The sequence below is a fragment of the Tasmannia lanceolata genome, unplaced genomic scaffold (assembly GCF_043159265.1).
Source record: "Tasmannia lanceolata isolate RefF3 unplaced genomic scaffold, GAP_Taslan_0.1 ptg000008l, whole genome shotgun sequence".
NCBI lineage: Eukaryota > Viridiplantae > Streptophyta > Magnoliopsida > Canellales > Winteraceae > Tasmannia > Tasmannia lanceolata.
In genome coordinates, this window is record NW_027518685.1 from 6971869 (window position 1) to 7023677 (window position 51809).

The 51809-nt window shown below is 38.8% G+C and overlaps 3 protein-coding genes and 1 long non-coding RNA gene across 7 annotated transcripts; 1 reads left to right on the top strand and 3 right to left on the bottom strand.

The window, feature by feature from the left end:
• Positions 1-12453: 12453 nt before the first annotated feature.
• LOC143882627 (uncharacterized) lies at positions 12454-13565 on the bottom strand. The gene has a single exon (XM_077386090.1). It carries the CDS (start codon positions 13395-13397, stop codon positions 12666-12668), a length of 732 nt encoding a protein of 243 aa, XP_077242205.1. The 5' UTR covers positions 13398-13565; the 3' UTR covers positions 12454-12665.
• Positions 13566-19889: 6324 nt separating this feature from the next.
• Positions 19890-20919, top strand: LOC143882628 (uncharacterized). The gene is made up of 2 exons (XR_013252285.1): positions 19890-20281; positions 20545-20919. It is a non-coding gene; the product is annotated as an uncharacterized LOC143882628 (long non-coding RNA).
• A 1173-nt stretch (positions 20920-22092) lies between these two features.
• On the bottom strand, positions 22093-31229 carry LOC143884151 (L-ascorbate oxidase homolog). Of its 2 annotated transcripts, none has more exons than XM_077387572.1 (9): positions 31148-31229; positions 30375-30710; positions 30164-30273; positions 25759-26029; positions 24605-24707; positions 24174-24519; positions 23275-23640; positions 23095-23173; positions 22093-22571 (listed from the first exon to the last, which is right to left on the bottom strand). In XM_077387572.1, the coding sequence occupies exons 2-9, from the start codon at positions 30513-30515 to the stop codon at positions 22359-22361; spliced, it is 1629 nt and encodes a 542-aa protein (XP_077243687.1). In that variant the 5' UTR covers positions 30516-30710; positions 31148-31229; the 3' UTR covers positions 22093-22358. The 2 variants fall into 2 exon arrangements, with proteins under 2 accessions (XP_077243687.1, XP_077243686.1); XM_077387571.1 differs by having other exon boundaries at positions 30375-30741; positions 31148-31188.
• Positions 31230-40930: 9701 nt separating this feature from the next.
• LOC143884153 (orotidine 5'-phosphate decarboxylase) lies at positions 40931-51127 on the bottom strand. Of its 3 annotated transcripts, none has more exons than XM_077387573.1 (7): positions 50928-51127; positions 49032-49374; positions 48795-48914; positions 48519-48677; positions 44793-44965; positions 42760-42865; positions 40931-41109 (listed from the first exon to the last, which is right to left on the bottom strand). In XM_077387573.1, the coding sequence occupies exons 2-7, from the start codon at positions 49284-49286 to the stop codon at positions 41080-41082; spliced, it is 843 nt and encodes a 280-aa protein (XP_077243688.1). In that variant the 5' UTR covers positions 49287-49374; positions 50928-51127; the 3' UTR covers positions 40931-41079. The 3 variants fall into 3 exon arrangements, with proteins under 3 accessions (XP_077243688.1, XP_077243689.1, XP_077243690.1); XM_077387574.1 differs by lacking the exon at positions 50928-51127 and adding an exon at positions 50508-50919; XM_077387575.1 differs by lacking the exon at positions 50928-51127 and adding an exon at positions 49555-50456.
• Positions 51128-51809: the final 682 nt, after the last annotated feature.

The window sequence follows — 51809 nt, forward strand, 5'->3', positions numbered from 1 at the left end:
AATTAATACATTGTTGTTCCTTTGAAAGCATGTTTTAGCATGTTTTAATTGTATAAAAATCAGGGATCAAGTACGATTTTCTTGTTGCATACGAATTGCATATAATTGTAAGTTATTCATGCTTTTGTAACATGTTGGATATGTTCCATGGAATTGTTGTGGGTTCGACGGGACCAGAGGTGGTGCTATGTGCTCAAGGAACCCTAGGATGATGCTATGTGCTCAAGGAACCTTAGTATAACTATGTTACCGTATCCTAACCTCTGCCGGTAGGTGGATGAAACTGGTATGTAATCATGAGAGATCGCTCCTGGCCTCATACAGTAGGGGCTGTGAAACTGGATTTTATTACCTCCTATAGTAGGGAGTTGTGAAACTAGACTCTTGACCTTTGCCAGTAGGGCTGTGAAACTTGACCGTGACTACGTTAGGCTGATCGACAACCTGATACCATCAAGGGATGTGAAACTGGTGTTTGTTAGTCCATCACTATGGAAGGTGATAGTAGCCATAGCTATGACTAGTGGATTGTTGGTTGTTTTGTATCATGGAAGACTTGTTGTTGCCATGTCAAATTCAATATTGTTTCTCATGTTTATGCCATGATACAATGCATGCTTACAAAATAATTGTTGCTTGCATTTTAATTAAACGCTCTCGTTCACGAATTGGTTATAGTGTACTTGGTCCATCTGTTACAGAAACCGTGATTATGTATTGAGCATTAGCTCATTCCATTATATCTCACATTTTTTCAGATTTCTAAGAGTAGATTGTAGATTGTTAGTAGGACTTGGGTGAAACAGGATTATCTTTGTTATATTATTCCTTAGAGACTTTAATTCATTTATTAGATTTCCGTTAATTTATTTATACAGTTAGAGAACATTTATTTCATTGGTTATTTGTTTTGTTAGAGTGATGGATGCTCATGGATTACGGTGATTTAATAGTTCTTGGAATTAGATATGGTTAATTAATATTTTCCGTTAGCTGCTCTGCATATCTGTTATGCATGTGGTAATGTTGTTTTTGGCCATGCATGCCCATATGGTTAGTTTGTGAAGTGGGGACCCCGGTTGTGGGGCGTGACAAAAATGGTGGGCCCCACCCCATCAAAGGGGCGAATATATCATTTACCTTATGTAATAACTAGCATTTGTAGCACATGCACAAGTGTAAAATGGCAGACCCCAACCCCTTCAAAGCATGAGGTGAAAAATGGGAACCCGACCATGTATATGTACTCACTCATCAAAACATGCTTCACCTCCTTTTCTTCCCCGGACCACCTCCTCATAATGTAAAAGGTGTAGTCATATATACTAGATGGGGCAGGGAAGAAAGGGGCGGGTATATCACTTCCCAACATGAGGTATAAGATAGTGGCCCACCACCTAAAACTAAGTTGTAAAGTGTTTGGCCTTACTCTATGCTGGTTTGGGTGGAGATGTTGCGGCCCCACGCCAGACTTGGTGAAGGTTGGGGTCGTGTCGGTAAAATGTCTGTTGTGTCAGCAAAATGGTTTGCTGGGTTCGAGAAAAGTAGGTCCGTGTCGTGTAAATGTTGGGTATTGTCAACCGCACTTTCTTCATGTCCGCGTGAGAAATGAAGAGGTAAAACCGCCTCGAAGGGTATTTTTTGTCCTTTTATCCTACGGCACCAGTCTAAATTGAAATCAAATTATGCCGCCATTTTGCTGTATTTTTAGAAATAAAACGCAAATTTTGGATCCTTTCCCCAACCATTAAATCAATTTTTTTTTTTCAAAACAAGAAATTAAATGAAGTAAAATAGCAATCAATAATAAATTTGAATCGAAACTTTAATATCCATAAAAATTCTAACAAAAGAGATAAACGCATGATGTGCAAGAAATCTTTACGGGTCAACACGAGGCCAAAGCGAATCATAGTAGGCGCTGCATGACACGTCGAGTAATCGGTTGATGTGGCCGAGTAGTCGGTTGACAAGGGACAAAATGCAAACTCGGACGAGTACCCAGTCAAGGTAAAAAGGGAGTTCACTCAGGAGAGTCCATAATGTCAGTGAGGAGTTTTGAAGCTATGGATTTATCTGCACTCCCCTACTTTTCAAAGACTTCTCTTATTTTACATTACTGGTGATAGAGCTAACTTATCGGAAATTATAACATCTCGCTGGAGAAGTACTATAAATAAATAGCAGAGAGACACTATTGGAAAAGGGGGTGTCGGATATCAATCCTCAACAAAAAATCATATAAGACAAACTCACATGGTCAGAAATGCACACATTTACAGGTTACCAGCGAAGTCCACCATCCTTTGGATATTAATTCAAGCTTGAAGTTGCAAGAATATGATAAGCATGGTGAAACCATTCGCACATCAACCCTAACTGTGAACCACGTCTTGCATGTAGCGCGCATGAAAGAGGAAATTGTTGGTGGATGAAATTAACGGGCACTTATATCATCATCATCCATCCATAAGATAATAAGACAAACGTAATTTAGCTTTTTTAATCAACTATATTTCTTCATTATGAGAAGCTTGAGATAGACAAACAATGATACAAAAAAGACAACAAATCACAAACGTAACACTTTGGTACATAATCCCCTAGTAGTAATGCTTGTGCGTAAGTTCTCAAGGTATTCCACCTCCAACCCCTCCACCAGCTCCTCCTCCAAATCCACCACCAGCTCCTCCACCAACTCCCCCGCCGCCTCCACCACCGAAACCTCCGCCACCTCCAGCTCCTCCACCTAGACCAGCGCCGCCCCCAGCACCAGCTCCACCTCCAAAACCTCCACCAGTGCCTCCGCCAAGTCCCCCGCCACCGCCACCACCGAACCCTCCACCACCTCCAGCTCCTCCACCTAGACCAGCTCCACCTCCAGCTCCTCCACCTAGACCAGCTCCACCTCCAGCACCTGCCCCACCTCCGAAACCTCCACCGGCACCTCCACCGAGTCCGCCACCGCCTCCACCACCCCCACCTCCAAGTCCACCCCCACCACCAACCCCTGCACCTCCACCATACCCAGCTCCACCACCTACTCCACCACCACCACCTACTCCACCACCACCACCGAGTCCTCCACCGCCACCAAGCCCACCTCCTCCTCCGGACCTGCCGCCGCCTCCGAGTCCACCGCCACGTCTAGGGTGATGGTACCATTTCTCCTCCTCTAAGGGCCCCTTGGTCACAAGTTTCCTAGCACTAGCATTGCAAACAAGAGCACCAAGAAGCACAAAGAGAAGAAGCTTAGTAGGCATGCTTACAAAGTTGTGGTTAGTAGAAGCTTGTGATGAGATGTGGAGGGTAGTGAGTGGGGAGGTTTATATAGATGATGTAGAGGCATTGCATAGAGAGGGCACGGTTGGGGACTTTAATGGGAAGCATCTTAACACCTAAAATCCGTGTTGACAGAGTTAAGACAGCCAACTGTCTACTTTGAAACAACTACAACATGAGAACCCCACCTCTCAAAGTTGATCCATTTGCCACGAATCTTTTATTAGTAACGAAGACTTTTTTTTGGAGTGAACGGCGGAGGTTTTGTTTCAATCTCTTTTTCCATCGCTGTCAAGTGAGATCCTCTATTTTATTTCCGAGCAGCTTCATGGGTTCATCTTATCCACTCACGCAACTACACTATAAGGGTTCATTAACTACATACATAGCACAATCATTTCCATTTTGTAGAGGAAAACAACTCTTTTAAATAAGTGGAAATGAGCCAGTTTGGCTCTCCAATGTAATATAATGAGTTGTGAGACTTTCATGCATTATATGAGAGATTTTATATGATGTGTGTTCATATAAACCGGTTTTTTTTCAAAAGTACAGTACTACCCCCATAGGATGATCCAAACCGTCCATTTGTTGGGCCACAACGTAAATAGGTTGTGCCCCCAAAATCATTTCCATAGGATGATCCTAACCCTCCGATATGAAGAGGGACTACAAGCTCCTCCGATCTTAGAAGTTCCCATAGTTTGTAGTCCCTCTTCAGATCGGAGGGTTAGGATCATACTATGGAAATTGTTGAGAAAATCTGTCGGGCAATCCGATCCGATCGTGCCCAAATTAGACGGAAAAATAAAATAAACAAACAAGCCACAAGATGAACACCGAGCTTTTACATGGTTCGGCCAAGCCTACTCCACAGGCGAGAAATACGATCTTCCACTATGAGAAAAACAAAATACACGGGTTACAATGGATTAATCTCAAACCACAAACCCGCAACTCTTTCCTTGCTCTCTCAAACCCAAGGTCGTACACAAGAGAAACCCGAGAAAACCCAAGAGGAACCCGAGAAGAAACCTAAGAATAAACCCTTTTCTTCCTTCTTCTTCTTCTCTCTTTTTCCCTTTCTCCCTTTGGCTGCCGACACACCAAAGACCTCTTGTTTTGCCGTGAGAACAACACTTTTCTTTTTATAGTTTAGTTTTCCCCAAAAGCTAAAAATAGAAATCTCAATCTTTGCCTTTGCCTTCCCACCCAAGCAACCACCGTGGGTGGGAAAAAAAGGCAACTTTCCCAACAGAAATGATTTTTAGGGCACATCCAAACAAATGGACGGTTTGGATCATCCTACGGAGTTTGCTGTATCGTATTTTTTTGAAAAGTATGGTTTATAAGGCCAGACATCTATAAAATCTCTATAAATGATACTCACCTACGCAACTTTCATGAATCCATTCTAAACCTATATATATGTCAATATTACTTAAACTAACTGAAGCTAAATACTGTTTTATTTTAATTTTTTGGTTACATATTGGTTAAGGCAGACCGAAAAATGCAGCCACGGGATTAATCATTAAACTACATTTATCTTAATTTCGGGAAAAAGTTGAGCCTTGTGGAAAACATTTTCACTAAGAAAGACGAGGATGCACCCGTTTTAGGATTTTCACTTTATATCCCATAATTTCGCATCTGTATGAAAGCATTATTTTATAACAGAAATTTGGATATATTTGTTATAAAAATAGCTATTAATGGTGGTGAGGAAGTCTAAACTGAAGGGAGCCCTTGCAAAAAAGAGGTGAAAGGGCTCTCCTATTGTCTGCACATCACCATCATGCATTAATAACGGTTGAAAAGTCAAACATGATGGTGATGTGCAGCCATTGGGGGAGCCCTTTCACCTCTTTTTTGCAAGGGCTCCCTTCAGTTTAGACTTCCTCACCACCATTAATGGCTATTTTTATAACAAATATATCCAAATTTCATGATGGTGATGTGCAGCCAATGGGGGAGCCCTTTCACCTCTTTTTTGCAAGGGCTCCCTTCTGTCTAGAATTCCTCTAATGTGGTTTGTATCAATAACTATCTTTTTCTAAAATAAGACTTTGATACTCTATTTTTTAGTTTTGAAAAAAGTTCTAAAATGGGACAAGAATTATTGGGAAAAAACAATAGTGATTTAGACTTTCCCGAAGGGTATTTTTGCCAAAAAAAATAAAAAAATAGTATCGATGTATGTTACAATAAGTAGCATTTAACTATTTACTGGAAATATACACCCTAATATCGATGGATCAGTGTAACACACATTTAAGTTTCCTTTTCCTAACCATTTTTTTAATTTAGTCTATTCATGATCAATAGAAACGAACCACAGAGTCGGTGCAATCATCTAATTATACATCTTTTTTTTTCCGATGATTATTGAAAGAGTTTGATGAAGGTAATATAAATGAGATTAATACTAATGCCTGGTTGATTATGATACGCCCTCATGAGTGCTTATATGGAGTACCTAAGGGATAAACATAGAAGGAGATAATGATAAACACAAAAGGGCTAAATATAGAAGTATCCTAATCTAGTCTAGTTATCTCATTTAGTCTAATTACCTCACCTAACACCTTGACAATCGAACGATGAACAAATAATCTTGTGAAACAACCAATTACTCCAACTCAGGAACACGTCGCACATCCCTTTAAGTCAGAGTGCACCGAACATTATTTTTTATGCACACATCACCAATTCCTACAATTTTTGAGAGACTAGTGTTGCCATCTTCACCATACTAGAATCCCCTACTTTATATAAAGTGAAGAACTCCCTGTTCGGAGTAGCATGATAGGAAGTAGATGTATCAACAACTCACTCTACATCCTGATCTGCAATATGTAAACACTCTTCTTCTCTAAAAGAGTGTGTCACTATCTCTTCATAAGATATGGTAGATGTAGTGTTTTTATCTTCATTCTTCTTTTGATTTTTACTTTCTTTCTATTCTCGTTTGTAAACCCAACAATACCTCCTTATGTGGCCCTCTTGACAACAATGGAAGCAATTACTCTTCTCTCTAACCTCTTTGGGAACAACAAATCCCACTTTCTCACCATAAATACCAACTCCGATATTAAGCCAGCGAAACCCAAATTCTCACAAAGTCTTCATGCAACAAGAGGATCCAACGGTGCGGCCAAAATCTCCAGATTCCTACATAAAGATGCATTGTGCTTCTTGCTGGTGTAATTGAGCCTCTACTGTTGATAATTTTACTCCCCATACCTAGCTACTTGTAGTTGCTCTTCTTTACCATTTTTTGGTTTAAATTCTGATTTCTTCTTTGGTCTAATTCATTTGAGGTATCTTGATCGGCGTGTGTTTTGTTGCGGGTCAAGACCCATATATGAGCCCCATGCCATGCACATAAGAATCCTTTTTAATTAGGACCTTTCCGATTGTAAAAAAGGAAAGTAGGAGGATCAGTGGGTGTGTGTGTTGCGGTAAAAAGAGAAAACAGTCGTCCAAACGGCCCTTAATATAATGCAAGGAGAGAGAGAGAGAGAGGCAAGTGAAATAAATCAGGGTTTTGGAGGCATTGTAACAGACTCCATGACGAATGTCACTGCATTAAAAGGAACAACTTTGCCAACTTTGAAGGGATTTAAGCCAAGAAAATCTGATTATTCCATATAAGAAAATTCTTACCAGAAAGTCACTTTTAAGATCCTTCCTAAGAAAGGCTAAACCGTAGATTTTTGTAGTCTTTTATCTAATAGGTGAGAAGTATATTAAGGCCCTGTTATAGATATTGAGATCCATTTGGCTTTGGGAGTCCAAAACTGATTATTGGAGTCAAGGTTTAAAAAAAAATCAGCAGTGTTGATCTCCCAGACATGCCCCCTTACGCCCCCTTTTAGGACCCAAAAATTCCCCTTTACCGTTGATAGTAAAGATGACATTCGGCATAGTTCCTTGATTAATTACCACAGACAGTCACAGTATGTCTGAATAGATGGTGAAAAGGCTTTCAAGGAGCTTCCCATGATTCCTAGTGTTTGATGATGTGAAACAAAAAGAACGACCCACCGTCTACATTTATCTACCTAACTCATTTCTATATAATCATTATTATCATGCATGGCTAAGATAATATAAACTTATTATCGTGGTTCTCCCTCTCTCTTCTTCTTAATTAATATAATCCTTTGCCATTCAAAAACATATAAGACAAACTTAATTTTACCTTTCTAATCAACTTTATTGCTTGATTAAGAGAATCGTGAGAAAGGCATACAAAGACCAAAACACAATCACAAACGTATCACTTTGGTACGTAAGCCGCTATTACTAATGCTTCTACTCAAGTTCTCAAGGTAGTCCACCTCCAAACCCTCCACCAGCGCCTCCTCCAAATCCACCACCAGCTCCTCCTCCTAGTCCGCCCCCGCCTCCACCACCGAACCCCCCGCCACCTCCAGCTCCTCCACCTAGACCAGCCCCGCCCCCAGCACCAGCTCCACCCCCGAAACCGCCACCGGCACCTCCGCCGAGTCCGCCACCGCCACCACCACCGAACCCTCCACCACCTCCAGCTCCTCCACCTAGACCAGCACCGCCTCCGGCACCAGCCCCACCTCCGAAACCTCCACCGGCACCTCCACCGAGTCCACCGCCTCCTCCACCACCAAGCCCTCCACCACCTCCACCTCCAAGTCCACCACCACCACCGAGCCCAGCACCGCCACCATACCCAGCTCCACCACCTACGCCACCACCACTACCGAGTCCACCACCCCCACCAAACCCACCTCCACCTCCAACCCCACCGCCACCTCTATGGAACCATTTCTCCTCCTCTAAGCCCCCCTTGTTAGCAAGTGCTCTAGCACTGGCATTACAAACAAGAGCACCAAGAAGCACAAAGAGAAGAAGCTTGGTAGGCATGCTTACAAACTTGTTATTAGTAGAAGCTTTTGATGAGATGCGGAGGGGGATGAGTACAGGGTTTATATAGATGATGTAGATATATTTGCATGGAGAGGGAACTGTTGGGAAATTTAATGAGCATCTTCTCACCAAGAAACAGTGTTGAGAGAGTTAAGAACGCCAACTGCCTCCTTTTGAAACATTGACAAGATGAGAGACCCACCGCACCAAGCTGATCGATTTGCCACAATCCTTTTGGTCCCAAGGAAGACTTTTTGGAGTAAACTGGGGGAGGTTCCTCTCAGACCCATCCCTTTCATTGTCAGGTGAAATCATCTATATCCTTTCTTTCCTAGAAGCTTCAGTTGGGTCCATCTTACCCTCTCACCCAACTACACTATAAGGGTTCATTAAGTATACATATAACAAGCATTTTCTTGCAAATAAATGAGAATCAGTTTTGATAAATTCATCCTAATTACCCTATAGTTTTGAATTTGTTCCACTATTTGAAGCTAAATACTGTTTCTTCTTCCTGTTTTATTTTTTTATTTTTTGGTTTTATATTGGTTAAAGGCAGGTCAAATCTAACAGCAAGGGGATTAATTTGTAAATTATATCCTAATTTATGCAACAAGTTTAACCTACTGAAAACTCTTACGAATGTTTATTTTATAACAGAAATAGGGATATTTTTCTTATAAAACCAAGTATTAATTTGATTGGTAACAATAACTTGTTTCTATAGAAAAACACTTTGCTATTCTATTTTTTGTTATGAAAAATAGTTCCTAAAAAATGGAACAAGAATTATTGGGCAAAGACCATCATGAAATTTGAGTTGTGTAAAAAAAAAAAAGTAAAATCATATCTGCGCCAAAGTGTTTCGATAAACATGCGCTCCACTTGTTTGTCGTGTAGTATTTAAAGGGATAGAAGAGGATGTAACGGCTCTCAAAAAGTTATTTAAACCCTTTAAATACTACATGACAAACAAGTGGAGCGCTTGTTTATCGAAACAACTTGGCGCAGATATCATTTCCCTTTTCCAAACGAAATCCTGTTTTGGAACTGTTTTCCCTATAAAAATGACAAAAACGAAGTCTCTTTCCTAGCCATCTGTAACGCGACCCATTCGTCATAGACGAACCATTTACGCCATGTCCTGTTGGGTATATGATATAACCCATGTATGTTCTAATATAAGCCCAATAAGATAATAGACCGGTGTAGTGGGCCTACATGGGCTAGAGTCCATTAACCAGTCATTAACCCTAGTATATCTCTATATATAGGGACCGAAGGCAACAAACTAGGTATTCCAAACTAGATAACTAGGGTGTAATGCTTCAAGTAACCTTGCTTGACTCTAACATGTTCGTGTAAGATTATGAAAACCTATTGTGTGAGCTAAACCAATTATTGGGACTCAAATTAAAATGTAATTTTGAGTCCAATAATCAGTTTGGCACTCACAATAATTAGTTGACATAATCTTAAATGAACGGATTGTTCGTTTAATATTACACAACTGATTGTGAGTACCAAACCGATTATTGGACTCAAAATTACGTTAAATTTGAGTGCAATAATCAGTTTAGCACTCACAATCGGCTGTCATAATCTTAAACGAACAGGTAATTAGCCGGTGCAAATATCTGATTGTACATATTGTAATCTAGGTTCTTGCTCTAGTGAGCTTATGACAGAGGACACTTGCACTGCCATATTTTTGCGACGTTACTACTCACTTTGTTTTACATTTGTTAACTACGTTTTTAGGCCGGGCACCTACAATGCTCAAGACGCGATCACTATCCAATCGGAGAAGTGTAAAATAAAGTGAGTAGTGCACTACCATATTTTGGCAACGGTTAGGCGACGAACTTTCCTATCTAAAAAAAGAGGAAGTCTAAACTGAAGGGAGCCCTTGCAAAAAAGAGGTGAAAGGGCTCTCCTATTGGCTGCACATCACCATCATGCAGCCAATGGGGGAGCCCTTTCACCTCTTTTTTTGCAAGGGCTCCCTTCAGTCTAGAATTCCTCCTAAAAAAAAGGGTAACGGCTTTACTCAATTTGTTTTACACTTTCTAATTAGCTTATCAGGGCACTTACAATGGTCAAGGTGCTATCATTATCAAATCAGATATGCATGGGTTTAGGTAGAGATGGTGGACCCGACCATATCAAAACATGAGGTGTAAAACAGTAGCACTACTCACGTTATGCATGGTTATAAAATGATGGGCTCACCTTATCAAAACATGTGCTGAAAATGATGGGCCACACCCATGGTATGCATGAGGTGTAAAACCAATTCTTCATAGAAAAATTCTAGTAAAATTTTTCAATGGAAACTGTTTTCTAATATAAAATTTTCATGGAAAGAAACACGTTGAGTGTACATTCTAGTAATATAGCAGGTGTTACATTATTGTCAAATATTACACTCATTGGTGGTAATAGATCAGATAAAGTTATGACTTGAATCATTAGAGGGATAGATTAGGCTGCTTAGACTTTATGACATCTTTAGGCAATTTTTTATGAAAAAAAAAAGGAAGTATTCATTAAACATGTATTGAAAAAGTTTTGACAAGACAATTGTTAGAAAATGGATAATTCGATGGAGAATATGCAAATAAATTGAGAGTGCCAGGAGAAGATGGTTAGGAGACCCTGAGTCCCCGTGGGCCCTTTTCTCCTCCATTAAAAGGAGATAGGTGCTTTTCCAAGGTTTGGATTTTTCCAGACGTGGGGGATCTTGCTTTTGCGTGGAACCCCAACAATTTCCCCTCCACGCAGAAGCAACATTGACAATCTCGCCCCTCCACGCACCGGGAATGTCAGAAGCATGAGATCTTCTCCGAGAGACTTTTCCGTTCTCGGATGCACACCGGGGTAGCCGAGATCTTTCCAAGGGACGTTTTTTCGTCCTCGGAGGCAACGCCGGGGTTACGACGCCCCAGCTCTGATACCATTTGTAGGGAATTTAACCGGGTTGAACCTATCCCTGAAAGCTAGCCGTTATGGGGAGGGTGCCCATTCCCATATAAGCCCACCATATCCTTGTATTTTTCCCGTTCTTGCTTTTGCGTTGAACCGCAACAAAGGTCCTCCTCATATTTGGGCCAAATACACATAAAATGACTAACATGGTCAAATAATCAAAACCCGAAACTGTTTCAAAGCAACAAATTAAGTGTTGGCTCAAAATATTAATAAAGGGATTTGCTAGGCAATTTCCCAGAAAGCCATTTCACATCTGGCTTTTGCAGGAGAGAACAGCCGCATCATCTGAATCAAATGAATAAGACAAAATCTACTAAAAAGTGGGCCTGTGTGGCTGTTCTCTTATGCAAAAGTAAAACCGTGAAATGGTTTTTTGCAAAATTGCCTCTAGCAATTCGCGTCAATAAATATGAAAACTTTAAAAATTAACGAGAGAGAGAGAGAAATCAGGGTTTTTGAAAGCATTGTAACAGACTCCATGAAGAATTGTGCTGCATTAAATGAAATACCTCTGCCAAGGTGGAAGGGATTCAAAAAGGCATTTCACTTGCCAGGAAAGTCTGTGTGGTTATTCCCCTTATCTCTTCTGCCTCATTTACATGATCAGATCCTTGATCATCTGCACCAAAATCATTGGGCCTGCCAAATGTAATTAAAAAAATCTTGATCGGATGATTCTAGGCCCTTGATCTATCAAGACTCATTTAGTATTCCACCAAGGAAAGCTATACCATTGATTGCTCTAGTTTTTTCTTATTGCAAATTTTCACAGCTCAATAGAAAAGTATAAACAAATGGCAGGGTGCCACTATTATAAAAAGTGGTGCAGGATATCAGCACTCAAAATTAAACCGAGTAAGACAAACGCACATGGTAGGAAATGCATAAATTTAAAGGGTTTTTGCAGAAGGAGCCTTCTACTTTGCTTTATTTGCAGAAATTGTCTTCTAGACCCTCAATTTAGAATTCCACTTATAAAAAAATTAAAAATAAAGGAACTGCAGGATATGAGCACTCAAAATTAAACCAAAAAAGACAAACGCACATGGGTGGAAATGCATAAATTTAAGTGGTTTTCGCAAAAGGAGTTGCTTTATTTGCAGAAACAGTCTTCTGGTCTGACAATTTACAAATAGAGTCCTTACATTTGAGCGAAATTTGAAAATCCCGTCCATCAAATTGTGACCAGAATACCATGTTAGGGTTTTGGGTTAATTAGAACTTGATAAAGAAGCGAAAACGATAAAACATGGTGAAACAATTCCAACATCCACGCTAATTGCACAACCACATACATAACAACAAAATAGTAAGACAACAAACGTAATTTAGCTTTTTTAAGCAACTTTATTTCTTCATTACGAGAAGCCTGAGAAAGAGAAACAATGACAAAAAAAAAAAGACACAACCAATCACAAACGTAACACTTTGGTACATAAGCCGCTAGTAGTAGTAATGCACTAATGCTTGTACTAAGCTTCTCAAGGTAGTCCACCACCAAGCCCTCCACCAGCTCCTCCACCAAATCCACCACCAGCTCCTCCTCCAAGTCCCCCGCCGCCTCCACCACCTAACCCTCCGCCACCTCCAGCTCCACCACCTAGACCAGCCCCACCTCCAGCACCAGCTCCACCTCCAAAACCTCCACCAGCACCTCCACCGAGTCCGCCACCAGCACCGCCTCCGCCACCAAACCCTCCGCCACCACCAGCTCCTCCACCTAGACCGGCACCGCCTCCGGCACCAGCTCCACCTCCGAAACCTCCACCGGCACCTCCGCCGAGCCCACCGCCACCTCCACCACCAAATCCTCCACCACCTCCACCTCCAAGCCCACCACCACCACCAAGCCCAGCACCTCCACCATACCCAGCTCCACCACCTACTCCACCCCCACCACCTAGTCCGCCACCACCACCGAGTCCGCCACCACCACCAAGCCCACCGCCACCGCCACCTCCAAGCCCCCCGCCGCCACCTCTATGGTACCATTTCTCCTCCTCTAAGCCCCCCTTGTTAGCAAGTGTTCTAGCAGTTGCATTGCAAACAAGAGCACCAAGAACCACAAAGAGAAGAATCTTGGTGGCCATGCTTACAAAGTGGGTAGTAGAAGCTTGTGATGAGATGAGGGGGTGAATGGAGGGTTTATATAGATGATGTAGTAGATGCATTTGCATTGAGAGGAGACGGTTGGGAAATTTAATGGTAAGCATCTTGTCACCACGAAACCGTGTTGAGAGAGTTAAGAGAGCCAACTGCCTTCCTTTAAACAATTACAACAAGAGAGACCCACCACACAAAGTCGATCGATTTGCCACATGCCTTCTGGTTTTAAGAAGACTTTTTGGAGTAAACGGCAGGGGTTTCTTTCAAACTCGTTTATTTTACAATGGTTCATTAACTACATATAACAATCGTTTTCCTGAAGAAGACAACTCTTTTGAAGATGTGGAATGATTGAGTGAACCGGTGTGGGTCCCACTATAATATACAATGAGGTGTGACACTTTCTTGGAAATAAATGAGACCCAGCTTTGATGAATCCATCCCCACCTTATAGTTAAGAATTTCGTAGGGCTGCAACTCGGGTCGGGCGGGTCGGGTTTTGGAGAACCCAACCCTACCGAGAAATATCTCGGTCGGGTCGGGTCGGGTTTTTTTCCGGAAAACCCACGATTCCCAAACCCGGCCCTACCCATGATAAATCTCGGGTCGGTTCGGGTCGGGTCGGGTTTTTTCACGTTGACGCAAATTTTTAAGGAAAATTCTTGTTTGGCAAGGCAACTCAACTCATAGAAGCAGAAATTACACTCACATTACACTTGAATCAAACAATGATGTAATTACACTCACATCACACTTGAATCAAACAATGCTGTAATCAAACAATGTTGTAATTACAATCAAACAATGCTGAGTCAAACACTTGAATCAACTCAACTCATAGAAGCAGAAATTACACTCACATATAGTAACAGTGGGTGCGTGGGTTTTCACTTTTAACTTTGGGATAATTACATTTACACCCCCTCTAGTTTCTGACACATCCACTTCCACCCCTATAGTTTAAAACGTGACAAATACACCCCTGTAGTTTCAATTTGTTTAAGGTTTGCCCCCTCAGCTGAAGGTTCGTCCATAGATTGAATGGTTAGGATGATCCGATGGAGCTGATTTTTTGGGCACACCATATCTATGTCAGGACCCATCAAATGAACGCTTTGGATCATCCAAATAATGTGGGCCCCTACCCGAATCCAAACACTACCAAAAAATCATCCAAATAATGTGGGCCCACATTGTTTGGATGATCCAAAGCGTTCATTTGATGGGTCCTGACATAGTTAGGGTGTGCCCAAAAAATCAGCTCCATCGGATCATCCTAACCCTTCAATCTATGGACGAACCTTCAGCTGAGGGGGCCTACCTTAAACAAATTGAAACTACAAGGGTGTATTTGTCACGTTTTAAACTATAGGGGTGGAAGTGGATGTGTCAGAAACTAGAGGGGGTGTAAATGTAATTATCCCTTTAACTTTTAACTAACAATAGAAAAAAATGTACATACTATAACTTATGTAACTCGGGTCGGGTCGGGTCGGGTCCGGCCCCTTCAAACCCGGCTCGACCCGAAACCCATGAAACCTGAACCCGACCCAGGCTATTTTCGGGTCGGGTCAATGCGGGTCGGGTTTTACCCAGCTCGAGTTGCAGCCCTAGAATTTCGTCAACTAATTGAAGGTAAATACTTTTTTATTTTCCCCCTTTTTTTTAGGGAAAATGACTAAAAAAAAGGACTTTCTACAGATTATGACGTGACAAGGGGGTGTTTTCTAAATTACAAATTTAAAGTGATGTTGACCGGTTTGGATGAGTTTGAGACAAAAATGCCCTCAGTGTAAAAAACGTTGAGTTTTACTCTTTTTTTTTTTACATTTTACTTTAAAGAGTACTTTTTACTCTCTCTCGTTGCAAATATCCCTTGCCGGCAGAAATTTTCAGGCAACTCTCTCCCTCTCTCTGCAAATTTCACCGGCAAATCTCACAGGTTGGTAACCCATCTCTCTCACTGTCACTCTCTCCCTCCCACTCTCTATGTCGTTTTGTCATTTCTGGTTTTGATAAATAAGTGGTTTAGTCGTTTTCTCAGTTAGGGTTTTGAAAAATCAGTGGTTTACACCAATCTCAGTGATTTAATTGATAAATGGGGAATTTTAACTAACTATTGATGGTTTTAATCAACTAATTTGTGAGAAAGTAGTGGTTTAAACACCTAATTTGTGAGAAATTGGTGGTTTAAACCCCTAATTTCTGAGAAATCATTTCTTTAAACACCTAATTTGTGAGAAATCAATCGTTTAATTGATAAATAAGGTGTTTTAACTAACTATTGATGGTTTAAAAACCTAATTTGGGAGAAATTAGTGGTTTAATTGATAAATTATGCGTTTATTCTCCATAGTGATTTGCTCAACACCCTAATAGGCTTGTAATAAAATGAATGAACATGTCATTGCTTTATAGGGGCTGAATTTATTAGAAATCAGTTGTTTAAACCCCGACATTTTCATGTTAACAGTGATTTAATTGATAAATTAGGGGTTTATTCTGCCTAGTGATTTGTTCAGCACCCTACTAGGCTTTTAAAAAATAGAATGGATATTTCACTGGTATATTGGGTTTGAGTTTGCAAGCAATCAGGTGTTTAAACCCCTAATTTTTCATGTTAATAGTGGTTTAATAGATAAATTAGGGGGTTAATTCTCCTTAGAGATTTGCTCAACACCCCAATAGGCTTCTAAGAAATTAAATGGACATTTGTTGATTTGTTTTCTCACATTATGTTTGAACAGGTCCACATCTGATTATTTGGATTGGAATCCATCTTTTGCATATAGTATAAACAACTTATAAACACTCTAAACCATTGCTTACAGTGTATAAACAACTTATAAACACTCTAAACCACTGCTTACAATATATTAAACACTCTAAACTACTGCTTACCCCTATATAAACCACTCACAAACACTATAAACCATTATTTACACTGTATAAACAACTTATAAATACTCAACCATTGCTAAGCCTATATAAACCACTTACAAACACTCTAAATCACTGTTTACGATATATGAACCTCTTGTGAATACTATAAACCACTGCTTACCCCTATATAAACCACTTACAAACACTATAAACCACTCCTTACACTGTATAAACAACTTATAAACACTATAAACCACTGCTAAGCCTATATAAACCACTTCCAAACACTCTAAACCATTGTTTACCCTATATAAACCACTTGTAAATACTCTAAACGACTGCTTACACCTATATGAACCACTGCTTACACTGTATTAACAACTTATAAACACTCTAAACCACTGTTAAGCCTATATAAACCACTTATAAATACTCTAAACCATTGCTAGTCTTATATAAACCACTTATAAACAGTCTAAACCATTGCTTACTATATATTATACACTTATAAAGCCTCTAAACCATTGCTACTCTTATTTAAACCACTTATAAACACTCTAAACCACTGTTTACCCTATATAAACTACTTGTAAACACTCTAAACCACTGCTTACCCTATATAAACCACTTATAAACACTATAAACTACTGCTTACCCTGTATAAACTACTTATAAAGACTCTAAACCACTGGTAAGCCTATATAAACCAATTATAAATACTCTAAACAATTACTAGGCTTATATAAACCATTGTTTACCCTATATAAATCACTTGTAAACACTGTAAACCACTGCTTACACTGTATAAATCACTTATAAACACTCTAAACCACTGTTAAGCCATATAAATCACTTATAAACATTCTAAACCATTGGTAAGCCTGAATAAACAACTACTGAGGATTATAAACCACTACTGACGATTATAAACCACTATTGAGGATTCTTAACCATAGAAGCTATATAAACCACTTATAAACACCACTTAGTGGCCTTCAATAGTGGTTTATCATAGTGAAATAGTGGTTTAACTTAAGAAATTAGTGGTTTACAATAAAGTAACAATGATTATAAAGTGTTTAAAGTAATTTAAATGTGATTGAAGGCTTTGTGCAATGGAAGACAGTAGTTTAACGTGGAGGACCTTAATTCAAGTTTCTAAACATGCCTTATAATGGAAAGAAAAGGGAGAGGGCTAGAAATACACACATTTCCATAGAATGGTGGTTTGTAGTGAAGCTTTTGCAATTTCATATTCCAATAACGTTTTTTTGCAATAGTTATTGCAAATGGAGGCGTTGTGCAATGCAAGGAAGTCTTTGGCATCTAAAAAGGAGGTTTTGTACTATGGAATGGAGCTTTTGGCATCTAAGAATGGTGGATTTGGGTTTCAACAATGGAGGTTTTAGGCTTTCAAAAACGTAGCTGGGAGGAAGAAGAGGGAGAAAGGTGGGTTTTGGGATTTATATTGTAAAGGTAATGATTACAAGAAAAGTGATTTGATAGAGAGAGAGAGAGAGAATAAAGAGCATTTTAGTCATATGCACTCTTGATTGGTAATTTAGAAAACACCCCCTTGTCACGTCATAGTCAGTAGAAAGCCTTTTTTTTTAGTAATTTTCCCTTTTTTTTCAATTTCATATATATTAAGGGCGATGATATTTTCACCCCCCTGCAGTATGCACTCGCCCACACCCCACCCCACCCCCCCCCCCCCCCCCCCCGCGCTCATAACGTGAACAGTTGGCAACTTTAAACCCTTTTTGACGTCAAATCACGTTAAGAGGGGGGCTAATGCGAACTGCAGGGGGGGAGGGGGTGAAGATATCATCGCCCAAGATTAAGATCGGCCTAAATCTGACAGCTAGGGGACTACTTTTAAAGTATATCCTAATTTTGGCAAAAGTTTGCCCTTCTTAAAAACATTTTCGAAAGGATATCATGTTGGACTTAATTGTCTCTCATTGGTGGCCCGCATTGTTAGCAAAACCGTGATTAGGGCCGGGCGAAATTCAAGTTTAATATGGTATATGTTAAAAAAAAAAGTAAACACAGAAATAGGCGTTTAAAATTTTGTCATTTGCAAGATATAGTGGGTGTAAAGTTAGATAGCTAGGCCAAAAAACACATTTAGTACGTCTAGAATGCATTTTAATCGAATTTAAAATGTTTTACACAAAAATGCCATTATAAAAAGGGCAGTGATAAATCGAATATCTTAAATCGACTCCCCATGTGTCTATCTCTCTCTAACCCGAGAGAGAAAGACACGTTGGAGTCGATTTAAGACATATGGGAGTCGATTTATCACTCCCCTAAAAAAATGTTTTACACAAAAAGAGGAGTTTTTTCACTATAAGAGTTTTAAACCAAGTATTAAACGGCACGCCAATAAAACACGTTTTTTTCAAAGAAATAAAATGCCATTTAAAATGGTATTTTGCCAGCTATGGTCGCAACAATACTTTCCAGTATTTTGTTTCCTGATTTTTAACCACTTCACCCTCATCTCCACTTGGAGACACCGCTTAATCATGAAAAACAATTCACGGTAGCTAAACATGCCTAGTGTTTCTTTTGTTTCCATGGTTTTTAATGAATTTTTTTTACCGAACATAAAAAAAATAAAAAAAAATAAATAAATCAATTTTCATGTTTTAGCACTAGGGCTGCACAAAAAAATCGGCTAAACTGATAAACAGAACCGAACCGAACCGGGCCTTTCGGTTTGATTTGGTTCGGTTTTTCTCATCATTAGTTTGGTCACGGTTTAGAATTTTACAGAACCGATCCCATTGGTTCGGTTCACGGTTTTAGATTTTTAAACCGAAAATTAACCGAACCGAACCGAGAAATGGAGGAAAAGACTTACTGATTTTGTGTCATTATCAAATCTAAGGTGAGTTATTTCATTTGCAAAGAGAAGATGGGTGATTTAAACAAGGGAAGTGTGTCTATATCAATTCCTTGTATTCAAAAGTAAAGAATACATTCACCCCTTTCCCTTAGACCACTCCTTAGAAGTGTAAAAAGAATAGTCATAAATACTTAGAGGAGCTGTCCAAAAGAAGAAAAGATGGGGAGAGATATATCATCCCCTTTATAAGGCCCTCGATTTGGGATAGAGAAGGAGGGATCTTTTCATTTTTTGTTTCGTGTGTGTGTGTGTGTGTGTGTGTGTGTGTGTGTGTGTGTGTGTCAGAGAGAGAGAGAGAGAGAGAGAGAGAGAGAGAGAGCTTGCTGGTCTCGTTGCACACCGTTGATGGTCGATTCGAATAGATAAACCTTTTTTTTTATAGATAAATGTATTTAACTACTTGATTTGGATTTGTACCGGATAAACCGGGAACCGAATCGAACCGAACTGGTCAAAATCGGTTTGGTTTGGTTCGGTTATACCCCCGATCGGTTAGGTTATTGTTTGGATTTTCTCCAAACCGATTTGACTGGTTCGGTTTAAAAAACTCCCTAAACCGAACCGGTCCGAACCGTGTGCAGCCCTATTTAGCACTGTGAGGCTGTTTGGATGTGGGGAAAATTTTATGGAAAATATGGAAAATATTTTTTCCATGGAAAAAAAAATTCAAGGGTATAGTGTGGTTGCATTTTTCCTAGATAAACATGGAGAATTTTCAATCTTGGAAATATCTTTTATGGAAAATAAGCTAGTCAAACGCTTTGCACATGCATCTTACAATTACTCTGTAGTCCAGAGTCTAGACAACCACAAGCTACAAACAAGAAGAAAGAAAAGGACACAAGAGATCCACAGCCAAACCACTAGTCTGTAGAACATTATCCACACAAACATTTGGGCGACCAAATAAATGTGGAAGAGGGAAGAAAGATAGACTAAGAATCAACCGTGAGGTATAATGGAACGCATCTCTGGTTACTGCTCTCCATTTCTTCTCATGCGCTCGTACAGCAACAATCACTCTACACTATCAAAACCAACACAATTTCTTTGGCACAGCAATGATTCCAGGCCACTACGAGGACAAGCTAGTCTTCCCCCAAGACCCCAAGCTCTCAACACTTCGTCTCTCATTCTCACTATCAAGTCTCCTGCTTCTTCTGGGGACTATTCCATCTTCATTCCAATCAGGTACTATACTTTCACCTTACCACCATAAACCTCTCTCTTTGTCTGCCTCCAATTTTCAGTGTCTGCTTATTTTGGTAGCAAATCATTTGCCCAATAAGAGGCCACTTTCCCTGATTCCATGAAACCCTGCATGTGTTGGTTTGAGAACTTAAGATGGTTCTAATTATGAAACAACCAATTACACCAAAAGCTTAAGCTGTTAAGAGTGTGTTATTTAATCATTTATACTTCAACACTAATTTCCCATTTTTTTTCCCTTCCAGTGCGGCACTTTTTTTCATCTACTGGATAGCCAATTTCGTTGTACCAGATATAATGTCCAAGGATTTTCGTTTGGAGAAACCAAGCGAAGAAGAGATAATAGAGAAATCAGGTTCATTAGGAGATGAGAATGGAAGCATGCCTACCAATATCAATTCAAGCTCGCGTCCAAAGAAGCGCAGTGTAAAGAAGCAAATCTCCAAGCAAGACATTCAATGAAGGCTGTCAAGTTCGAAAGCTTTTTTTGCTTCCATGTTCATTTCTTTGAGATCAAGAATGAAATGACCAAGAACTTATTTGAGGCAATTCTATTAAGCTAATCTTTTTATTCCCTGAAATATCATATACGATCAGTGCAACTGACTTTTTTTTATCAACCTTTTTCTTTAATTTAAGAATAAAAATTATTTATTTCTTACGCAAAAAATTTCTTATATTTTTAAAGTTATGTAGAAGAGAAATGGATGTTCAATTCCTATAAATATTCTCACATAAACACACTAGTTGTTCAATTTTTTCCCTCTGCCAAATTTGTTCTCTTTCTTCCTCTGGCCGAGGCAAATATAGACGTGTTTGCAAGGCTGTTTGAGTGCACATCCCTGAAGGCCTCAAGTGAAGCCATTGCATCCTAGAGGCATATGCTGGAGAATCAATCTGCACTGTCAATTCATCAAATGTTGAGGTACTCCCCATGATGATAGCAAGGCAGGCTTTATTTTATCGTTGGATAGGCTTAATATCCTCTGTTTCCATCAAGAACAGCCCCCAAATGGATAGGGTATACAAGCAAAAAAAGCCTATACCAGGAGTTTATTTAAGATAAAAATCATCCAAGCAGGGTAGCTCATCCCAGGAGCAGCTTATCCAAGGATTTCTATCCCAGTGAAGAACAGCCCCAAAACCTATAAACTTTGAATACACAGGAAGATAAAGAAAGTTAACTTGTATTCAAATCATTCAATGGGAAAAACTGCCTCTCTACATTACATGTCCAATATAGTTAAAGAAAATCAAACCTTCATTCCTTTCTTAATTTTATTCAAACTAAAAGACTACGCTACTACTAACCGATCCTAATTCAACTAGGATTCCATACTTAGCTAGGCTTGAAACTAACAAGGAACTGAAAATTAACAACAAACCTAAATAAATCAAGAACCGTTCTACATTGAAGAACCTCCATGCCAATAAAATCAAGTACAGAAGTCGACAGTATACACATGGGTAGGATCCTGAAAACCAGTTTATCAATGTCTACTTCCAAGAATTTCGTCATTCATCCAACTTGATTAGCCTTCAGGACTAAAACACCATATATAAAGATGAGATGGGGGGGATTTTCAGCATTCTAATCACAGTATTAGGGTTCTTAGGAGATATATTGAAATTTTACTTGCTAAATTTCTAAGTTTTTTCATCTACCACAAGCCCTAAACATCATTTTTCACAGACCCAAAGCCCCATACTGTTCTTTGCATGCAGAAGCACAAGTACACTTGCAGATTGCAATGTTCTGGTTTACTTAGTTTCTCTCACAACCAAGTCATCCATGGTGGCAAGGAGTCATCATATAAACTGACTAATTGGCTTTATCATATGTTATAATGTGAGGGCAAGACAATGGCATGAAACAATGCTTAGCATCCAAAAAATGAAAAACAGATAAACCAGTCTAAAATAAAAATCGATACAATAAAAATGGCTTAAACGAAGCTCTGCTTGAGTTGAGCTCTTGTCAGATTTTCAGCAAGGAACTCATCTCCAATTACATCCAAGAAACAGTCACCCCCTCGTGACGGAATCCGGGCCTGCTGGATCAGAGAGGTCGAGTTCGACGACCTGATGCCCGACCGCAGAGAAGAGCATTCTTAGGAATTGGATATTCGTCTCTCCAAGAATTTGCAGGGGAGTAGACACGAAAATAAAACTGCTGTCCCAAATACTGTCGGGCCCAGTTCTCTGATCTAATGTTCCACATACCTACATTATCCAGAGACATGTAAACCGCAGACCATGACTGTGGATACACCTGCACTCAGGAATACACAGCGCAAGTATATAAGAAAATCAGCTTTTTTCCCCTACCCCAGCCAAAGCTGGTAGAGGTAAATGTTATTAAAAAGAGTAGGAAATGTAGCACTGAGACCATGTTTGGAAGCCATGAAAGTTTTTCCATGGAATGTTAGTTTATCAAGTGGTGGGAGAGTGACAAGGAGGGTGGGAGATGGAGAGAATTGCGAGGGCAACAGTAAGAGGAGGGTGAGAAGTGACTGAAAACAGGGAAGAGAAAAACACTACCCAAAATACAGTTTTTGTTTTTCCTTATTTTTCAGCCACTTAGCACCATCTCTTCACTCATTCCCTCTCAATTCTCTCCCTATCCTACTCTCCCTACCCTCTCAACACTTGGTATACAAATATTCCATGGAAAAAATTTCATGGTCGCCAAACATGGCCTAAGTGGGAGCAATAGTGTAGCATATGTAGGCATCTTTTGTGGCTACATTGAAACAAATGGGGGATGGCAGTACTTGGGTGAGTATTTTTCCTACCTGAATAGTGCAACGAGCAACCGTGTCCCTCAGATTGTAACTTAGCCTGCTTGCTGGTGTCCACTGCCCTCCATCCATCCTGCTCATTTCGCCAAATATCCAAATTTTCAGAAACAAGAAAAAAGAAGAGGGAAAAAAATTAGCAATTTGATATATAGTTAGGCAATTTATATATCTTACCCGACAACAAAGAAGGAATAACCATCAATATGCCATGACTGCACAGTGTTTTCGTAGTTTTCAAACACAATTTCAACATAAGATCGGAAATCAGCGGCCATGACGGATGTTTGAAGGTAACCACCTCCACCAGTAGGGTTATCTGGAATGCTACCGAGACTGAAGACGCCGGAGATCTGGTAGAAGTCGGCTACTTTCAGTGGTGTGTCTGCTAGAAGGAAAGATACACTGTTGACAGCATATCTCTGCTTGCCATTGATAATAGGAGCCGAGTTCGCGAGCCTTATGGTTCGGGATGTGTTGATCAATCCATAATGATAAGAACCCTGGGGATTGGGTCTGGGTCCACTAGCTGTAAGATTCCATCTGGTTTCATAGAGAATTTAAAGTAACTGAATATATGAAGTTCTGCTATGAAAGAAAGAGGAGAAATTTGCAATGTCGAAAATATGATAACAAGATATAAGTCATCCATCTCCTTCTTGAAATTGAATTAACTATCAGCTATTCAGAAGGATGAATAGAGGTTTTGAGCCTTTCTTGACTGTCTCTGAGTATGAAATTTATTAGGTTCCATTATCCAAAGTCAATAGAGTTTAACTTTGATACACAATCCCAAACACACACAACATGGTAGCCAGAATTCTACTAATCTTACCGTAGGATCAACATAATTGTTAAATCCCTTGTAGAACAGAATTACAGTTTACAGCACAGTTGTTGGGTGAAAAATGTCAACATATAAACTTCACACTATTGACATCAATTGATTTTGATTCATGCAAACATCATTAGCATATAATATAATCTCAATCACTCAAACAGAAGAGAACCACCAAACAAAAAAGGGAAAAAAGTAAACAGTGGAGATGTTCTAACAAGTGAAAGAACGAAAATACCGGACAGATCTAGCTTGGTTGAGGGACCAATCAATCTGAATGGTGGGCCCTCCCGGAGGGGAACCTGAAACTGCTCCAGCTGAGTTACTGTAATGTAGTATGGCAGTGGTTGTGAGCACCGGCGTGGTGAAGCGTGAGGAGACCACAATGTAGTAATCCTTTGGAGGCTGATCAGCCGTAACCAATACAGAGTAAGACTGCCCCAGATGGACATCGAGAGAAGAGTAAGAGTTTTGGAGCGTGTGAGATCCTTCCACCTCAACCAGAGTCATCGTATGTCCTTCAATTCGGAAGTTGATAGAAGTCGTCAACCCGACATTTGATATCCGGAACCTATATGTTTTACCTGTGCAATCGAGTTTTACAAACAAAATATTATAGACTATATTAATGGAGATCCATGTAACGTATTCTAAGAAAGTGATAATTACCTTGATCAACAGTGAATGTATAACCATTCCAGCCACGGCCATTGATAAGAAGCCCATCAGGAAAAGGAAGATCGTGTCCACCATCTAAGATTGCTTTCAAGTCCTACAAAACAAAAAAGATGCCTTTGTAATATAAAGTCCCGCAAGGATGAAGAGGAGGAGAAATAACCAGAAAGCGGACTCATTACAAGAAATAAAATAAAAAATGAAATCAATGAAAAATGAAGCAGATATAAAAAGCAAACTAAATGATAAACAAAACTATCCAGATGGGAACAAGGACATAAAAAATAAAGAGCTCAAAGGATGTTCACTTCATACTGAATAATAGTTTAGCAAGCATTTTTTTTGTTGTTTTTTATTTTGTTTTTGTTTTTTTGAATGGTACCAAGCAGTTAAAGAGGACCAATTCAGTACTTGCAGCAATTCTGAAGCCCAGTCTGAAATTGAAGTCTGCCGATCTCATTGCTGCAATTGATGGGGCATCCACCAATTCACTGAGAATTCAGTATCATTTCACATGGGAGCACATTGCTCCCACCAATGGGATGGGGTAACTTAAACTCATCCAGACTACAGACGCTATTCAGCCTTTCAACATCCTAAAATTCAGTACCCCTTCCTAGAAATGATTCATGATTCATCTTGAATCTTATTTGATAGAACAAAAAAGAACATCAATTTTCTGGTAGGCAAGAAAGAAGATCATGGGCTGAAAGAAGAAAAAATTGAAATGTAGGTAGTACACTATGACTGATAGCTATCCTAGTTCAGATTGGTTTGATGCTTTGATCACTATGACATAGTTTCTCACGACATAAAATATGCATGGACTGTATAAATTTGACAGGAATTTGATGTTGAAGTTAGAATGTGTTTGACTTGGCAATAGCCTAGCTATAGCTTTCTTGAGCAATCTGACCATAGTTAATATTTCTTGGATAAGTTTTTTTATTATATATTCTAGATTTTAATATTTTTTAAAGAATCATTTTTTTTTTTTTTTGCATTTATGATCCAATTTAACAACTTGATCAAACTCCTGCCATTTACAGTCAAATTCTATATTCAGACATTGTCAAAAACATCTAAGGTTTATCATAGTATAAAGTTATAAACAATGCCATATGATTTTAACAATTCAGTTTACTTACAGTGTGATTGGCCTTGAACCAGTCACCAGCCAGTACAGTATAATCTCCAGCGGGTGGAGGGAAAGGTACTGGAATCAGAGGGCGGCTCAAGATCTTCAAAGCCCCAAACCCTCCAGCAGCCTTGTGGAAGGCGAGCGACGGGAAGTAAAAGTAGCTACCAATTTGATCCTTCACTTGAAGCACATAAGTGAAGTTCATCCCTGGCGGGATTGGACAATTGGTGCCATAAACTCCATCTTGCCATGAATTCCTCCTCTGTTGAATGCCATTCCTGTTCAAGAATCACACAAATGTATCACATTCCGACGTAATCACATCAAGTATAGGAATACATGAGGGTTTAACATTTGAGAATTCCTCCTCTGTTGAATGCCATTCCTGTTCAAGAATCACACAAATGTATCACATTCGGACATAATCACATTAAGTATAGGAATACATGAGGGTTTAACATTTAAGAACCCTATTCAAAACAACAAATAACATTTCATTTTCCTACCTTTCCCTTCATTCTTTCCTCTTCCCTAAAACTGTACAGCATAACTGTTGGAAATTTTTAGAGGGTACTGTTGATGATAGAAAACAGAAACTTGTTGCTTCAAGGCGTGATATCACTTTCCTTAAGACAAGATTCGCCCCCACTAGTAGTGTGCAAAGGGGATCCGCGAATTGCCTCCAAGATACAATGAAGCATAGTAGGGAAGCCCTACTAATGTTTGATGACGCGTAGCACTAGCGGAATCAAACCCGAAATGCCCTTCCGAAATTTCAAGCCTTAGAGAAATCTCTAGATTCTGTTTCTGCAGAAAAACAGTATCTAGAACAGTAAACAAAAGAAAAAACAGTATGTAGAAATACTTGGGGATTTTTGTAGGAGTGTAGAAGAGAGTGTAAAGTCAGTCAGAATTGCCAATTCAATTTCTATCTGAAATGACTGAAGTTTGCACATTTTTATAGACCATCTGGTGTCTTTTCAGTGTGAAAAACACCTCTACAGGGCACCTTTCCAGAATGTTTGAAATCTGACCGTTAGATCGCACCCATTGATATTGAACGGTCCTGATCGATCCTAGATGTGACTGTTGGCTTGAGTAAAACCTCTCTCCAACCCAGTCATCGTTAGATCAACCATCTATGGTGTGGATCGCACCCCCTTGGCACATGACCGTTGGGGAAAGGGACACAACCCATTTGATCACACCCTTTGACCGTTGGAGTCATGGGCCCGTTGGGCCGACCGTTAGGCCCGAACCGAAACCCAACCCAACTGAACCATTCGGCTTGATGGGCCTGCGAACCATTTGACCCACCCATCCGACCGGTCCACCTTTATCTTGATCCAACGGTGCAGATCAAATCTGGAAAAATTAAAGGCTCCAATCGCTCCTCGCGACGTTGCGTACGTGCGAAGTGCAAAGTGCGCCTAAAAAAGCGCCAATAAAGCGCCACTATGCGCCCTATAGCCCATTGCCCACGCCGCGCGCGCGCGTGTGCGAACGGTGCGTTGCACCGTCCCGCGGGTCCAACCATGGGTTCAACCCAATGTGCAATCAACAAGAGTTAGAAAAGGTAGTGCTTTATAAGCCCTTCTCTTTCTTTTCTCTCATCCGATGTGGAACTATCTTTTCAACTACACTTCTACATCCTTTTGTAAAAGCAAATATTTCCAAGAAAACTTTTTCTTTTTCCCAAACGCTTTTGATAAAACATTTTCCAAAACAATAAAACATGTAATATACATGATTTTAAAAATACAAAATCACTAACAATAACCCGGACCTATTAGGACACCCACTTCAAAATAACCATTGCCGAGTAAAAAAGTAGAGACTCGGAAAAGGATCCGACCAGTAAGGGATTTGAATGTATCATGAGTCATGACCAAGACAGGTGGATCTGTTGACACCCCTAACTCAAGGTGGCAAACGGGCCCGGCAAGGCACGGCACGAAGCCGTGGACCGTGCCGGGCTTGGTTGGGCAGGCCGGCGGGCCGGCACGGCACGGCCCGCGAGCCCCGTTCCCCCTTTATAAAATGTTTTTATTTTAAAAAACCCGAAAATACCCCCCAAAAGTTGTTTCAAATGGCTAGTTTGGGGGTATTTTCATCCAAAACATATATTTTCATAAAATCCTGAAAATACCCCCCCAACGACTCTTTTTGGGGTATTTTGGAAAGTTAAAAGCTTTTTACCAAATTACCCCCCCCCCCAACTAGTTGGGGGGTATTTTGGGTTTTCATTGTTTAAATCTTTTACCTTTTACCTTCCCTAAATACCCTCCCCAACAACTCTTTTTGTGGATATTTAAGTCATTTCATGTCTTTTACCAAATTAACCCTCTTAACAACTAATTCTAGGGGGTATTTTGGATTTTTATTGTTTAAATCTTTTACCTTCCCTAAATATCCTCCCCAACAACTAGTTTTGGGGGATATTTTGGGAAGTCAAAAAATAACCCACCCAATCCTATAAATACAACTTTCCACCCCCTTCATTTCTCACCAAAGCTCTCTCTCTATTATCTAAACTCTCCAATTAACTTATCTCTCTCCCTAATCAAGTTCTCTCTCTCCCTAATCAAGTTTTCCCTCTCTCTCTCTCCCAATCAACTTCTCCCTCTCTCTCTTCAATCTACTTCTCTCTCTAGTTAGTAGCACTAACTACTCATCAAGAGGGCAGTGATTGGCAATTAACACGAGGGCGGCGATTGGCGATCAACAAGAGGGCGAGATTTTGCTCAAATAGGTTGAGGTTGGTACCCATTTAAATATTTAATTGTATTTCTCCTTTCATTAATTTTTTTTAAACCTTTCTTAATGGCCGATTCGGAAGAAGTTTTCTACCCCAACATTGGCCATGACAACAACCAAGTCATGGGCAATGATGAGTTAATGGAAGTTTGTTTTGGAGGTCAGTGGAGTGAAGACGATGTTGAATTTGAAGTCCAAAATGAACCCAACCTTAGCCGCATTAGTGCGAGTGAGAGCCAAGCTCCTTCTCGCTCTAAAGTTAAAAGGGGTAGAACTTCAACTGATTGGTCTACTTTCACTCGTGATTGCCACCTTGACACCTATACATTATACAAGAACCCCTTGTTTCGATAGATAAAGCCGCCCCCTTCTATTCTAATGTCTCTCATATGATAAATGTGAATCCCTTTAAAATAAAGATGAATTATGTGGCACGGAAAAATACCCGCATTAAAAGTACACACACAATTTCATGGGCCCTACGAAGATTGGGCCATAGACTATAATCGCATGATGTTATGCTCGTTTTTCCTTATTTGCCCAATCTTGAAGATGAAGCACGGAAGATGAAGAAAATAGGATCCATTCGAGACCTTTACTCTCCTAATAATAACAAGAACACAAAAATAACAATTGCCAGACCCAACGACCTAACCCAAGAGACATATCCTAATAAAGTACTACTCTATCCTAACTGACTAAATCTTATTACAATCTCGTCCACCAAAAGAAACACTCGTATCACATGATTTGACGATCCTAGCCCTTTGATTGGTCAAAATTTATTTTGTAACTTTACGAGCCATCCATTTGATAAAGAAAGCCTTTTCCACTGCAGGCAATGCCTAACAACTATTACCGCAAGCATGTTCGGTTTGCATGAAAACCAGGCTTTCCTAGGGGTTTTACTTGGGTTTTGGGAACCAAATCATTAAAATCTCCTTTTTGGTTGCCAAAATACATGAATGAAATCCCTTAAGACTACCAGAAATGTCTCTCGGTTGTCTTCTACTTGTCACTTATTGATGATCTTGTTGGGGTTCCACACAAAAGCAAATTACATAGGGATAAGTGAAATGGATGGGGATGGGTTATAAGGGAATAATAGTTATTTTATCAAAAGACATGGGTACGCTTCCATAAACGATGGTCATTAATATGTTGTTAGATGCATGGTGAAGCATTGAAGGTTCTTAATAAATCAGGACCGATATTTCCCACCTCCTCCTCTCCTTGGGAGTTGTGACAGTGTCACACAGAGCAAACGTCACGTAATAAAGATAGGGGGTGGAAATACCAATATTAGGGAGTGGACATATCAATATTAGAGGGTAGAAATATCGGTCCCTAATAAAAAACAAGTACGAAGAAAACGTCTCATCCGCCGATCCGAAACTTAGGGAGATGATATTTTCACTCCCCGCCACCCCTATACCATGATTTGACATGAACAGTTGGCAACTTTAACGCTTTTTGACGTGGGGGAGGGGGAGTGAAAATATCAACGCCCGAAACTTCCTACAATTTCATATTTCGGAATCAGAGGTTTCGGATTTCAGAAAATCTTGCCATACACCGAAAAGAACAGAGCTTCCTAAAATCAGAAAACTGGGAAAAGCAACCCAAAAAGAAGAGGAATATGTTACAAAACATACCAAGAGATGAGGAAGGGTTCATCCAAGCTGTTGAAGACATTGATAATCAAGTTATCGTTGGTAACTGAATCGATCTGAGGACCTGGAAACTGGCCATTGATCAAAATCCCCTGCGAAAATTCTCTCATTTAGCAAAACAAAAACCCACTTGCACCAGAAAGAAAATCTATCAAACAAATGATAAAAAAAGGTAAAAGAACTCTCGTCATACCTGCTGTTTTACACCGAGAGGGTAAATGTCGCCATAAGTCACATTCCACGTGAAGAACCTGTAAGGATCTTCACCATTGACCAAAACAGAGAGAAATAAGAAGAAGAAAAAGAAACAACACAAGACCCGGTTGTTTCTCATCTCGTTTAATCTCTCTCTCAGAGCAGATTCTAAGATGTGGGTTTCGAGCTTTTTTGTCTTTGTCTGGTTGTGATACAACAGAGGAAGAGTTGAAAGGCAGTATTGAGGGAGTTGCAGAGAAGTGGGTTTTGTCGGAAAGAAAGATTGGGTTTTCTTTTCCTTTCCCTTCCCGCTTTTTCTGCCGATCGTCGGTGTCTGGATTTTATAAAACAGATCACTGTATGAGCTGTCACTCGAGTAAATATGATTAGTCACCCGCACAGAGAAAGAAAGATAAATTTGACTAACAATCCAAAAATTAAATAAGGGAAATTTTACCAAAGATCACATTTACAAATGGGTGATGTTAAAGTGATTTGACGTCAAAAAGCGTTAAAAGAAGTCTGCGAATTATCCTACAGTCGGTGCAAATTTATCACCTCCCTTACAAATAACTACTTAAACAATGGATCAGCTACTGTTTTCATTTTAGGTTATGTTTGGCAACAACCATGAAAATATAATTCATGGAATATTCGTCTACCCCAGGTACAAAAAAAAAAAAAAAAAACAAGGAACAGACATGGGGCTCCGCAGAGAGGGGATAGAAAATAGAGAAAAAAATATATCTGTTTTTAAAGAAGAAATTTTACCTCCTCTGTTTCGGTGCCCAACTCATGGTCTCCTCACTCGCCACCAACTCAAATCTATCCTTCTGCCGCACCTCTCCACTTCACTCTTACAAGTTAGAATAGGTAAACAAATATTCTATATTGCCCTGCAGGAGGGCATTTTTCGGGGTAAAAGACTTAAATACCCTGTGTTCTAAAAAAACAAAATACACTTTATTTTAGTCATTGAAAATTTATTATTTTGAACGTAATAAAATTTTCTTTAATAAACATTAATTTAGAGGAAAGTGTTCAGCTTATCTGAGGAAATTAGACCTATTTGATCATCCTAACCCAATCAAAGGTGGAGGGAAAAATTGGATAGAGAGTGTATGACGATGTTTCTGCCTATTTTTTTCCTTCACAAATGGCAGGGTTAAGATGATCGTATGGAGCTGATTTTTGGTACATTCCTTTCCCTCTATTAATTTATTAACTATTATTAGATAATTGATTAAATATATTCAAATAATTAAACTGACCCCTCTCTATCTGCAACTAAACCAGCGCCTGCTTCTACAACTAAGTATTTTTTTTTAATATTTTTTTAGTTTTTCTTCTCCTTATTTGAGTTTTACAAAAAAAAAATTCTTCAAATGGGCTATCGCAGGACAAACAAGTACTCCAAAATACCCCATCTTCTTTTTACAAATTTTTCTAGTTTTCATCTCCATCACCGCCAATGTCGACAACCTGGATGTGGAATGTGGAGAAAGTAGAAGGAGGGGATGAGGAGGAAGAAAAGAGATTTGAAGTAATTTAGGAAAGTGTTGACAATAAGTAAGAGAAAGACCATGAAAGTGTACAAGAGGCAAGTTTTTGCAGTAATTTAGGAAAGTGTAAAAGAGGTAAGCACCGGACGCAATTGGCATGAACACACGGAAAGCTAGGAGGCAAGCGTTGGACGCGATTCGTATTTATTGAACATGATTGATTCTATACTGTTGCCTACTTTAGTTCTTTCTATGTATACACGATTTGTATAGAATAAGTTTCCTTTTTTATTCATTTGATTCCATTATCGATGCGATTGTGAAGTTATGTAATATTTTATATACACCATCTTACATCAATGTAAAAGACAACCATTTTACATCAATTTGTATATCAGCCTAAATACCCTTCATTTAGTGAAAATAATAAAATATCCCCTATTTTAAACCATCTACTATAATAATTTATGAATGTTAGGTTTTATAATTGCACCAATCAACTCCTTCAGTCCTCTCTCTCTCTCCAAATAGAATGGTTGAGGGCCATTGGATCTCATCTCTGTAATAGTGTGGAATGGAACAAAGTCTTTTATTTTTTATCTTCTATTTTCATCATTTATTTGTAGCTTAATTTTTAGGTATATATCAAATCTTGTTCGTTTCGCATGATTTTGATATCCTTAAAATAGTTTTTTTGATTACCTATCTAAGAGCCGAAGATCATAAGATTTGTACATGATTTGACGAAGTTATGGAGATATAGTACATGCCAATTAAGGGATTTCTATTTTAGGGTTATTTTAGTCGTTGTACTAACTTTTATTTGTATTACTTTAAGAGTTAGCATTTAGTTTTTCTATTTTTGGATTTTTGGCTATCTGTATAATGTAAGAAAAGATAGATTTGAATAAACTTAATTTTTGGAACATCATTTGTGAAGAGAGCCTTGCCTCTTTCACATGGTTCAAGGAGCTTGACTACTTCACATGCCATATTGGAGTTTTTCTCTAAAACATTGGTATGAGTTTTTCTCTAAAACATTGGTATGAATTTTTCAAACCCCTACGAGTTATCTTAGTTGCTCTTTGTGTCATCTCCATCTTAAGTAGCTGCTTGATGGTAGTTAGGGGTAAAATCTGCTCCTCCCTTGGATACTTGACACATGGAATTAAGCCTAAATAAGAAAGCCCTTGCATTCTAGAAAGGAGGCGCAGGAAGGACTCTCTATCTCCAATATAGTAACGTCTCCAAGTACTCCATTTCCCACGCTCAAAGGTACGCATCTTCAATATCTTGAATCCTCTTTTCTAAAATAACTCTTCTCCAGTTCTCCTGTTGGTTGGTTACGATTTCTGACTTGAGCGTCGGAGTGGTCTCCCGGAGTCACAACTCCAGGACTCCTAACGTGTTTTCTGCGGCTGCGGATCAATCACCGACTAGAGCTCTACCATCCATTAATTTTGGAACCAGATTTCAACATCATCAACAGTCTATGCATAAGAATGCCCTTCCAATGTCGACAACCAACATGCCATTGCACACCACTAGTTTAGAGTGAAAATTCGGTGGCTCTTGATATTTTACAAAAATATGCTCGGAGTAAAATGTTTGATTAAAAAAGGAGTGTTTTTGTAAAAAAAAGAAAAGAAAAGCGAAAGTAGAAAGCGCATCCCCTATATTTGAAAAGCGAGAAAAACTTAGGCCATGTTAGGCCACCATGAAAAAGTCCTGTGGAATATTTGTGGGGCCAATTGTGAGAGATGTTTTGGACATGGTGAGACTTGAGAAGGTGGGAATAAGGGGAGCTTTAAATGCTCCTAAAAAGGTGGAAAACAAATAATAGATTCTAAATAGGTATTTTCTTTGGGGAGTGATAAATCGACTCCCATATATCTTAAATCGACTCCCCATGTGCCTTTCTCTCTCCTCTGGGTTAGAGAGAGAAAGAGGAGAGAGATATACATGGGAGTTGATTTAAGATATTTGGGAGTCGATTTATCACTGCCCTTTTCTTTTCACTAGTTTTTAGGGATTTTTGTGCTCTCTACTAATGCCCACTTAATTCTCTCACTATCCTTCCTCCTCAGATCCTTTCACACAGTTTGGAATGCTAGTATTCCATGGAATTATTTTTCATGGTTACCAAACACCGGCTTGGGACCCAAAGCGAAATTCCATCTAACTAGAAAATTTCTAGTAGAAATTGATTATTGTTTTAAGTTTTAGAACTATGAAAGGTAGGAAGCGTAGTCCTTCTGCACGTGGTGTTAAGTTTTTTAAAAAATAGAGAGAGAGAGAGAGAGAGAGAGAGAGAGAGAGAGAGAGAGAGAGATAAGGTATGGATGAAAGCAAGTCATGTGCCAAAACAGAGGTCGCCCGTCACGATCCTCGTCCTGAGTCTTATTTAAAGCGACAACTGGACAAGGAACCGGGTCGGTGTATTTAAAATTGCATTTTCTTCTTTGTGGGGTGTGGGAAGGAATACGTAGTAGTTTCTTGAATTCAATGCTTGAGATTAGATCAGTTAGATAGGGAAGTGATAGATTAGTCCCCCCCCCAGTGTATTTATGATTCTCAATTTACACTACAAGGGGCTGGCTCTAGGAAGAAAGGAGGGTGAGCTTATGATTTCCAGTTAGATAGGACATAAAATATTAGTGAAGGAAGAAAAGAAAGGAGAATCTAGTCTGACTATCTGAGAGAGGTTTGCAGATCTAGAGAGATTGGACGATTTGTTTGGTAGACGATTCTGGAAGGGAGATGATAAATTCGCACCCCTATAGGATGATTCGCGCTCCTTTTAGGTGAATTAGCGTCAAAAAGCATAAAAAAGCGTCAGACTTTAACGCTTCTTGACGTCAATTCGCGTTACAGTGGGGTTAATCATCCTATAGGGGGTGCGAATTATCAACACCCTTCTCGAACCGTGATTTGTCTTTTTCCATGTCGATTCGTGCCTCAACCTGCCTCCCACTCGCCCTTCACCGCGTTACAACTGGCAACTACGCGCTTGTCTCGTCAGGAGACCACGGTTGAGCTTTGATGGAAAATGAGAACGGATTTTCGTAGCCCCTTGTTTTAATAACTGCACCCTTAGTTTAATGGATGTTAAGGGAATGGTACTAGGAGATGGACTCACGTGAGACCCACCCATCTGGGGGCTATTATGTGACATCAGGATGATCGAAACCGTTTATTCCAGTGGAGCAAGACGAGAGATTTATGTGGCCGAAAATTTGTGTCAGTCGGATAGTTTAACCAACGGATTGAAGGAACCGAGTGTGGATCATTGCTAGATTAATTCTTAATGTGATGGATGGTTGAGATTATCCGCTGAGTGTGAAGTTTATGCCATAGGTCACACATTAAGGTTCAATGGACGGACGGTTTGGATCATGTTTACATCAGGAAAGTGGGACCCATCATTTGCGTCTTACAGGTTCTCATTTGGGACGCATCTCATAGCATCGTTCCCTTTTAAACAATGATTTGCTGTCACTTCCTAAATCGTTTTGGCGGGCATTTCGTATTCTTCCAAGTTTAAAATGGAGGAAATGGGTGGAACCAGCCACGCCAAATCATTATTAAGTGGGGACAAGCCATTTTCAACTGAGGCCGACTTTTATATAGGTAGGTCCCACTATGCGGCAAGTATACACAAGAACAAATATAATCTGGGAAATGATTTCTGCCAGTGTTTTGATAACATGCCTGTACTTGTTTGTTGTCTAGTATTTGAAGGGATGTCAGAGGATATAACTGTTCTCAAAAAGCTCTTAAAACTCTTTAAATACTACACGACAAACAAGTGAACGCATGTTTATCAAAACATTGGAGCGCTGAAATCATTTCCCTATGTTATGGGAGTGTTTGATGCTAATGTACTTTAGGCTAATACGAGAGAGATCACACTCTCATATGTCCAGAGAACTCGACCGAAAAGGTTGGCTTTGGTGATAGACCAGTCGCCATGGTTCCACATTATAATGTAAATTTGTCCTGTAAAAATGCACGAGAGAGAGAGAGAGGATGAGGGGGTGCCCAATTGCTTATGGGCACGCCTTCATTTATAATGTAGTCTAGTGAAAGCGGGAAACAGCTTGATAAGAAGCCAAATGCCGGGCAAAAAGCTTCTCGCTGACCCACCTCGTTTACAGGCCTGGCATTAGCCATAATTAAAACTTTGTTTGTGAACAATTCATCACCTTGATGGGTTTTAGGCTTAGATTTTGGGTTTTAAGCTTTGATTTAGGCTTACTTTAGTTTTATCTTTTACTTCCTGATTAAGTGTTGATCGTCTATTGATTTGTGATGGGTTTTAAGCTTTGATTCAGGGTTAGTTGAGTAATTAATTGTTCATATATATGTCATTGATTTTTAAGATCAATGAAAATCGTTATAGTTTTTGTGAAGCACTCCTCCATATTTTTTCTTCTTTTCATGTCTTCATATGATCTAACGGTTAGAAATATTTGAATGGAGAGATTACTCATTATGTAGACCTGGCAAAATGTGACCCGTACCTGTGGGTACATCCGGCCCGCAGGGGTATGGGTACCAATTGCTGAATTTTATTTGCAAAAAGAATGTTGAATTACAATGTAAGGCCATTACTTTTAATTATTATTTTCGGAATTATTTTTCTGTAAAAGACATACTCTTTTATTTTGAATTTAAAAAATCAGTTTTGACAGTTATAAAGTAACATATATGACTGCTGAAAGGGGTTATAAATTAACAGATATGACTGTTAGGATTTAAATGAAAGGGTGTCTTTCTCTAACTCTTTTCTAACTGTTGGAAGCAACTATTCATAATCTATAAATACTTAAAATTAGTGGGTTTTCATAGACACTGATTATCTATCTCTCTCTCTTTCTTTCTTATAACTCTTACAGCCATACTTATACTATTTCATAGAGAATTCGTTGGAGAGTTATCAGATTTGCTTTCTGAAAATTCTCAAAGACTTTGTTGTATCCTAGAGGCAATTTGTCTGCAACCCTTAAGCAAACTTAAGATCGAGTGGGGACAAATAAAGCCTTAAAGAAAGCGATCAACGTGCCTCAAAGTCTAGGTTTTGTTTATTTTATGATTTCGACTGCAATATCTTCTAACACCAATTTCATTACCCGCGAAAAAAAATACCCGCACCCAACCCATACCCGTGACCCGCGGGTGGGTCTGGGTTGGGCGCTAGTGCCCACGGGTTACCCGCCATTCGGTTTTCAACTTTTATTCTTAAGGCCTAAACACTAAATGATCAAAAGGACCAAATTAATTTGCTTATAGATGCTTCTTAAAGTTGGTTGCATTGCATGATCTTGGGATCCATCAAACTATGAGCATGGTTAGGTGTTGTATAATGGTATTTTACTTCTTAATTAAGTCTTGTATGCATAGCTTGCTCTTGGGCTATAGTTTGAGCATATGAAGGCTTGAAGTAAAAAATCTAATGGTGGAAAACTTCGGAAGCTTTAGATCAAATACAAAAAGAGGAGGCAAATGGCTAATAAAAGCATGGTTCTATCTCTGATCAACACAATATTCAGAGGGTGGCTAATAGGCCTTCTCCCTCTCTCTCTCGTGAAGAAATCTGAAAGGTCTAGCCATTTCCAAACTGGTTTTTATCTCATTATCAAGTAGCTAGAAACCACTCAAGTTTTACTATCAAGCTTTGAATTAGGTGCTGAATTTATGAGTTCAAATCAATGTGCCTTTATTTAATTTCCCCGAAACTGAACTTCCATGACCACTGGCAGCATATACACTAATTTTCATATATGAGCCAAACAAGCTCAAGAATCACATGCACTTGTAGAAGTACAAAATTACACTCCACAACTATAATACTTGTTTCAGTTGCCGGGTTACCCGCGTGTATACCCGTGTCCGCCCGGGTGGGATCTGGGTACATAAAATGGCTACCCGTAGAATCACGGGTAAAAACTACCCGTACCCGTCATACCCGCCTGGGTCGTGCCCGTTCCTGCCGAAGTTACCCGTTTGCTGGGTCTAACATTATGTAGAGTGGGATTCAGATCTTGTGGTCGGACCCAAGTCAGGCTTCTCATACTCGACTAAGGCAGAGTGTCTCTCGTGGTATCATTCCTCTGTTAACAAACTCAGACGATGTTAAGTAAAACGCTTCAGCCTTCAGTAGACTATTAAATAGTAGGCTCCACCTCTGGCTGATCTGGACCGTCCATCTGATAGGCTCTAATGCTGGATCTCCACTTGCTCAAAAACCATGCCAATCATAACATCCAATAATATGAATTTTAGAAGTTGAATGGGACCCGTTACCTATGTATAGCTTTTGACATGATATTTGGGCAGTTGGATTTTCAACTTAGGTCATCTCAAATGGACGAACAAGATCAATAAGGGATAGGGCCCACCCTTCAATACAATAATATGGGCAAACCTTATTGTATTTCAACTGAGTCAGATCAAATTTCAGGATGCATCATATTGATGGTCCAGATCAACGAAATGTGGGACCTGCCACGTAATAGTGGGTGTCCTCTGTAAAGGACATATTCCATTTAAACTTTCAGAAGTCCAAAATCCCATGTAGGAATCCCCACCTAAATCACTCCTCACTCTCCATGCTCGAATAACATCAAGGGTTATTTACTGTTACGTGTCAGAGAGTTGCATTATTGACATAAAAATGTCACTTGTTGAGAAAAAACAAATAAATGCTGATTTATAAAAAATCAAAATTTTAGGACCAAAATGCCCCTCAGTACATTTATTCTGCTTCCCTTATTCTTTTTACAGTTTTATTTTTACCCTATTTTTAACCTAGTTGAAGTGCTTCTTCTCCGGCGAAACCTACTATTTTCTCCGGCAATACGTAATAAGGTAAGTCTGAAATCTCATTCTCCCTCTGTCTCTATATTTCTATTTTTTTTTTCAAAACTCCATCTCTCTCTCTCTCTCTCTCTCATTTTTTAGGGTATTCAAAGGTTTTTTTTGCTTGAAATGCACAAAATTGGACCCATCAGCTTTCTGCCTCGTCAAATCTTTCTCAAAAAGGGTTTCGAGATCTCCCCCTCTTCTTCTCAACGCAAAAACAGGTACTCGAAGCCAAAACAGGATATTTGAAGCCAAAATTTACTTGGTTGAAGTGAAAAATGTGTTTCCTGTAACATTCGCCATTGTGTTTTTCGCTTCAACTAATTTTTTTTAGGCTTCGAATAACTAGTTTTTTTGCTTCGACTAACATGTTTTTGGCTACGACTAAAACTTTTGAATTCCAGAAACATTTGGAACTTTTTCGTCTTTAACTAATATATTTTAGCTTCGAGAAATATTTATTCGCTTCGACTATCACGTTTTGGGCTTCGACAAACTTCTTTTTTCGCTTTGACTAACACGTTTTGGCTCTGACTAAATTTTTTTATCTTCGACTTCTTTTTTTGGCTTCAACAAACTTTTTTTTTGCTTCAAGTAACTTTTTTTTGGCTTTGAGTAATTTGTTTTTTGGCATCGACTAGTTTTTTGGCTTAAGTAAAAAATTTTTTGGTTTCAACTATCATTTTTTTTGATTTGACTATCATTTTTTGGATTCGACTATCATTTTTGGCTTTGAGCAACTTTTTTTTGACTTCAACTAGCATTTTTTGGGCTTCGACTATCATTTTTGCCTTCAAATAACTTACATTTTGCTTCGAGTGTCTTGCTTCTTATTTTGGCTTCGACTATCACTTTGTGGGTTTGAGCTATCGATTTTGGATTCGAGTTACATTTTTTTAGCTTCAAGTAACCTAATTTTTGGCTATGAATAACCCATGCGAGTACCATTTTGGCTTCCACTACCCTTTTGCCTAGTGAAAGCTCTTTGGGCAACTGATTTTGGCTACAGCCACCTATTTTGGCTACAACCACTAGAAAAGGGGAAATACTTACAAAGATAATGAGATTTTGGATATTTGGAGGAGGAAAAAGATAATGAGAAAGGGGCGTCTCTAGAGAACTCCTTCTAACCTCTCAAGACAAATGAGCATATGCCGGAGAAATGAAGATGTTTCGCCGGAGAAGAAGGCTTCTATTGCCTGAAAATAGGCCGTTTCACACAAAAAGGGTCGGAGTAAAACCTAGAAATGAACTGTAAAACTTGAAAGTAAAAGTAAAAAAGTGTAAAAACAAAGAAGAGAAAGATAAAGTAAGGTTAGAGGTATTTTCGTCCTTAAAAAGTCATTTTTCTAATAAAACAGCATTTCTTAGAATTTTTTCAAAAGTCAACATTTTCTCCTCAATTTTTCAAATGTCCAGCATGTAACAGTAAATAACCCTAACAACAATAGACCTGTTGATCTGCAAAATCACTCAATACCAATTCTAAATTAAATAAACACAAGCTCTAAAATATCTGTAGTAGTTGGGCATGAAAGGTAGAGAATCCCAGGAACAGGTTATTCAAGAATTTCTATCATGGTGAAGAACAGTGACATTGCTGTTGTGGTATTTAATGTTCGATGGAAAGCAATTTTTGTTAGGCCCAGGAACAGCTTATTCAAGAATTTCTATCCCCTTGTAGAACAGCCCCATTAATGATGTTGCCGTGCTATTTGGAGTTTCAACATGAGTGCCAACATCAGATGGCATCAGCACACAAGTGAGATGGCATTTCTGTTTTTCCTAGCAAAAGAAAGAGAAATGCTACCCCTAATTTTTTTTTTTGAAGAATTGATGGACCTACAAGAACTATATTAAATGAAGTTTTATTTGCTAACGAGTGCCTTAGGACACTAGTTGTAGTTAAGGTGCATTAGAAACATAATCGTTCTGAGAATGTTTTGAGATTTTTACAAATGTTTTCAACACTTTTTCATTGGAAACATGTGTAAAATTATGTTTCCAATGCACCTTAACGAGTGCCCTTAGCAAAACCCTTGGATGAATCAATTCATTCTTTTTTGGGTAGGTAAGCTGGGATCGAACCTCCGACCTCTAGGTTGGAAAGCAAAGCCTTTACCATTGAGCCTAACCATTGAGCCTAGGCTCAATCCCATGAATCAATTCTTTTGTGAATATACCATGCTTCATAACAAATTTGATTGTGATCTTTTTCGTATTGAGCTCAAATCAGTTATAATAACAGCTTAGCTTGTCTAGAGTAATCTATACATTCCCAAGACAGATCACATGAAATGTACATTGCGATAAAGCTCTTGGCCAATTGAAGTTCAACTACACTCTTGGCCATTGCGGACTCACAACCTGCACAAGTAAACCAAAATATTACGTACCACCATCAGTTCAGATTTCTTTTCATCACTACATAATGTGATACTAGCTCAAAATATAAAGTACCATCATCAGAGTTCAGTTCAGATTCAGTGTATTTCCTCCACTATTTTAAGTTTCTATATGAGCAGTATTTGAAACTAAGAATGCGTAAATAAAAGATATGACGTATGGAATAATGCATTTAAGGTAATGTTTGTAGGAAAATTGGCATTATTATTGAAAAAAATTATGGTACCATGGTGGTATAACTATGCAAGTATAAATGACTTAAAAGTGTCAGCAAATGACAGCAAAATAACAAAATAACAATAGATATGAAGTAGGTTGAATGATATTCTCCACCATTGCTGAAAGAAAATTGTGACACGCTATGTAGTAAAGAGCGACATTGAAAAGTTGAAAAAACTAATGGGGAAAAAAAGACTTTGCGATAAGTTTCGAGTCTAGGTTCATCAGATGGTGATATATCATAAAAAAAGAGACTAAAAATGACAAAAAAATTCGAGGTGGAGGGTTTTGAGAGATGGGCCTATAGATTTAAGTATTTTGGGTCTTCCCTTAAAAATTGGGAGTCTAGCAAGCATAATTGGGACCCAGTTGTTGAGAGACTCGGATCTCATCTAGATGCCTCAAAGGTCATTATTTATCACTCCTCGGTCAGATTAACTTAACAAAATACACTTTCCAAACTGTTTTCAATTTTATAAAATCTGGCCCCCAATAGGAAACAAGTTAGAAAATTTTGACGGTACCTCTATGGAGTGAAAGCAGTCAGAGAAGAACAAGTTCAATTGTTGGGAGATTGTTAATAAAACAAGGAGCAAACAATTTGGTGTTGAGAGGCTTGAGAGATAGCGCTGCCAGGGGCTGGTGGTCATGGATCAGTCATGTCAAATCTGAAATTCTGTTTCAGATCTTTAGCCCTAGTCAGAAACATAATCCCTTTGCATTCCCTAGGGCATAAACCCACAAAGATGTGGAATGGAATAGGTGGACATTACGCTATTTGGTCATTACGATTTGGACAAATATTTGAGGATTACAGACATTATTCTGGTTTGAGGACTAGTGTCCGTAACATGCGTTCACTTGTCACCTCCCTTCATTTTCACAAGGGTTCTGATGACTGATGCTACTTGAGACCAACTTGTCTGGTCCTTTTGATTGTAAAGATGATATTAATGGTCGTGAACGTGAGGGTTAGCTATTTAACAGTGTTTCCAAGTATCATATCCTTTGTTGGGGTGGACCTCATTGTGATTTGGATTATGAGAGCAGTGTAACTTTTAGGTTATATCCCTTTACCACTCATTGTAATGAATGGTAATTTGGGGAATTCTTAAATCCTTTTCTCCCACTTAATTGCTAACTATGCCAAATTTGTTAAACAACAATGTTCTTCAACTAGAACTAAAGGAAAGTGAGTTTTTTAAAATTTGACATGAGGATAAAAGTAAAACATCCTTGGATTGGGAATTTCTTGCCGTGGAAGAAATTTAGGCATCGCCATTAAAAAAAAGGAATTTAAGCATCATAATATTTGATGCATTACTAATGTGCTAAATGTAGATATAACATTTGATGCAATAAGTGCCGAAGATATGGAAAGAATTAGCAAACCTCTAGTGTACTAAATACTAATCGCATTCTACTAGCGACAACTGATGGCTCCTCAGCATTTCCCACTACAGCCATTTGTTCGAGCTGAAGAGTCTTCACTGGAAGCCTGTGACGACAAACATAAGAGATCAGAATCAATCATCTCCCCTCAAAATTGAAAATTTTAATAATATTATATCTGCAACATGGTTTAAAAAGAGGATCAAGAACAAGTGAGTGAGTTTGAGTTAACAAGGTCATGATCTGAGGCAGGTACGATATTGAGACTTGATATCGTACCTGCCTCAGATAATAACATGATCCAGTTTATATGATATTCCACAGTAAAACTATGTAACTTGCAGAGTCTAATTTCCATAATGGTAAAATAATTTAATGATATGCACCATGACTTATAATATATGAAATTATGAACATATTTAACAAAATGCCATATATTAATATCATATATTACTAAACAATAATAAATCAACAATGCTTATCCAGATTCCAGATATAAGTACAAATATGACATAGCATAAGCTATATAATACAAAGGGAGAGGATAAATCCGTCCCTATTTTTTTATACCTTTGACCGTCTCTTGCCAGCAACCAACAACCGGTCCTCCCTCCAATGATTTCTCAAGATAATCCAGACAGGTTATTTTGAAAAAGGAGACGGTGGATTCTTTCGGTTGTTCAGGTTTCTTCCTTGCTGTTTTGGCCTTTGGTTCTGCTTTTCTCTATTGGAAACAAGATTACATTGAAACTCTTTTTCATTGATTCCCTCACAGTGAATTTTCCAACTTATCCAGAGGAACCCACTGCCAGAATGTTGATATCTGGAGGCATTTGTTTCAGGAGGATGATGAAGTGGTTTGACATAACCTGACCATTATTTACCCATACTACTTATAAAGGACCGTAGTGATGCAAGATCCTCTAGTTCCTCTCCCTTATGGGAACAGATTCCTTCTCTGGAAATTACCAGCAATCCAGGTTTCTATAAAGTATGTAGTAAAGTCCCAGGTGAACAACTAGCACTGGAACGTGCATGATGATGATACAACACTGGGGCATGTGTAAGATGACACAGAGACCAATTTTAAATTGTATATATAGTTCAAAGTGTCCAAGTCACTGACAGCAAAAGTAAGGTATGTCACGTCTTAGTGGAACACACAAATAGGAATTTGCATATTTGGCACATGTTATCAATAAATATTTAGTTTTATTCAGTTGTCTTCCTAACATTGCTTAAGGAAACTAGTCTTTCTTGTTAGAGTAATCCTCTTATTGTGGGAATGTGGAAAAAATGTAGCATTTGAGCCTTTGTGGTGATAGGTGCCAACAACTTGTAGGTCTCCCAATATGCCCCTCGGACATGGGATTTGTCACTGTTCATCCTGACCAAGTTGTTTGTCTACATCACTCATTCCATCTGATTATTAAAAAATTTCAATATGATTTATTAAGCTAGTTTTCAGTGCTGTTCCAGCATAATGCTTGTACTTTCCAAATGTGTTTTATCATGTTATCATAATCATAAAAAACTGATTTTTTCTTTTCATTTTTTGAATAATATATTTTCTTTTCATTTTTACGTCTTTTAGCATTCTTGTTTTTGTCTAGTTTCCTTGAACGTGCTATGTTCATTTTCTTGACTGGATTTACTTTGTAGTTTCCAGTGGACCATGCCAACTTTTTGTTTTTGTATAGGAATTTCATCCATTGGTCCCCAAGTAAGTATGCTTTCCCAAACCAAAAAAAAACAGGTTCCCATTGTAAAATTTCCACTGTTCTCCGAATTTCATCCCCGTTCAACAGAAGTCTCACACTGTTTTCCGAATTTCATCAAAATATATATTCCTACCAACATTTGTTGTCAGATGTTACTGTGACAATTAGGCTCTGCCAAAAATGGAGATCTTATTTCACAGAATTTCAACGCAATTGCAATTTAATCCTAAGAATGAGCATCAATACACAATAATGTTATAAGATGTAAAACAAAGAGCAGTAAGACTTCTTCTACAGCTAGAGGGTCCTCACCATGCCATTCCTCTGATATAATATGCATTAGCTATGAGAGCACAAAATCCTTTCCATTGAAGCATCGTTTCAGCTAAGACTGGAGGTGTTGATGACCATCTAACAACTGTGGGTTGTGGTGTACACAGGATGGTGATAAAGATAATGCTCAACCACAAGATGCACTCATGAACCTGCAATTTGAAATAGGCAGCCTCAACTTTACAATCCTTATTATACTTATAGGCATTGTTTTAAATTTCGGCCGAAATCCGACCAAAATTTTGGATTTCGGTTCGGTTGGGACCGAAATCCGATTTTTTTGGATTTTGGTTTGGATTTCTGGTTGTTTTGGCTGAGATGACCGAAATTTGGAAAAAAAAAAAAATCGGTTTCGGTGGGGACCAAAACCGAAACCGAAATTTAAATCCATGCTTATAGGAACCCAAAATTATCTATTCAATATTCATACCCAAATGACAGTTCATCATGTAAATGGGAAAGGTTCACTTTCAATCAAGGTTTTAAATTTCGGTTTCGGAATGCGTTTCGACCGATTTCGAAATTTCGAATGAAATCTATCGAAATCGAATAAACGTAATATTTTATCCCGTCCAAAATTTCAGCAATTTCGGCTGAAATTTTGGTAATTTTGGCTGAAATTTCAGGATAATATTAAACAATGAATAAAAAACAGAATTTTTTTTGTCTTATCCTTTAAATTTCGGCCCGAAACTTCGGGAAAACGAAATTTCGATCGAAATTTTGTAACGTTTCGATTTAACCCAACTTCAATTTCGTCCTCGAAATTTAAAACTACTATATTTCTCTGCCATTTAACCAATATAAACCTTTTCTATTCTGACATAGGTCAATATTCATTAAGTAGAAAAGAAAAGGGAATATCGATCAATTATATCTAGTAGAGAAACTAAGCAGAGGTTGAACAAGAGCTTTTGTACACTATCATTTGGGTAAAAAACAAATGACAAGATGAGAGAACACATCACAGACTTATTCATTTGGTGAGGGGCATAACTGAGACAGACACGCTAAAGAAGCAGCTAAGAGATTCTTGCAGTTGAATGATGTGACGGAGAAAAGGGTGGCCCAGTGCACGAGGCTCCCATCATTGCGGGGTCTGGGGAGGGCTAGATGTACGCAGCCTTACCCCTGCTTTGCAGAGAGGCTGTTTCCGTGACTTGAACCCATGACCACCAGGTCACAATGGAGACACCTTACTGTTGCGCCAAGGCTCACCCTCTGAATGATGTAATGAAAATGATACAAAATAAGGACAACCCAAAAAAATCTAGCCACTGTCCCTATGATTATCAGTATAGCTGCATAAAATTTTTACAGTTAAAAAAAACGGAGTTTTTTTGAGGAAGACGTTTTAAACACATTTTTTTGGCCAGCTTTCCAAATTTAACCCCCACCATATTTTGTAAATGACAAAATTTTAAACGCATTTTCTGCATTTCTGTCTTTCTTACTTTGTTTTTTTTTAACCATTACCATATTAAACTTGAATTTTTCCCATCCCTTTTTTTGCCGAATCAGGTTTTGCTAACTATGATCGAGATAACAGCATCTGGGCCCAAAAAGCAACAAACCAAGTGCCCAACTAAGAGAAAACTGGTTTTTCTAGAAATATGAGTACATATCTTTTTTGCAATACCATTCTGCTCGGGATATGTCGATGTTACTGCTGACAGAATACACATGACATTGAAGACAGATACAACTCAGTAGATAGATAGTTTCTCTTCAATCTGAACGGAGGATTTCAATCTGTGACTTGTGGTAGTAGACACCGTGCTATTAAAATCTTTGCAATGCTGCAAGGGCCATAATGTGGAATGGAGTATGATGAATAAAATCACATATGAAAAAAACGGAATGACAAACTTACAAAGAGATGTAGAAGAGCATCTATGTTCAAAAAAGAAAAATCATTAGCTAACTTCTGAATGAACTTGGCCATGGACTTTTTAGAGATTGCAATGAGACAAGCCAGATCAACATGGGAAGACAGATAACTGCTCCCTCTGGTGTAAGCACATATGATCTCATCTGTAAAATGAATGTCAATCCAAAGCCACACCTCCAGGATTTTGCCGACAGACTTTTCGTTGTACCAGCACCGTCTTTATTCCCTTGTGGCTCTTGAACATTAATTTGAGAAACAAAGATAGTAGTGTTACTTGTAGCATGCTCTCCCCACATAAGTTCCATTTGGTTAATTTTATTTTGTAACATTTTATCATAGAATGCACCCGCTTATTTCCATTATTTCATAGTGTTCATACACATTATTTATCTGTGTTAGTTGACCAACTCGGTTTCTTATATATATATATAGGTTTCTTATATATATATATATATATATATATATGAGAAAACGGTTCCTACACATATGTGTAGATAAGTTATCTACACACTAGCTTAAAATACAGTGGAGGCCACATTATTTGGGTGATCAAAACCATTCATTTTTAAGGCCCTCACATAGATAGGGTGTCCACAAAAAATCAGATCCATAGGATCATCCTAACCATTTGAACTGTGGAGGCAAAAAATGGATTAATTTGTGAAGGTTTAAAGACATCCATTTTACCTCCACAAATCGTAGGGTTGGGATGATCCTATGGATCTGATTTTTTGTCGACACCCTATCTATGTGAGGGCCTTTAAAATGGATGGCTTGGATCACCCAAACAATGTTGGCCCCCACTGTATTTTAAGCTAGTGTGTAGAGAACTCTCTACACATATGTGTAGGAACCGTTCTCTCTCTCTCTCTCTCTCTATATATATATATATATATATATATATATATATATATATATATATATAGAGAGAGAGAGAGAGAGAGAGTAGAGTTCCTAAGGTGTCACCTCATATAGCTTATATGAGGTGGCGCTCACAAAACATAAAAGGCCCACATTTTTGGGGTGATCCAAACCACTCATTTGAAAGGCCCTTAGATGGATATGGTGCCTACAAAAAATCAGGTCCATAGGATCATCCTAACCCTTCCATTTATGGAGGTTAAAAATGGGCAGATTTATGGAGGTTTATACCCATCCATTTCAACCTCCACAAATGGAAGGGTTAGGATGATCCTATGAAGTTAATTTTTTGGGCACACCCTATCTATGTGAGGGCCTATCAAATGAATGCTTTGGATCATCCAAACAAAGTGGGCCCCTTATGTTTTTAAGCGCCACCTCATATAAGCTATATGAGGTGACACCTTAGGAACTCTATTCTCATATATATATATATATATATATTTAGGTTTCTTACAGTTGGAAAGGATTTCTGGAGGACCTGACACGAGCTAAGATGTCAAAGCCCATCACGGGCTTGCACCTTCAGAAATTCGTCAAGCTAAGCAGGGTTAAGCGCTGCCCAGCCTAAACCCAACCAACTGACACCCTTACAGAAAGCCATGATAGAGAATTTCCAGGGATAATGACAACGGATTTTGGTAAAACATAAAAAATGGAAAAGGTTCTTCAACCTTGTGGAAGTGAAGTAAAAATGAGGAGCCCATTTCATTCAGATGAACACTACACAATGTGGAAACATAGTAACAAAGGTAAGAAAACATTGGGGGGCATCAAATCATAGAAAACAGATAGTAAAAGATTATATGTTAGTGTCTTCAGTCTTTATAGTAGATTCTATAGCAATTTATGCCTTCAGTCTTTATGGTAGATTATATTGCAAAGATTCTCACCTCCTCAAAATAAATCTTAGACTTCAGACTGGTGGTTCCACCATAAGTTTGCATCCCTTCTATTTCAACACCAGAGTCCTTCATATCCATAAGTTCCTTTCTCAATCCCTCATCAGTGCAGCCCAAGGCATATGCATTCACCCCAGCACTGATAAACTCCTGAGAGATAGTAATCAAGCATCCAATTCACATAATAGAAATAAACTATCAGTCACCAGTAAGAAAATTCAGTTACGGATGAGGAATAACAAAATAAGATGAGCTGCTGAAAATTACTTTTAGGTTGTCGCCACCTCCACGGTCAATGACATTCCTATACCGCCGAAATAGGCTGATTGCAATATTCCGCGAAGAACGAAATTCATCATCTGATGAGGCGCAGATGTGCAAACGACGCTAAACAGAGTTGTAAACATGCCACAATCAATACTTACAACTCTATTTAATTTAATTTTTCTAAGAACAAGGCCTTGAAACTATTCAAAAATCTTACAATGAAATAGAATTGCTTACCAACCATCCCTTCAAAGTTCCTTGGTTTGATATCTTAGCTAGATGGTGATCATTACGTCTTCTACAGAATTTCCAAGAATCAGGAGAAGTATGTAATCTTTGATTACATATATTCCTAAAAGAATTGTGGTATGCTACAGTACTAATCAATAAATTAACATGTTGAATGTTGCACGGGACAGCCTGCACGAAAGTATTAGCTTCCCCATTTGCGTGGAAGCTTCTGATTGCTTTTGAAGCATGTATTGTCTGCATTATTGTATCATACTCAACTCAACTCAACATATCTACCAAAAAATTCACTCCTTCCTGAATTAAGCTCCAAATTAACCCAATGCCTTCCCTTAAAAAAAAAAAAACCAAAGCCATCATGAGCTCATAGCATAAATAATTTCCATTCTAAATAAAGCATTGCCAAGCTCTTTGAAAATAATTTTGACTAGTATTAACTCAATAGAGTGCAACTTTAGTAATGTAAGGAGGCGGGACGAGGATGTAATAACTATGACTGGACAGGAGGTACCTAAGAGAGATTGAAGAAGATGTTAACCACAGAATAAGAGTAGGTTGGTGGAAGTGGAAGCATGCTTCGGGAGTTCTGTGCGACCGTAAAATACCTACTAAGTTGAAGGTAAAGTTTGAGGCGAGCCATCCTGTACGGCTCAAAATGTTGGGCCACCAAGAAGCAGCATGTGCATAAGATGAGTGTAGCGGAGATGCGAATGCTTAGATGGATGTGTGGCCACACAAGGTTAGATAGAATTAAAATTGAAGACATTCGTAAAAAGGTGGGCATGGCATCAATTGAGGAGAAGATGAGAGAGCACCGCTTAAGATGGTTTGGGCATATCCAACGTAGGCCTTTGGATGCTCCAGTGAGAAGAAGTGACTCATACCAAGTTGATGGAGTAAAAAGAGGTAGGGGCAGACTGAAAACAACTAGGGTAGAAACAGTGAGGAAAGACTTGATAGCTAGGAGCCTAGGAACATAACAGAGAACATGACCTTGGATAGGAGTGAATGGAAGAAAATGATCTATGTAGACGAACCCAACTAGTGTCAGGATTAGACTTAGTCAATTTTAGCCAGGTAGATTCTTTCACCTTTTTCATGAAAATTTTCTAAAGGATTCATTAGCCGACCTCAACTAGTTTGGGAAAAAGGCTTACTTGAGTTGAGATCAACTCAATAGAGCCAATTACCTTAATTAAAGAAACTGAAATCAAAGAGACGCCTAATTCTTAGTTGGACAATGGATGTATATGACTGGAAAAATTCTATGAGACATGTTCTGATATAATTTGCAGCTGATTCTTTTAAGGTAATGAAATCTACAGTTGAAAAACCACAACCATGGAAGAACTGGTAGAGAAGGTTCGACCAAAGAGTAGATCAAAATCATATGATATTTAATTTGCTAAACTATAGGCACAGCTGAAAAACGAACATTGATTGAATGTCATTGAAAACACTCACCCAGTAACAGCTAGAAGGTAGATGTAACCTTTCCCACAAATATTAAATTGCAAGCTTAAGTTTTCCATTGTTCAAAAGGATTTATGGAAAGAGACAAATAAGAGACCCTCTGAAGGGAACTCATTCTCCGAGGTGGCTACTAGTTAGAACCCGGTAAAGAAACAATTTACAAATTGAATTTAGTTTTTGAGGGGATTTTGCATTTTTTTTCGAATAACAGAGAAGAAATTAGGGTTTGCTGCCTACTTTTCCTGATGGTGGGATTTTGTTTGTCCAAAAAACTGACCCAAGTGAGAGTAGAAAAACAAGAGCAAGAAGTGTTTATTTCCAAGTCACCAAACATGGATATCCAAAATTCTCTGAATCAACAAAAGAAAGGATTCAGAGGGGATTTTAATTGGTTGTGATTTTGAGACTCACCTGGTGAGGGATCTAGCTTGGAAACAATCGGAGAAGAGAAATTAACTAAAGTGGTTTTGGAGATATTAGATAAGAAGAGGAGAAGGAAAATCTGGGAAATTTTAGGGAAAAAAGTGGGGTGTCTCTCTCCGACCTCGAATATTTGAATGGCTCAGCAGCTTTCCAACACAAATGGCGAAGAAAATCGCACGGGAGGCTGTCATTGCATTTATTTTTTAACTTTTGTTCATTTTCTGAGGGGTGACAATCCAACCGATACCGAACCGATGATTCGGTTTCGGTTCAAATTTCGGTTCGGTAGAACCAAACCGATTCAAATTTCAAACCGAACCGTTGCCCGCGATTTCCAATGATTATAAGTAATGGGTGGCAAAATTGGCCGAACCGAAACCGAACCGTTCTCCCCCCCTAAATTTGTCTAGCGTTGGAGAAGGCAGATGATTTTTTCGCCCCAATATAGGATAATACACCCCACTGTTAACGTGATTTGACGTCAAAAAGCGTGAAAGTCTGCCTCGTGAAAGTCTGCCTCCGCCCAATTAACATTAACACGAGGGTGTATTATCCCACAGTGGGAGCGAAAAAATCATCTCCCGAAAAAGGGTAAGGCTTGTTTCCTTGATTTTTGAGAAAATAAATAAATAAATGGAAAGCCTACCAGAAGCCATGCTAATTTTTAATTTCTTTTTTTTTTTTTGGGTTGGATCTCTATTAGCAAGAAATGATACTCAACTCAACTAAGCCTTTATCCCAAACTAGTTGGGGTCGGCTATTAGCAAGAAAGGAGCTCTCCCAAAATTAGGGGTGCAAGTTGGGTCGGGTTCAGGTTGAGCTTTTGCTAAAAAATTGAATTGGAATCAACCCCAACCAGACACAATTATA

Bases quoted from the DNA above. Each gene is read 5' to 3' on its own strand.
- LOC143882627 (XM_077386090.1), bottom strand. From the start codon at position 13,397: ATGCTTACCATTAAATTTCCCAACCGTCTCCTCTCAATGCAAATGCAT.
- LOC143884151 (XM_077387571.1), bottom strand. From the start codon at position 31,173: ATGAGTTGGGCACCGAAACAGAGGAG. The intron at 30,742-31,147 runs GTAAAATTTCTT...CTCGAGTGACAG, and splicing joins TGGGCACCGAAACAGAGGAG to CTCATACAGTGATCTGTTTT. The intron at 24,708-25,758 runs GTAAGTAAACTG...TTTGTTTTGTAG, and splicing joins GGTTCAAGGCCAATCACACT to GACTTGAAAGCAATCTTAGA.
- LOC143884153 (XM_077387573.1), bottom strand. From the start codon at position 49,286: ATGCAGACAATACATGCTTCAAAAGCAATCAGAAGCTTCCACGCAAAT. The intron at 48,915-49,031 runs GTAAGCAATTCT...AACTCTGTTTAG, and splicing joins GAACTTTGAAGGGATGGTTG to CGTCGTTTGCACATCTGCGC. The intron at 48,678-48,794 runs GTAATTTTCAGC...ACTATCTCTCAG, and splicing joins GAGGTGGCGACAACCTAAAA to GAGTTTATCAGTGCTGGGGT.